Genomic DNA, 72,089 nt, shown 5'->3' with positions numbered 1-72,089 from the left:
CACACAAAAGGTTAATACACAAGGTAAGGTCATATGGGGTTGGGGTAATTTCTTAGCTTGGATAGAAAACCGGCTAAATGACAGAAAGCAGAGAGTTGGGATAAATGAGTTTTTTCCTGTTTGTCGAGATTTAACTCATGGAGTGCTGCAGCGTTCAGTCCTCAGGCTCCACGATTTACAATCCATATTAATGCTTTGGATACACGGATAGAAGGTACTAGAGCCACATTTGCAGATGACACTAAAATAAGTGGGATGGTAAGCTGCAATGAGGAAGTAAGGAATTTATAAATGGAGGTGGATAAGTTAGATGAGATGGCCAAAAACAGATGGAGTTTAATGTGGATAAGTGTGAGTTATCCATTTTGGGTGGAAAAAAAGTAACTTATTATCTATATGGGGAGAGACTCTGGACTGCTTCAGTGCAGAGGGATCTGGATGTCCTTGTGCATGAGTCACAGAAACCTGGTATTCAGGTACAGCACATAAAAAGGAAAGCAAATAGGATTTTAGGATTTTGGCATTTATACGTAAAGGAATAGAGTATAAAAGTAAGGAAGTGTTGCTGCAACTATACAAAGCATTGGTGAGAATACACCTGGAGTATTATGAACAGCTTTGGTCCCCTTTTTCGAGGAAGGATGTAGTGGCATTAGAGGCAGTTCAGAGGAGGTTCACTGTATTGATTCCAGAGATAAGGGTTTGTCTGATGAAGAGAGATTGAATAGTTTAGACCTATATTCCATACATATAGAAGAATGAGCAGTTTAAGTTTCTTTATTTATTTGTCACAAGCAGGTTTACATTAACACTGCAATGAAGTTACTATGAAAATCCCCTAGTCGCCGCACTCTGGCACCTGTTTGGGTACACTGAGGGAGAAGTTAGCATGGCCAATGCACCTAACCAGCACATCTTTCAGACTGTGGGAGGAAACCGAAGCACCTGGAGAAACCCATGCACGTACGGGGAGGATGTGCAAACTCTACACATACAATGACCCAAGCCAGGAATCGAACCTGGGTCCCTGATGTGAGATCTAATTGAAGTACATAAGATGAAAAATTGTATTGACAAAGTCAACCTGGAATGGATGCTTCCTCTTGTGGGGCAATTGAAAACAAGAGTTCATAGTTTTAGGACAGGGATAGATTTAAGAGATGAGGAGAAACAACTCCTCTCAATGGTGGCGAATCTGTGGAATTCACTACACCAGAGTGTGGTGGATGCTGGGACATTGAGTGAATTTGAGGAGAGAGACAAATTTTTAATTAGCAATGGGAAAAAAGATCCTGGAGAACGGGCAAGAAAGTGGAGATGAGGCCGAGATAAGATTAGCCATGATTGTATTGAATGGTGGAGCAGGGTCAAGGGGCTGAATGGCCTACCCCTGCTCCTGGTTCTGATGTTCACTGCTGACAACATCTTCTATTATTTTGTTGATGATTGAGAGTAACTTATGGAGCATAAATGGCCAGTTTGGATTTGTAGTGCTTCTTGCGGACTGGACATAGCTGGGCAATTTTCCATATTGCTGAATGGATGCTAGTGTTGATTGTGTACCTGCGCAGCTTGGTTAGGGACACAGCTAGTGTTGGACCATAAGGCTTCAGCACTATTGCTGGAATGCTGTCAGGTTCCAAACTTTTGCAGTATCCAGTACCTTCAGCTGTTTCTTGATACGTGGATGGATGAATTTGGCTGAAGGCAGGCATCTGTGACTCTGGCGACCTCAGGATGAGAGTAAAATGGATCATCTACTGGGAAGCTCTGGCTGAAGACTGTTGCAAAAACACAGCCTTGACTTTTGCACAAATGTGCTCAGCTCTCCCATCACTGAGGATTGGGATATTTGTGGATCTACTTCCTACAGTTCATCATTTAATTGTCCACTGCCATTCAAGACTGCAAATGGCAGGACTGCTAGCTTAGACCTGATCCATTTGTTGAGGGATTGTTTAATTCTGTCTATCGTACGCTGCTTTCGCTATTTGGCCTGCAAGTAGATAGAGGCGGGTACAGTTTTGCATGTAATACTCCAAATGTGGCCTCACCAAGGTTTTATATAGCTGCCACATCATTCCCCTACTCCTGTCTTCAATGCCCCAATTGATGAAGGCAAGCATGCCACATACCTTCTAAATAACCTTGGCCATCTGTATTGCCACTTTAGGGAACAGTGGACCTCATGCTCAATGCAGTACATTCAGTTAAATCTTCGAGGCTACTACCTATGCTAATTTGATTAATCCAGTCCATGTGCATATCACTTTGCAGTAGTTCAGTACTAACCTGCTACATGATGCTCAGTTTGGATTCCACCAGGGCCACTCAGCTCCTGATCTCATTACTACTGCCTTGGTCAAACATGGATGAAAGAACTGAACTCATGAGGTGATATGTGAGTGACTGTCTTTGACATTGAAGGCAGCATTTGACCAAGTGTGGCATTAAGGAGCCGCAGCAAAACTGGTGTCAGGTTAAGAGTTATATCTGGAATGAAGGAAGATGGTTGTGGTTGTAGGGGCTAAATCATCTCAATTCCATGAATCTCTGCAAGAGTTCCTCTGAATACAGTCAGAGGCGTCAGAGGCCCAGCTCTCTTTGGTTGCTTCCTTGGTCACAGACAACAGTAGCATCCATCCAGCAATGTGGAAAATTGCCCAGCTATGTCCAGATAATTACATGGGTACGATGGGTATAGAGGGATATGGACCAAATGTGGGCAATTGGGATTTGCTTAGGAGTTTTAAAAAAAAGGGTGGCATGGACAGGTTGGACTGAAGGACCTGTTTCCATGCAGTAAACCTCTTGACTATGACTCTGTGCCCCTCATTAGACTTCTATAAGGTCACCCCTCAGCCTCCTACGCTCCAGAGAAAAAAGTCCCAGTTTATCCAGCCTCTCCTTATAACTCAATCCATCAAGTCCCAGTAGCATCCTCGTAAATTTTTTCTGCACTCTTTCCAGTTTAATAGTATCTTTTCTACAATAGGGTGACCAGAATTTCACACAGTATTCCAAGTGTGGCCTTATCAATGTCGTGTACAACTTCAACAAGACGTTCCAACTCTTATTCAATGTTCTGACCGATGAAACCAAGCATGCCAAACGTCTTCTTCACCGTTTTGTCCACTTGTGACTCCACTTTCGAGCAGCTATGAACATGTACCCCTAGATCTCTTTGTTCTGTAACTCTCCCCAACACCCTACCATTAACTGAGTAAGTCCTGTCCTGGCTCAATCTACCAAAATGCACCACCTCGCATTTGTTTAATTTAAACTCCCTCTGCCATTCGCCAGCCTACTGGCTCAATTGATCAAGATCCTGCTGCAATTGTAGATAACCTTCTTCACTGTCCACTATGCACCAATCTTAGTGTCATCTGCAAACTTACTAACCATGCCTTCTATATTCTCATTGAAATCATTAATATAAATGACAAATAACAGTGAACCCAGCACTGATCCCTGAGGCACACCGTTTGTCACAGGCCCCAGTTTGAAAAACAACTCTCCACATCCACTCTCTGGCTTCTATCAAGAGCAGCAAGAAGTCTCACAACACCAGGTTAAAGTCCAACAGGTTTATTTGGTAGCCAACGCCACTAGCTTTGGGAGTGCTGCTCCTTCATTGGGTAAGTGCAGCATTGAAACCTAGTGGTGTTTGCTACCAAATAAACCTGTTGGATTTTAGCCTGGTGTTGTGAGACTTCTTACTGTGGTTACCCCAGTCCAACACCAGCATCTCCACATCATTTCTATCAAGAAGCCAATTTTGTATCCATTTAGATACCTCACCCTGGATCCTGTGAGATTTAACGTTATGCAACAATCTACCATGATATGCCTTGTCAAAGGCCTTGCTAAAGTCCATGTAGACAACATCAACTTCACTGCCCTCAACTACCTTCTTGGTTACCCCTTCAAAAAAACTCAATCAAATTTGTGAGACATGATTTTCCACTCACAAAGCCTTGCTGACTGTCCCTAATCAGTCCTTGCCTCTCTAAATGCCTTTAGATCCTGTCTCTCAAAATACCTTCCAACAATTTACCCACCACAGATGTGAGGCTCACTGGCCTGTAGTTCCCAGGCTTTTCCCTGCAGCCCTTTTTAAACAAAGGCACAACATTTGCCACTCTCCAATCTTCAGGCACCTCACTCATGACTATCAATGATTCAAATATCTCGGCTAGGGGACCACAATTTCCTCCCTAGCCTCCCAAAATGTCCTGGGATACACTTCATCAGGTCCCGGGGATTTATCTACCTTGATGTGCATTAAGACTTCCAGAACTTCCTTCTCTGTAATATGTACACTCCTCAAGACATCATTTTTTATTTCCCCAAATTCCCTAACATCCATGCTTTTCTCAACAGTAAATACTGATGAGAAATAATCACTTAGGATTTCACCCATCTCTTTTGGATCTGGACATGGATGATCTCGTTGCTCTTTAAGAGGCCCTCCTCTCTCCCTTGTTACTCTTTTGCTCTTTATGTATTTGTAGAAGATTGGCATGATGAAAAATTGGAAGCAGTTAATAGATTCCAGTGAGCATTTGCGAGATGCTAATGAATGCCAATGGCATTCACATCGATAAGCAACGAGATAACCTACCAGCCATCAGGACAATTGATTTTATGTCAGTGGGTTTTCAACATTTTGGCCTGCCATTGGATTCTCCACTCTTGTTTGCCACGAAGCCCGCCACAAATGGGATGGGGAAATTCTGCCCACTGTAGCTGCTAGAGGAGGTCAGAGGCTGGGAACTCTGTGATGAGTCAATCACTTCCTGAATCACCAGAATCAGTCCACCATCTACCTGCAGCAAGTCAGAAACGTGATGGAATACTCTCCACATGCCTGGATGAGTGCAGCTTCAACAATACTGAAGAAACACAACTCCATCTGAAACAAAACAGTCCACTTGATTGGCACCCATCTATCACCACAAAAATTCACTCTCTACACTGATGAATAGTGCCAGTAATATGTACCATCTACAAGCTGTACCACAGCAACTCAACAGGGCTCTTTCAACAGCACCTTTCAAATCTGCAACCTTTACCACGTTGGAGGACAAAGGCAGCAGACATGTGGCAACACCACCATCTGTAAGTTCCTCTCCAAGCTACAGATTTGCAATTATATAGTTGTTCCTTCACTGTTGCTGTATAAAAATTCTGGAATCCCTTTCGTAACAGCACTGCTGGTATACCTACACCACATGGACTGCAGTTGTATGAAAAGATGGCGCACCACTATCTTCTCAAAAGCAGTTAAGGATGGGCGATAAATGCTGGTCAATCCAATGTTGCCTAAATCCCAAGAACAAATGGATAAAAAAAAAGCCGGAGGCTAGAGAGGCAGGCATACCATGAAGAAACCTTAACCTCAGTGGAATTACTGCAAATTTGTTAAGTAAGGGAATGAAATTTTTAATTCTAAGGAGTAATCACATTTCATGAAATCTAATATTGCTTGCTTGCAATTTAACATTTAACTGAAATTTGCTGTTTTAAGTCTGTTTCAGACAGGGCTAATCAAGGTCTCTGCTGGAGAGCAGGTGAGATCAGCTTAATAAGTAAGTGGCTTGATGCTTCTGTAACTGCAGGAAAGTATATAACTATATAACGGCTAATGTTACACCGTTGCTTAAGAAGGGTGGCAGGCAAAAGGCGGGGAATTATAGGCCGGTTAGTTTAACGTCTGTTGTAGGAAAAATGTTAGAATCCGTGATCAAGGAGAAAATAGCAAGGCATCTTGAGGGGAATTGTTTGGTAGAGCAGACGCAGCACGGTTTCGTTAAGGGGAAGTTGTGTCTGACAAATTTATTGGAGTTCTATGAGGATGTGTCTAGGGCAGTGGATAGAGGAGAGCCGGTGGATGTGGTGTTTCTTGATTTTCAGAAGGCGTTTGACAAGGTGCCTCACAAGAGGTTCTTACAGAAGGTCAGGGGGCATGGAGTTGGGGGTAGGGTGTTAGCGTGGATAGAGGATTGGCTGTCAAATAGGAGGCAGAGAGTGGGGGTCAATGGGTGCTATTCGGATTGGCGGTTGGTGACTAGTGGAGTGCCCCAGGGGTCGGTGCTGGGGCCTCAGCTATTTACCATTTATATAGATGATCTGAAGGAGGGAACCGAGTGTATGGTGTCGAAATTTGCTGATGACACCAAGATTGGTTGAACGGCAAATTGTGCGGAGGGTGTGGAGAGTCTGCAGAAGGATCTAGATCGGCTGGGCGAATGGGCCAGGAACTGGCAAATGGAATTTAATGTTGGCAAATGTGAGGTTGTCCACTTTGGTAGGAATAATGGTAGGAAGGACTATTACTTATGTGGCGAAAAACTGCAGCATGCGACAGTGCAGAGGGACCTTGGGGTCCTTGTGCATGAGTCGCAAAAACCCAGCCTGCAGGTGCAGCAGGTGGTCAGGAAGGCGAATGGGATGCTGGCCTTCATAGCGAGGGGGATTGAATATAAAAGTAGGGAGGTCTTGCTGCAGCTGTATAGGGCACTGGTGAGGCCGCAGCTGGAGTACTGTGTGCAGTTTTGGTCGCCGCACTTACACAAGGATATTTTGGCCTTGGAGGGAGTGCAGAGGAGGTTTACTAGGCTGATGCCGGAGTTGAGGGGGTTGAACTATGAGGAGAGGCTGAATAAACTAGGCTTGTACTCGTTAGAGTTTAGAAGAATGAGGGGAGATCTCATTGAGACGTATAAGATGATGAATGGGATGGATAGGATAGAGCTGGAGGGGCTCTTCCCGCTCAGAAAGGACAGTAGGACTAGAGGGCACAGCCTCAAGATAAAGGGGGGGCGGTTTAGAACGGAGTTGAGGAGGAACTTCTTCACTCAAAGGCTGGTGAATCTCTGGAATTCTCTGCCCGTTGAAGTGGTGGAGGCTGCCTCGCTCAATATTTTTAAGACGCGGGTTGATGGGTTTTTGATAAGAGAGGGGATTAAGGGTTATGGGGAGAGGGCGGGAATGTGGAACTGAGCCACGACAGATCAGCCATGATCTTATTGAATGGCGGGGCAGGCTCGAGGGGCTAGATGGCCTACTCCTGCTCCTATTTCTTATGTTCTTATGTAGGCTCATCTGAATCTCAGTAGTATAAATAAGAGAGGTTAAGTGTACTGGTGTGGCATGCAGCTGGTTCTGAGTGGAATTATTGCAAGTTAGGTAAGAGAGTTCAACGTGGAGAGGGATGCTCTTTTCTTTCTCTATCTTTCACAGCCTCCAGGAGATCAGCAGTTGAATTGCTCGAGAGGGCTGACTTTGAAAATGTCAAAGAATGGCATCACAAGAAAAATGTAAGTTTATTGGTTGTTGTGATACAGCTGTTAGAGAGGATCTTTAAGTTGCTGAGCGTTAAGAAGTAGTTATTCAAATTTAAGAAAGAAGCACAAGTAATAGGGAAGCAAAATCAAGGCCAGGTAAAATAAAGTGGTATGAGGAAACCAATGTAAAATAAAATTAACATAAGGGAAGTAAATTGAAGCCATGGCAAGATAGCTCAGTTGTTTGGAATGCATGTCCTTTAATATGTGGGAAGTTATTGAAGCTACCTCCTTGACAACCACAGCCAGAATTTTCCCATCCAGCCTGCCAAAATTTTAGTGGGCGGGTTGCGGAGAATGTGAAAAGCCACTGACAGTCAGGTGGAAATTTCTGGCTTTCAGACAGTGCAGCTAGGGAATTCCAGCCCACATGTGTAGAAAGCATTAAAAGCTGCAGAAACTTGAACACTGGATTTCAGAGCTTGAGTGGCAGCTGGAGTCACTGCGGTACAGCCGTGAAGCTCAGAGCTTTGTGGATGGCACATTCAGAGAGGTGGTCACACCACAGGTTCAGGGCAGGAAGCAGTCCAAAAAAACTAGGCAGGTAGTGAAGGAGTCCACTGGGGTACCATTCAGCATTCGGTTTTTCATTTTTGATGCTGCGATAGGAATCGTGTCTTAAGAGGAGTGCAGTCAGCCAAATTTGTAATACAGGAGGGGAAGAGGAAAAAAGGAAGAACAGTCATGATGGGAGATTTGTTAGTTAAGGGAACAACAGGTACTTTAGTGGCTGTAGACATGACTCTGGGATGATATGTTGCCACCCCAGTGCCATTGCAATGACTAAAAGACTTGCAGAAGGTTTTGAGCTTGGAGATGTGCTGAATGATACTATTTGGGGCGGATTTATTTGTGGTTTCTGCAGTGAAGCAACACAAAAACGTTTGTTAACTGAGAGTAATCTTACTCTATAGAAGGCCATTGAAATTGCTATTTAATGGAATGGCTGCAAAGGATCCCCAACAATTGGGTTTGTGTATTCGCTTACAAAAAATGTCCACTGTATTGACACCCAAGGGTTCCGAAACATATACTTGTTACTGGTATGCTAAGCCATGACATTCTGCTGCTGAATGCCTGTGTAAAGGTATGGAATGTCAAAGCTGTGGAAAAAAACGATACATATAGTGCGCCTGCAGGAAGAAAAAGCAAGCTATAAATAAGAATAAGAAGCAAGAACAAACCAAGACAGAATCTAAACAAAATTAAAAGAGAAATGCCCATGCTGTACAACAGGGTTGAAAAGAATAAAGAGACTCATATAGGAGGAGGAGCTATCACTAGCCATCACTAGTACTACACACAGATATTGGGTCACTCCACTGGATGGAAGTTGACAGTGAGGCAGCAGTCTTACTGATGCCAGAGACTATTGACAATCAGAAACTCACATCCCTTTAAGATCATCAAGGATAGTGTTGAAGACATACACTGGAGAAGTGGTTCCCCAAAGGGTCACATTGAAGCATTGCCTCTAAACATAGTGAAGGGAAAGTATCCAGCATTGATGGCTGGAGAAGATTTGACTGAATGGAGCTGATGCGAGGTCAGGGATGGGTGTGTGAATGCTCTAGAGAATGTCAATATGTCAAAGGAGGAACTGTTGAGCATCCTAAATTGCATTAAGGTAGACAAGTCCCTGGAGCTGGATGGGATCTATCCCAGGTTACTGCGGGAGACAAGGGGAAAAGTAGCTGGATCCTTAACGGATAACTTCATATCTTCTTTGACCACAGGCAAGGTTCTAGGAGATTGGAGAATAGCCAGTGTTGTTCCCTTGTTTAAGAAAGAAAGCAGGTATAATCCAGGAAATTATAGGCCAGTGAGCCTGATGTCAGTGGTGGGAAAGCTTCTGGAGAAGATACTGAGGGATAGGACGTTTGCACATTTGGAAGAAAATGGACTAGTTAGTGACAGGCAGCATGGTTTTGTACAGGGAAAGTCATGTCTCACCAACTTTTCAAAGCGGGGACAAAGATAATTGATGAGAGGAGGGCTGTGGATGTAGTTAATATGGACTTTAGTAAGGCATTTGACAAGATCCCACATGGCAGACTGCCACAAAAACTAAAATTACATGGGGTGGTTGGCTAGATGGATATAGAATGGGCTTGCTTATAGAAGACAGAGTGTAGCTGTGGAAGGGAAATCTGTAGCTAGTGGTGTTCTGCAGGGGTCGGTGCTGGGACCCCTGTTGTCTGTAGTATACATAAATGATCTGGAGGAAAATGTGGGTGGTTTGATTGTTGAGTTTGCAGATGATAGGAAGATTGGTGGCTGATAGTGCTGAGGGTTATCAGAGGATACAATAGGACATAGATAAATTGGAGACTTGGACTCAGACATGGCAGATGGCATTTACTCCGGACAAATGCGAGGTGATGCATTTTGGAAGATCAAATTTAGGTATGAATTATACGGTAAATGGCATAACCCTTAGGAACATTAACATACAGAGGGATCTGGGCATGCAGGTTCACAGTTCCCCAAAAGTGGCAACATAGGTGGCCAAGGTGATTAAGAAGGCATAGGGCATGCTTCCTTCATCGTCCGGGGCATTGCATACAGGAGTTGGGAAATCATGTTGCAGCTTTATAAAACCTTGGCTAGGCTGCATTTGGAATATTGCATGCAGCTGAGGTCACCTCATGATCGGAAGGACATGGAAGCTTTGGAGAGAGCGCAAAGAAGGTTCACAGGATGTTGCCTGGACTTGAGAGTGTTGGCTATGAGGAGAGGTTGAATAAATTAGGATTGTTTTCACTGGAAAGACAGAGGTTGAGGGGAGACCTGATAGAGGTCTACAAAATTATGAGAGGCATAGATGGAGTGGATAGTCAGGGGCATTTTCTCAGGGTGGAAGTATCAATTACAAGGGATCACAGGTTCAAGGTGAGAGGAGGAAAGTTTAAGGGAGATGTGTGGGGTGGAGGTTTTTCATGCAAAGAGTGGTGGGTGCCTAGAACGCACTGCCAGAGAAGATGGTGAAAGCAGGTACATTAACAACATCTAAGAGGCATCCGGATGGGTACATGAATAGAGAGGGAATAGAGGGATATGGACTGAGTGAGGGCAGAACGTTTTTCTTTCAATTAAGGCATCATGATCGACACAGGCTTGGAGGCCCAAAGGGCCTGTTCCTGTGCTGTACTGCTCTTTATTCTTTGTTCTGTTTTGTTTTATATAATTGGCATGATCTCAAAATGATTCCCAGAAATGTCTGATAGATAATTGTCCATTGTTTGCTGGAGCAGACGAGGAAGGAGCATCAGAGAGAAAGCTAAGACTTTACCTGTTAAAAACCTGTTTAAAATAAGTTTAAAGCACTTTGTTCTTTGTAGAACTGTTTAAAGCATTTACTTATTGTATTTACTGCTTTAAGAATTGTGAGGGAGTGATTATCAGGCAGTTGTGGCCCATCAGCTTTAATTATCAAGTGTCCACACGGTGAAGCCTTACATTGTTTGCTGGAGCAGACGAGGAAGGAGCATCAGAGAGAAAGCTAAGACTTTACCTGTTAAAAACCTGTTTAAAATAAGTTTAAAGCACTTTGTTCTTTGTAGAACTGTTTAAAGCATTTACTTATTGTATTTACTGCTTTAAGAATTGTGAGGGAGTGATTATCAGGCAGTTGTGGCCCATCAGCTTTAAATCAGCGCCAAGTTTAAAAGGAGGCCTGGTGTAGATAGCGGGCAGCGTCGGAGCGGGCAGCGGAGTGAGAGGGAAGCAGAGTGAGCTATTAGGGCTTAATATCAAAAAGGGCTGGAAGGTAAAAAGGCCAGGTTGAAAGAAGAAGGAAAAAAAAAATTTTTCAAAACTACTACAGCAAGAAACAAGGAAAAAATTTTTTCCCACAACAAATTATATTGAATAATGGAGGGACATGTGATGTGCGGTTCCTGTATGATGTGGGAACTGGTGGACCCCAGGGTCCTTCCCAGTGACCATGTCTGCAGTAAGTGCAGGTTGCTGGAGGAGCTCCAGCTCAAGGTGGATGAGCTGGCCTCTGAGCTACAGACACTGAGGCTCATCAGGGGGAGAGAGGGTGCCATTGTCAATGGGGTGCAAGTGACATCCACCCCCTCTAGACTGTCTAAATCTAAGGGTCAGGAACAAAAGGGGGCTGCTGGGAGGAGGAAGGGGGGTGAGGAGCGGAGGCCTCAGCCTCTTAATCTGCATAACAGGTTTGAGGTTCTTGCTTCCACTCTGGAAGAGGACGAGGCAGGTGAGGTTGGTGAGCAAACTGCACACGGTACAGTGATGCAGCAGGACATAGGCAAAGAGAAGGGGAAAAGGAACGTAGTAGTGATTGGAGATAGTGGGGTGAAGGGTATTGACACTGTCCTTTGTCACAATGACAAAGTGCACAGAAGGGTGTGTTGTCTGCCTGGTGCTCGGGTACAGGATGTCGCAGCTGGGCTGCAGAGGAACCTGGAGTGGGAGGGTGAGAACCCAGTTGTGGTGGTACATGTGGGTGCCAGCGACGTAGGCAAAGTGCGGACTGAGGATCTGGGGAGGGAGTATGAGAAGCTGGGAATGGAATTAAAAAGTAGAACCGACAAGGTGGTCTTCTCTGGGCTACTGCCTGAACCGAGTGCAGACGGGCGTAGGGTTGACAGGATAAAGGAAGTGAATGGGTGGCTCAGAGATTGGTGTGGGAGGAATGGGATCGAATTTATGGGGCATTGGCACCAGTATTGGGGTAGGTGGGACTTGTTCGGGCGGGATGGGGTTGGTCTGAATCGTGCTGGGACCAGAGTGCTGGCGAATCGAGTAAAGAGGACTGTAGACAGGGCTTTAAACTAATTAGGGGGGGGGAGGGTGCGAGGGTAGGTGATGTTAGGAGGTCTACAGTTAAGGATAGGGTACAGGTAAGGGAAGAGGCTGAGGATGTCCCAAGTGGCGGCGTTATGGCAAATAGGGTCCAGAAGAAGGCTGGGATGAAAGCGCTTTATCTGAATGCACGAAGCATTCGGAATAAAGTGGATGAGCTGGTGGCGCAGATCGACACAAATGGATACGATCTGGTGGCCATTACAGAGACGTGGCTGCAAGGTGACAGGGACTGGGAGATGAATGTACAGGGCTATCAAGTGTTTAGGAAGGATAGGCAGGAGGAAAGAGGGGGTGGCGTAGCTCTGCTGATTAAGGACAGCATCAAGGTGGTAGCAAGGGATGATATCGGAGCCAAAGAGCAGAAAGTGGAATCGTTGTGGGTGGAGATTAGGAACAGCAAAGGGAGGAAGACGCTGGTGGGTGTCGTCTATAGGCCCCCGAATAATGATCTGGAGGTGGGGCGGGCTGTTAACGCGCAAATAAGTGCGGCGTGCAGGAATGGGACGGCAGTAGTTATGGGGGATTTCAATCTGCATATTGATTGGTCGACCCATGTTGGACGAGGTGGGCTCGAGGAGGAGTTCTTGGAATGCTGCCGGGATAGTTTCCTGGAACAGTGTGTGTTGGAGCCGACGAGGGAGCGAGCTATCTTGGATCTGGTGCTATGTAATGAGGCGGGTAGAATTAGGGACCTTGAGGTGAAGGATCCTCTTGGAGAGAGTGATCATTGTATGGTGGAGTTTCTGTTGCAGATGGAGGAGGAGAAAGTGGGTTCCCGGACACGTGTCCTTTGTTTGAATAGAGGGGAGTATGGTAGGATGAGAGAAGAATTGGCGAATGTGGACTGGGGGAGCGCGTTGGAAGGTAGGTCTGCTGAGGAGCAGTGGAGGATCTTTAAGGAGATCTTTCTTGGTGCTCAGCAGAAATTTATTCCGATGGTTAAAAAGGACAGTAGGAAGAGAGGTAATAAGCCGTGGATAACGAAGGAGGTGAAGGAAAGTGTTAAATTAAAAGCGGAGGAATTTAGAGTAGCTAAGAGCAGTGGGCGAGAAGAGGATTGGGAAAGGTTTAAATGTCAACAAAGATTGACAAAAAAGTTGATAAAGGAGGGTAGAAGAAGCTATGAAGCTGGGCTAGCGCTTAATATAAAAAAGGATAGCAAGAGTTTTTATAAATATATAAAAAGGAAGAGGCTGGCTAGGGTGAACGTTGGTCCCTTAGCGGATGAGAAAGGGGACCTAGTGGTAGGGGATGGGGATATGGCTAAGGTCTTGAATAACTTTTTTGTTTCTGTCTTCACGGAGGAGGACGTGAATAATTTGCCGGGTGTTAGCGATGGAAAGGTGGTAGGACTGGAGGGTCTTAATGACATTACTGTTACTAGAGAGGTGGTGCGCGACAGACTGGAGGGGCTGATTGTGGACAAGTCCCCAGGACCGGATGGAATGCATCCGAGGGTTCTGAAAGAAATGGCGGAGGTGATAGTGGATGCCTTGGTGGTTATTTTCCAGACGTCGCTGGATTCCGGGGAAGTGCCGGAGGATTGGAAAACGGCTAATGTTACGCCGTTGTTTAAGAAGGGTGCCAGGCAAAAGGCGGGGAATTACAGGCCGGTTAGTTTAACGTCTGTGGTAGGTAAAATGTTAGAATCCGTCATTAAGGAGGAAATTGCGAGGCATCTTGAAGGGAATTGCTTGATAGGGCAGACGCAACACGGTTTCATTAAAGGGAAGTCGTGTCTGACAAATTTACTGGAGTTCTATGAGGATGTGTCTAGGGCGGTGGATAGAGGAGAGCCGGTGGATGTGGTCTTTCTGGATTTTCAGAAGGCGTTTGATAAGGTACCTCACAAGAGGTTACTGCAGAAGGTCAGAGGACATGGAGTTGGGGGTAGGGTGTTAGCGTGGATAGAGGATTGGTTGTCAAATAGGAGGCAGAGAGTGGGGGTCAATGGGTGCTATTCGGATTGGCGGTTGGTGACTAGTGGGGTGCCCCAGGGGTCGGTGCTGGGGCCTCAGCTATTTACCATTTATATAGATGATCTGGAGGAGGGAACCGAGTGTAGGGTGTCGAAATTTGCTGATGACACCAAGATTGGGGGAAAGGCAAATTGTGCGGAGGGTGTGGAGAGTCTGCAGAAGGATCTAGATAGGCTGGGCGAATGGGCCAGGAAATGGCAAATGGAATTTAATGTTGGCAAGTGTGAGGTGGTCCACTTTGGTAGGAAGAATGGTAGGAAGGACTATTACTTACGTGGCGAAAAACTGCAGCAGGCGACGGTGCAGAGGGACCTCGGGGTCCTTGTGCATGAGTCGCAAAAACCCAGCCTGCAAGTGCAGCAGGTGGTCAGGAAGGCGAATGGGATGCTGGCCTTCATAGCGAGGGGGATTGAATATAAAAGTAGGGAGGTCTTGCTGCAGCTGTATAGGGCATTGGTGAGGCCGCAGCTGGAGTACTGTGTGCAGTTTTGGGCGCCGCACCTGCGCAAGGATATTTTGGCCCTGGAGGGAGTGCAGAGGAGGTTTACTAGGCTGATACCGGAGTTGAGGGGGTTGAGCTATGAGGAGAGGCTGAATAAACTAGGCTTGTACTCGTTAGAGTTTAGAAGAATGAGGGGAGATCTCTTTGAGACGTATAAGATGATGAATGGGATGGATAGGATAGAGGTGGAAAGACTCTTCCCGCTCAAAAAAGACAGTAGGACTAGGGGGCACAGCCTCAAGATAAAGGGGGGGCGGTTCAGAACGGAGTTGAGGAGGAACTTCTTCACTCAAAGGGTGGTGAATCTCTGGAATTCTCTGCCCGTTGAAGTGGTGGAGGCTGCCTCGCTAAATATTTTTAAGAAGCGGGTTGATGGGTTTTTGATAAGAGAGGGGATTAAGGGTTATGGGGAGAGGGCGGGAAAGTGGAACTGAGCCACGACAGATCAGCCATGATCTTATTGAATGGCGGGGCAGGCTCGAAGGGCCAGATGGCCTACTCCTGCTCCTATTTCTTATGTTCTTATGTTCTTACCTGCTTGTGATGCCAAATTAAAGGCTCTTCTCGCAGTCTGCCCACACACTTATGCAAATCTCTCGAAATTCCCAAAGCACAAGGTGAAATTTCAGCTACCATTTGGAACTTAGAAATAAAGAACACCCATTAATACATTTAAATATACGAGATCAAACACATGTCACCTGTCTGGATGTATTCCTGGTCTGAATGTTTGATCAAATCACCTTCTATTCATAGCTTTTCCCATAAATATTACAGAACTGATGTCAGTAGGGGTAAAATTAATTTAATGTTGTGAATGCTTATGTCTATCAAATATGAACACCTTAAATAATTTGAGCAATATGCAGATTATCCTCAAAATCAGCTGATCGCTGCTAACCTGCAGTTATTGGCTGGAATAACAAGCAAAAAAAAGGACTTAAATCCACAAGACCATCTGTTACTTCCATGGAACCAAAGAATCCCTGCAGTGCAGAAGGAGGTCATTCAGCCCATCAAGTCTGCACCAACACTCTGAAAGAGCACTGTACCTAGGCCGAATCCCCTGCCTGATCGCCGTAACCCCAGCCAACCCACCCAAGCTGCACATCTTTGGATTGTGGGAGGACATGTAAACGCCACACAGTCACCTAAGGCCAGAAACAAACCTGGGTCCCTGGTGCTGTGAAACAGCAGTGCTAACCACTGTGTCACCATGCCACCTGAAACAGATGGATCTTGTCAGCAAATTCTGTATTTCTCTGATGTGCTTTGATGCATTCTGGTTTTTCATTCCAGTAATAAAACAAATTATTTGTTAAAAAAATCACCCCTTCTTGATTCATTGCGTAATTGCAATGGAGATTGAGCCAGATCACGAACTACACACTTGCCTCATATCAGCGTCTGCTCCCCTACCTTCACCTATGACTTTGTCACCCTTCACTAAACAATGATCATGTATGTGTACTGTGTGTTGTGAGTAACAACACTGACATCACCATATCCAGCAAATAAGAGGTGCTGTTTAGAGAAACCTAATTTAAGATCTAACGTCCAAGACATCACCAATGTTCAAAAGAATGGGAGAAAAGACAATAGGAGAGGGGCTTGGGTTAGGACAGAGGTTAAACAAGGCATGTGGAGAAAAGGGGACTGTTTTCCTGGATGAATCTACAATGGGCAGTTTTAGTACAGAATGATGTTTGATAGAGCATCATACAATCCAACTCAATCACCAGATGGATAGATGGATAACCCTGTTAGGCAACAACACAAAAGAAAATGCTGTGGTTGCTGGAAATCTGAAATAAAAAATCAAAGGGAAATAAAAATTCAGAATACTTCAATATGTCAAGCAGCATCTGAGAAGAGAGAAACAGAAATAAAGTTTCAGGTCAATAACCCAAAAGCTGGCATTTTCCAGCCTCTCGGTTTTCCCACGGTCGCTCATCATTGGCTGCCAGCAGGATCTTCTGATCCCACCAAAGCCTCTGATGCTTTTCATTGTTTGGCCATCCCATCGGCAAGGAACCAACAACAGGGATCGACTTTGATAAGACCCAGAAGATCTAGCTGGTGGGAAGGGTCAGGGAAACCTCTGCAAGGGTCCACTAGTTAGTGGCCAGTCATATTTTAAATCCAAACCCCCCTTTCACCTTGGTTGCAGAATCTGTGACAATCCAATGTATTACTTATGTTTACTTTGTCAATATCTTGAAAACTTCAATAACATCAGCCCAATGCCTTCTGTCTCCTCATGTAACTATTTCCAGTTTCTGTAGCCCCTCCTCATAGCTCGGGCGCATAATCCCAGATATTCATTTAGTTTCAGTGTGCGGTGCTTTTTTCCAATGCATCAATACCTTTCTAATTATATAGTGATTAGAAATTGGGTGGGGGAAGAGCTGAAACTCTGCTGTGTACAAACTCAGAGTATTACTCCTCTGGTTATATTGGGAAATATACTTTGTTCCCTTTTCTACTGTTGCACAATAATTGAATCTAACCACCACACACTGTCTCCTGTGTTGTGATTTTGTGAATATGAATAGTTAAGGTCAATCAGCCATGAAAATACTAAAATACAGAGCTGGTCAAAGGGTGAAATGGCTCACTCCTATTTCTTATGTCCTTGTGTACCAATAAAGATGGCAGTTAGTGCTAATGTATCATTATATCCGCCCTCAAAGATATGTTAATGATTGTGCCAGTTTTCCAAATCAGTTAGTCATGTTGCAACCTATCTGGATTTAATTAGCAAAGAAAAGGGGAAACATGAAGGATAGTTTTCATATTATCAGGATTAGATACAAACTCTCGGGAGCAAGTATCACAGACAGGAGAGGCCGATGTCTTATCCACTGTACTATCCAGGTTCCTCACACACTGGAGCAGGGGAAAGTTACTGACTCACTTCATTTGTTTATGAAATGTTTTTGTGGCCTAAGAGGTCCAAAGAAAGAGGGGAAATGACAAACAGAATTAAGAACCATAGAAATATGATCACCTACCCATCTAGCCAGAACTGTGAACAACAATTTTGAATTTTATGGAAAGTATCAACTGTCCTTGAAACCAATGTATGAGGTTTGAACAATTCAACTTTATTAACTTTCAAAAATCACAATTGAGAGTATTGTAACCATGATCATCTTGGCTGATTTGAATAGGATTCAATTCATCAGGTTTTCAAAGCTTTCTCTTTGTATGACTCTGATAGAGGTGTCTTCTTTGTATTCTGAAAAAGATAGAGTTTCTGCTCTATAGCAAGAAGGATGCAGACTTTACAACATAACTTCTGTCTGTGAAATCTAACCCACACAAACATCCAATGAGGATCAATCCAATAGCAGGTGACAGGCCATGGATCCTCAGCCAAACATGAGTCAGTGCCTGTACGAGGAGAAGAGCGAAAATTGGGAGCAATAAATGAGTTTTCAGCACTGTTTATTTTGCCATATGGATTGTAGTATATTTACTCATTGTGGCTCCATGGTTCTACTGAATCTCGTACCTCCTGTGCCCTTTGTCCATTACTTCATTTCCGACTTGAACATGGACCGGTGAACTAAGTGATTTGATGATGTCACAGTGCTATGTTGACATATCAGCCGTATGAAAAGATACTTTAAATCCATAATCGTACTAGTGCCAGACGTGATGTAAAAGAGAAAGCACAGTCAAGGAAACTGCGCTCAGTTAATTATCCTTCCAAACTTGGAAATGAAAGACTAACAAGATAATCTAATGAGGGGAAAGAAGTATTTCCTTCAAGCATTAAAATACAATATTATAATTTGTCACTGGCATGGTGACGCAGTAGTTAGCACTGCTGCCTCACAGCGTCAGGGACCCAGGTTCAATTCCTGGCTTGGGTCACTGTCTGTGTGGAGTTTGTATGTTCTCCCCATGTCTGCACGGGTTTCCTCCAGGTGCTCCGGTTTCCTCCCATAGTCTGAAAGATGTGCTGGTTAGGTGTATTGGCTGTGCTAAATTCTCCCAAAGTGTACCTGAACAGGTGCCAGACTGTGGCGACGAGGGGATTTTCACAGTGGCTTCATTGCAGTGTTAATGTAAGCCTTACTTGTGACATTAATAAATGAACTGAACTGACTGTCAGCAAAGGATGAAGATAAACTGGCAGCCAGAATAACTGTAAAGATCATCAGGCTATTCAATTCAGCAACCTATCCAAACTGTAACGTGGGCAGCTCTTCTGGCATAGCTCATGCCAGTCAATTTTGCAAACGCTAAATAAAAACCAAATAGAGTCCTGGTTTGAATTCCTCTCCAAGGGAAGATAAGTGGCCTGAAGCAGGTTCCTATATTTTTCAGCTCTGAAGCAGAACTCTTTGGGGATTGTTTTATTCAATGATAAACAGCACTTGAGTGTCAGCTGAACATCTACTTTGTTGCTGAGTTAAAGGAAGGAATTTAAATTTAAATGTTACAGGTTTGGGCCCTCAGTGGGTGTTCAGTATCAGTTTTCTAGTATCAAAGCAACATGCTGTGCATTAATCTTCATTATTTGGGTCAATTAAAAGGGTTGTCTGGCCAACCATGTCTGGATTTGCTGCCAAGGACAACATCACTTCAAAGTGTTCCCAATTTGTAGTGTCAGCGCTTTTTGACACAGAATCATTGAGTGGTGGTTCCGTTCTTATCTATCTGGTCATAACCAGAAAATGATTGCAATGATTTCTCCTCCTGTTTCTGCATCCACATCTCCCAAGGATCTATCAATGGCGCTTGTTTATTTCTCACTCTTATGCTGCCCTGGATGACATTATCAAAAACAGTCCAGATTTCATTTATACTCTTAATAAATGGAAGAGTTCTACTTTGCCAGCAGAAAATCCAGAAAGACTAAGGGACACTTAATTCTAGGGAGTAGAGAATAAAAAGACATTTTAAGGAAGACTGAAATAAATAAGAACAAAGTGGAATTGCAATTGAAGTTAAAGTTAAAGCTGGGAAGAGCAGAGCTAACGAGGTTGGCAAGAGAAAAGCCACGTATCTGAAGCAATCGTAACATTTGTGTCCATATTTTCAATCTTTGAAGCTATAATATTCTGTTGGGAATGGAGTACCTGAGAGTTTTTGTGAAAGTTTGGATGCATGTGGCAATTCAAGACAAAAGAGTACTGTAAGGGGAATTGGAAATTCTGGAGGTGGATCCTTGCCAAAACAATTGTGAGAAAGCCTTAGACAAAAGCAAAATACTATGGATGCTGGAATCTGAAACAAAAACAGAAAATGCCGGAAAATCTTAGCAGGTCTGACAGCATCTATGGGGGGACAATGTTTTAGATGTTGTCATAGATGCTACGATTTTCCCACATTTTCTGTTGAGCTCTGATCCAGTGTCATCTAGGCTGAAACATTGGCTCTATTCTCTCCTCACAGATCTATTGAGATTTTCCAGCATTTTCTGTTGTGAGAGAAAGCCTTGTTTGAAGGAGAATTGGAAACCCTGGAAGTGGATCCTTGATGAAAACAGTTGAAGGAGAGCATTGTTTGAACAAAGATCTTAAAGCATGTCATTTTGAGTGGAGTTTGGAAACATTCATGTGGCAATCATCTGGGGGAATTTCAGGAGAAATCTATGAAGATTGACTAAGTGGCAATGGGTTTCAGAGTGGGGGTTATCTGACCAGTCTGTTGGTTACAGGGATTGTGTGTTTGTTGAGAATACTTTAGCGTAATACCTGTTATCCTCAAAATCCATATACATTTGGGAAGATAAGTGGGAATGAAGAAGTAATGTAATAGTCAAACTTTTCACACTTAATAAATGATTTTCCTTGTTGTTAAAAGGTAAATGGCAGTCATGTGACTCCATTCCTCCAAGTTTAAAAGTAAACGTTATGATCTTTTGAACCAGCGTTCAATTCTGGGACCTTCCAGTCCAATAGTATCACCAGTTGGGATGGTAACGCCCTCACCACAAATTCCATTCTTTGGCCATCTACTCCATCCCTCTCCCTGGTAAGTCTGACTGATACCAATTGTAACCTTAATTTTATATTTAACAGTGGTATAAGCTTCTGCTCCAGCAGCAAAGCTGCTTGCTTCCATCTCCTTAACATCATCCATCTCCGTCCCTGTCTCAGTTCGTCTGCTGTTGAAATCCTTGTCTATCCCTTAATTTAGACATGTCTATTCCAACGCTCTCTTGGCCAGTTTCCCATCTTCCACCCTTTATAAACTGTGGGCTCAAATGCCCAAATCCTAACTCTCATCAAATCTCATTCACTCATTACCATCTTGCTCACTGACCTATGTTAGTTCCTGGTCCAGTGATGATTTTGAAATTCTCATCCTGATTTTCAGATCCCTCCATAACCTCACTCACCCCTATCTTTGTAATTCAAGGCCTACAACCCACCGAGTGCTTCTACAATTCTTGCCACTTGTATCTCCTATTTTAGTTAATCCAACACCGGTGACTGTACTTTCTATTGCCTCGGCCCTTGTCTCTTGAATTTCCTCTCTAAAACTGAGAGGCTCCTTAAAACCTACCCTTCTGACCAAGTTTTGGTTACTTGTTTTAATATCTCCTTATGTGTCTGCGACATAAATGCAAAGTGTTGTTGCTGCCAAAATGGCTTGAATCCTTGAACTTACTTCTCTTCAGAAACAATTAGGAGGTTATGGGAATGGCACGGTAGCACAGTGGTTAGCACTGCTGCTTCACAGCACCAGGGACACGGGTTCAATTTCCGGCTTTGGTCACTGTCTACAAGGAGTTTGCAAGGGTTTCCTCCAGGTGCTCCAGTTTCCTCTCACATTCTGAAAGATGTGCTGGTTAGGTGCATAGACCCAAACACGCGCCGCACTGCAGCGACTAGGGGAATTTCAAAGTAACTTCATTGCAGTGTTAATATAAGCCTGACTTGTGACTAATACATAAACTTTAACTTTTTAACTTTATGAAAGGGCTGGTGAAATAGCAAGGAAGGTATCAGGAAGGAGGCCTTTTCCTTCTGTTGCCATTAACAAAACCTTCAGCAGCAAAGTTGATGCCTCATATATCTACTCACAGGCTATCTGAGCCTGATAGAAGTCTATGAGAGGCATGGACAGAATGGATAGTTAGAAGCTTTTTCCCAGGGTGGAAGAGTCAATTACTAGGGGGCATAGGTTTAAGGTGCGAAGGACAAGGCTTAAAGGAGATATAAGAAGAAGAGTTTATACACAGAGAGTGGTCGGTACCTGGAACTCATTGCCGGGGGAAGGTAGTGGAAGCGGATACAGTAGTGACTTTTAAGTAAGATGGGAATATGGTCCCTGGAAGGGTAAGGGGTTTGAGTTCGTGGCAGCATGGTTGGTGCAGGCTTGGAGGGCCTGTTCCTCTGCTCTAATTTTCTTTGTTCTGTTTTCCATAACTTGGTGATCTCCCAGCATGTTTGGGAGGGAAGAGATGAGGGGAGGGGTCAGGGGTTCCTTTATGGCACTTCATGGTCCATGGGGCCTCCCTGACAGAAATGGCTGTCCTTGCAGCAATGGCATCACTGGAGCTCTAAGAAGTCTCCTCCATTGGTGACTAGTGGAGTGCCTCAGGGGTCGGTGCTGGGGTCTCAGCTGTTTACCATTTATATAGATGATCTGAAGGAGGGAACCGAGTGTATGGTGTCGAAATTTGCTGATGACACCAAGATTGGTGGAACGGCAAATTGCGCGGAGGGTTTAGAGAGTCTGCAGAAGGATCTAGATAGGCTGGGCGAATGGGCCAGGAAATGGCAAATGGAATTTAATGTTGGCAAGTGTGAGGTGGTCCACTTTGGTAGGAATAATGGTAGGAAGGATTATTACTTACGTGGAGAAAAACTGCAGCAGGCGACAGTGCAGAGGGACCTCGGGGTCCTTGTGCATGAGTCGCAAAAACCCAGCTTGCAGGTGCAGCAGGTGGTCAGGAAGGCAAATGGGATGTTGGCCTTCATAGCGAGGGGGATTGAATATAAAAGTAGGGAGGTCTTGCTGCAGCTGTATAGGGCATTGGTGAGACCGCAGCTGGAGTACTGTGTGCAGTTTTGGGCGCCGTACTTACACAAGGATATTTTGGCCTTGGAGGGAGTGCAGAGGAGGTTTACTAGGCTGATGCCGGAGTTGAGGGGGTTGAGCTATGAGGAGAGGCTGGATAGACTAGGCTTGTACTCGCTAGAGTTTAGAAGAATGAGAGGAGATCTCAATGAGACGTATAAGATGATGAATGGGATGGATAGGGTAGAGGTGGAGAGGCTCTTCCCGCTCAGAAAGGACAGTAGGACTAGGGGGCACAGCCTCAAGATAAAGGGGGGGCGGTTTAGAACGGAGTTGAGGAGGAACTTCTTCACTCAAAAGGTGGTGAATCTATGGAATTCTCTGCCCGTTCAGGGTGGTGGAGGCTGCCTCGCTAAATATTTTTAGAACGCGGGTTGATGGGTTTTTGATAAGAGAGGGCATTAAGGGTTATGGGGAGAGGGTGGGAATGTGGAACTGAGCCACGACAGATCAGCCATGATCTTATTGAATGGCGGGGCAAACTCGAAGGGCCAGATGGCCTACTCCTGCTCCTATTTCTTATGTTCTTATCCCTGAGTACACAGATCTTGCTTTGGGTTCACTCAACTCAAGCATGCCTCGCCACTGAGGTGCCCTCTCCCTTATTTTGCAGCCACAGCAATGGCAACCACAAACAATGATGCTGAAGAGTTGCTGATGCTTTGGCTGGACTGTGAGTCAGGCACTGGCTTCTTAATTACCAGTGTCAATATGCCACCAATAGTGCCAGTGCCGGGCAAAGTGGTGTCAGCTCCCAGTTTTGGCTCTGGTGGTAGAACTTCACCTTTACCAGCAAAATTCAACCGCCACCTTTCTTGCACATCCAGTAAAATCAAACTTTGCAAAGTCTTTTCAAATTGTCTCCATTCTATCCCTTCTGGATATTGCTCCTATGAACTTTCTTCTCTTACACCTTACACTAAATAACTGGAATGCAACATGAACAATTGCAAGCACTCAATGTGATGTCAAAACTTGCAACAATGGCAGTCTGCTGGACTACATTAAACAATATGAAAGAATGTAGAAGAACACATTGAGATTTAACATCCAACAAATAAAAAGGAGGATACAAATCACATTCTACACAATTCCAAGGAATGTGCAATCAGTGTTAATGAAGTCAGAATGTGGGTTTCTCAGGAATTTGGGCTACAGGATGGGAACCACGCCTTTTTGGAATTCTTCAGCGTGTGAGCAAAAGACTTTTTCCAATTTACTTCAACAATGACTTCAAGCAACGAGTTGACAAATGACTGCAGATGCCGATTTGCATGTCACTGAGCTGCATTTCTGTGTTCTGTCACAAAGTTCATTGAAATTGATGGTCCAAACCATAAACATCATTACAAAATCAGCATTTCAGATGACAGCTTCCATTGCCAAGTATGCTCTGTAAAATCCAGCCATATTGACATCCAGATTTTTACTTTGATTAAACCTTGTATAAAATGCAACTTGGGGAACAGGGCTGAATTTTCACAGGCAGCTAGATTCATTTTTTGATTAGAAACTTGCTTCAGGTGGGAAACTGATTAAGGTTAAAAATTTCATTGGGAATGAATCCTTAACTACTATGGAGATGGGTTTAGGGTCAGTGAGGGAAGAATGGAGGTGAGTCAGATAAAGCATGGGACCAATTTCCACTTCCTGCAACAGTTGGAGTGGAAAGATTGGAGGCCATGAGCGAGAGCAGAGAGGTGGCCAGCAGTAGGTCACTACATCGTAGGGAGCACTATGGATTGTTGAGGTGTCTTTTTATTGTCTCTATCCACTATCTTCCTCAATTGGCACTTCAAACCAGATATCTAGAACTCCTTTCACTGCAGCTGTGCCTTTGTAGAGTAGTGCTGCAGGATAACCTGTACACTCCTCCCATCCAGTCACACTGTGAGCTCGGAAGTCTGGAGAATTGCAAACATATTACACCTTTATTCAAAAGACACTAAAAACATAAGCCCAGCAACTGCAGATCAGTCAATTTAACATTGTGAGAAAACTTCGAGAAACAATAATTCGGGACAAAATTAATAGTCACTTGGCAAAATCAAGGAAAGCCAGCACAGATTTTTTTCAAGGGCAAATCACATTTAGTTAACTTTACTGGGAGTTTTTTGATGAGCTAACAGAGAGGGTACTGCCATTGATGTGTTGTACATGGAATTCCAAAAGACATTTGATAAGGTGCCATACGATAGACTAGTGGGCAAAATTATAGCCCAGGGAATAAAAGTCGCAACATGGACCGGAATTCTCCAGCCATTCCTGTCCCGTGGCCTCTGCCAGCAAGGATGGAGAATTTGTGCTCAGCCAAATTGCCATTCACTGCAGCGGGATGGGAGCGTCCCGGCTCTGAGCGAAAATCGGAGAATCTTGCCCATGGATACAAAATTGGCTGTGTGACAGGAAGCAGCAAGTAGTAGCTAATGGTTGTTTGCACTGCTGTAGCAGTACTCATCCTGGAGTGAATTGGAGATCTTTTTCCAGGAGCTGACACTGGCCAACTCCACTGCTTCCCTGACATCCTTAATCTTCTAAGATCTTTTAAGACATGATTCTCACACTATTCTGCAACATGTGGCCTGTGCTAGTGAGAGTAAAAATAGCAGGATGTACCAGATGAATAGGTGGCTGGAGATATAGGAGGGAGCGATTCAGATCATTGGGACCAATTTTGGGAAAAATGGTACCAAACAAGAAGAACATGTTGCTTCTGGACAGGACTGGGACCAACGTCCTCTGAGTGGCAGAGGGTGTGACGGGTGGGTGGTGGGTGTGTTTAGTAGTGCTGTTGGGGAGGGTTTAAATTAGAATAGCGGGATGATGAGAACCTGAGCAGGGAGGCGGAGGAGGGAGAAACAAGAATAGAAACAAAAGACAGAAATGTAAGAAGCAGAAGTGGAAGGCAGAAAAAAAGCAAGGGTGAAAAACAAATGGGGCCAAAATGCAATATAAATCAAAGATGATTAACAAGGTTAAAAAGACAAGTCTTGAGGCTTTGTGTCTTAATGCACAGAGCACTTGCATTAAAGTAGGTGAATTAACAGCACAAATAGATATGAACCATTATGATACAACTGCATTTACAGAGACATGGCTGCAGGGTTACCAACGATGGGAAATAAGAACATAAGAACATAAGAAATAGGAGCAGGAGTAGGCCATCTGGCCCTTCGAGCCTGCCCCGCCATTCAATAAGATCATGGCTGATCTGTCGTGGCTCAGTTCCACTTTCCGGCCCTCTCCCCATAACCCTTAATCCCCTCTCTTATCAAAAACCCATCAACCCGCTTCTTGAAAATATTTAGCAAGGCAGCCTCCACCACTTCTACGGGTAGAGAATTCCAGAGATTCACCACCCTTTGAGTGAAGAAATTCCTCCTCAACTCCGTTCTAAAACGCCCCCCCTTTATCTTGAGGCTGTGCCCCCTAGTCCTACTGTCTTTTTTGAGCGGGAAGAGTCTCTCCACCTCTATCCTATCCATCCCATTCATCATCTTATACGTCTCAATGAGATCTCCCCTCATTCTTCTAAACTCTAACGAGTACAAGCCTAGTTTATTCAGCCTCTCCTCATAGCTCAACCCCCTCAACTCCGGTATCAGCCTAGTAAACCTCCTCTGCACTCCCTCCAAGGCCAAAATATCTTTGCGCAGGTGCGGCGCCCAAAACTGCACACAGTACTCCAGCTGCGGCCTCACCAGTGCCCTATACAGCTGCAGCAAGACCTCCCTACTTTTATATTCAATCCCCTTCGCTATGAAGGCCAGCATCCCATTCGCCTTCCTGACCACCTGCTGCACCTGCAAGCTGGGTTTTTGCGACTCATGCACAAGGACCCCGAGGTCCCTCTGCACCGTCGCCTGCTGCAGTTTTTCGCCACGTAAGTAATAGTCCTTCCTACCATTCTTCCGACCAAAGTGGACCACCTCACACTTGCCAACATTAAATTCCATTTGCCATTTCCTGGCCCATTCGCCCAGCCTATCTAGCTCCTTCTGCAGACTCTCCACACCCTCCGCACAATTTGCCGTTCCCCCAATCTTGGTGTCATCCGCAAATTTTGACACCCTACACTCGGTTCCCTCCTCCAGATCATCTATATAAGAACATAAGAACATAAGAAATAGGAGCAGGAGTAGGCCATCTAGCCCTTCGAGCCTGCCCCGCCATTCAATAAGATCATGGCTGATCTGTCGTGGCTCAGTTCCACTTTCCCGCCCTCTCCCCATAACCCTTAATCCCCTCTCTTATCAAGAACCCATCAACCTGCTTCTTAAAAATATTTAGCGAGGCAGCCTCCACCACTTCAACGGGCAGAGAATTCCAGAGATTCACCACCCTTTGAGTGAAGAAGTTCCTCCTCAACTCCGTTCTAAACCGCCTCCCCTTTATCTTGAGGCTGTGCCCCCTAGTCCTACTGTCTTTTTTGAGCGGGAAGAGTCTCTCCACCTCTATCCTATCCATCCCATTCATCATCTTATACGTCTCAATGAGATCTCCCCTCATTCTTCTAAACTCTAACGAGTACAAGCCTAGTTTATTCAGCCTCTCCTCATAGCTCAATCCCCTCAACTCCGGTATCAGCCTAGTAAACCTCCTCTGCACTCCCTCCAGGGCCAAAATATCCTTGCGCAGGTGCGGCGCCCAAAACTGCACACAGTACTCCAGCTGCGGCCTCACCAATGCCCTATACAGCTGCAGCAAGACCTCCCTACTTTTATATTCAATCCCCCTCGCTATGAAGGCCAGCATCCCATTCGCCTTCCTGACCACCTGCTGCACCTGCAAGCTGGGTTTTTGCGACTCATGCACAAGGACCCCGAGGTCCCTCTGCACCGTTGCCTGCTGCAGTTTTTCGCCACGTAAGTAATAGTCCTTCCTACCATTCTTCCTACCAAAGTGGACCACCTCACACTTGCCAACATTAAATATAAATGGTAAAAAGCTGAGGCCCCAGCACCAACCCCTGGGGCACTCCACTAGTCACCATCCGCCAATCCGAATAGCACCCGTTGACCCCCACTCTCTGCCTCCTATTTGACAACCAATCCTCTATCCACGCTAACACCCTACCCCCAACTCCAAGTCCCCTGACCTTCTGCAATAACCTCTATGAGGTACTTTGTCAAACACCTTCTGAAAATCCAGAAAGACCACATCCGCCGGCTCTCCTCTATCGACCGCCCTAGACACATCCTCATAGAACTCCAGTAAATTTGTCAGACACAATCCAGGGGTAGTAATTACTTAGGAATGACAGACAAAAAGGGAAGTCAGGTGGATAGCATTCTGAGTAAAGGAGGTTAATCCATGCAATAATGAGGAGGGATAATGGCTCAGAAAATCATGATGTGGAATCTGTGTGGGTGGAGATAAGAACGACCAAGAGGCAGAAAATGTTGTTGGCAGTTATCCACAGGCCCCCAAACAGTCGTGGAAATATAAGGGAAGATATTAAACAGTAACCAGAAATGCATGCTATAAGGGTGCAACTGTAATCAGGGTGACTTTAGTTAACTTAGAACATAGAACATAGAACACTACAGCACAAACAGGCCCTTCGGCCCACGAGTTGTGCCGATCACATCAACACCTACCAACCTACAGACCTATCTATAACCCTCAATCTCATTAAACCCCATATACTCATCCAGAAGTCTTTTAAAAGACCCCAGCGAGTTCGCCTCCACCACCACTGACGGCAGCCGATTCCATTCACTCACCACCCTCTGAGTGAAAAACTTACCCCTAACATCACTTCTGAACCTCCCTCCCCGCACCTTAAATCTGTGTCCTCTCGTAGCAACCATTTCAACCTGGGGAAATAGCCTCTGAGAGTCCACCCTATCTATTCCTCTCAACATTTTGTAAACTTCTATCAGGTCGCCTCTCAACCTTCGTCTCTCCAGGGAAAAGAGTCCCAGCTCCCTCAACCTAACTTCATAAGGCATGCCTCCCAGTCCAGGCAACATCCTTGTAAATCTCCTCTGTACCCTCTCAATAGCTTCTACATCTTTCCTATAGTGAGGCGACCAGAACTGCGCACAATACTCTAAATGAGGCCTGACAAGGGTCTTATAAAGTTGCAGCATTACCTCCCGACTCCTAAACTCAATCCCTCGATGAATGAAGGCCAGTACACCATACGCCTTCTTGACCACCTCCTCCACCTGCGAGGCCGATTTAAGAGTCCTGTGGACCCGGACCCCAAGATCCTTCTGCTCTTCAACACTACTCAGACTTCTGCCCTTGATAGTGTACTCGTTCATCCCGTTGGTTCTGCCAAAATGGACGACTACACATTTATCTGCGTTGAAGTCCATCTGCCACTTCTCCGCCCAGTCCTGCATCCTATCTATGTCCTGCTGCAACTTTTGCCATCCTTCCAGACCATCCACAACACGACCAACCTTCGTGTCATCAGCGAACTTACTTACCCATCCAGGTCATTTATGAAAATGACAAACAACAAGGGTCCCAGAACAGATCCTTGAGGCACTCCGCTGGTGACTGACCTCCATTCAGAAAAAGCCCCATTCACAACCACTCTCTGCCTTCTGCAGGCAAGCCAGTTCTGGATCCACAAGGCCAAAGGCCCTTGGATCCCATGGCCTCTCACCTTCTCAAGAAGTCTTGCATGGGGGACCTTATCAAACGCCTTGCTGAAGTCCATGTACACTACATCCACGGCACTTCCTTCGTCAATGTGTTCAGTCACATTATCGAAGAACTCAACTAGGCTCGTAAGGCACAACCTGCCCTTGACAAATCCATGCTGACTATTCCTGATCATGTCAAACCTCTCCAAACTTATCGGTTGGACAAATCAAACTAGCAATTGGATAGTGGAGGGGGGTGTCCTGGAATGTGAGAGATAGTCTTCTAGAGCAATACATTGAGGAGAACCAGAGAACAAGCTATTCTTGATTGGGTACCCTGATGGCAAAACCACCTTTGACCTTTGATGGGAACACCTGGAAACCAATGCTCTGGGTGTTATTTAAAACCAACTGTGTGCCCATGCTGAAGCATAGCCACTTTGTGAGAGTAGGGAAAACTTACCCTTCACGAAGATTATCTGGCAGCTATGGTCATTTTAAATTTCAATGGGTTTGCAAGTGCTGAGAAACATGTCCACTACAACTCTCAATTTTTACAGATGCTCCATAGAACGCATCCTTTCTAGATGTGTCACAGCTTGATATGGCCCCTTCTCTGACCAAGACTGCAAGAAACTGCAAAGGGTTGTGAATGAAGCCCAGTTCACCACATTTTTTCAGTCTACACTTCCCGCCGCCCCTGAAAAGCAGCCAGCATAATCCAGATCCCACGCACCCCGGACATACTCTCTTTCACCTTCTTCCTTTGGGAAAATGATACAAAAGTCTGAGATCATGTACCAACAGACTCAGAACAGCTTCTTTCCTGCTGCCAGCAGACTTTTGAATGGGCCTATCTTATATTATGCTGATCTTTCTCTAAACCCTAGCTATGACTGTAGCATGACATTCTACACTTTCACCTTTCCTTCTCCCCTTTGTACTCTATGAAAGATATGTTTCGATATGTTTTGTTATATAACGCACAAGAAACTGCATACCAATACATTGACAATAATAATCAAGTCAAAAAGGCAGCCTCTCCCTCCATCAACTGCATCAGCAGGCTGAAACTGCAAGGGAGCCTTATAATTGAACAGTGAGTAAAGTAAAATTAAAGTCACAAGTAGGCTTACATTCACATTGTAATGACATCACTTTTGAAGATCCCCTGGTGCACTCTCTGGCCAAGGATTAACGAATACATTCAAAATCTCAGTCTATGTGTCACACCAACATTGATCAGGGTCAGAAATATGCTCAACAGCAGCATCCTGATGTCAAAGCAGAAATCCTGCCCCAAAGTTCAAAAAAAAGTCCAACAATTTTAGAGTGCAAATCAAATTGAAGGCCAATTTCAAAGCTATTACAAAGCAAAAAGAATTAAATTTCTAAATGGCAAATAAGAAAATCCAGCAATTTAAAGATGTGCGTATTTAAAGGAGCTTCAGTTGACTGTGCACTGACAAAAATACCTTAAAAATGACCTGAGACCAGACACAGTTACAAGAACATGGAAATCCTAGGAATATAATAGAGGAGATGGAGGCATTTTGCTGCTGATTTCTGTCAAGTAATTTTGCCTTCTTCAAAATTCAGCTAATATCAAAATTTCCCTTTTGCACTTTGTAAGTATCACTCTGCAGTGTCAGTTCATTTGGTTACGATTGATAAAATTAAAAGTAATTCCTCCTTGCCATGGTAATTATTCAATGAAACAGTGGCATATCATCATCTGACTATAAACGACAGCTCCAGTTCCAAGAGGATTTCATAAGCATTGGATAATCTTGACAAAAAAAAATCACACAGGACACGCTTACAAAACAGCTGGTGGCTATTCTTGCAGTCTTTTGTTGAAATGCCTGTAATGTGACGTACTCAGTTACTTTACATGCAGTGCAAGTGATTCTCGGTCATTCAGTGTTGAATAACCAACATTTTATAATCACACACATTCCACTCCCCCCCTCCCCCAACATCAAAGTTTCAGAAAAGGAAGGCTGTTCTTCAATTGCTCAGCACAAAATAAACAGTCGACTGAGAACAGAATATCTGAAAGAAAACCCTAGGCAACGACAATGTGAGTTTTCTAAAATAGTGTTTTTTTTCAATTTACATGACAATAATCAATGTACTTTTAAAAAGAGTAACCCATTGTATGTGAAGTACTTTGAAATGTTTCTGGGCAAAAATGCAAGTCTTTTCCTTTTATTGGGAAGTGAATAATGCATTTTCACCAAATGTGGTTTAATTGCCATTAATTCTGCCCAAGTTTTTAGCATACACTGTTGATTTCCAGCGACATTTTGTGCACTAATCTGCAATATACTGAAGTAGAATGCAACAGAAACGTTACTACAATATACAAATACGTTAATTAGCAAATTAATATTTAAAACTGATTAAGTCAGTGGTGTTGCCATGCCATTCATTCAAACCTACTAGAGTAAATTGAACAATTGGTCATTTTAAGTCCCTTTTAAATATTACTTTAACCCCAAGTTTGTTGGAGTATGTTTAATAAAACTTCATTTACACACAAGTGTAGAATTTCCAGTCTAATGTGAACAATATGTTTCAGGAGTGATAACTTGTTAGTTGTCTGACACAAATGGGTCAGTGTAAATCAGTCCTCAGTGATTCAATCTTGTAATAGAAATGTCTCTCTCAGCATTTATAAACTTAATTATTTAACATTAGTAACTTTAAAAAATTTGTTTTGTCCATTTTTAATGGTCATTATCTTGCTGCTGGCATTCTGGATATGCATTGCTCAAAATGGAATCATCACCATCTCCTGTCTTTGAATTACCAATATGCTACTGAGGAGAAATGTTCCCATTGGTGGAAGGATTGAGAATAAGAGGGCACAGATATAAGGTAATTGGCAAAAGAAGCAATGGAGGAAAATGTAACTGGTTTGATTAGTAAGTTTGCAGATGCACAAAGGTTGATGGAATTGCAGATAGCAATGAGGATCATCAGAGGATACAGCAGGATGTTGATCAGTTGGAGACATGGGCGAAGAGATGGCAGATAGAATTTAACCTGGGCAAATGAGAGGTAATGCATTTTGGAAGGTCTAATACAGTTGGGAAATATATAGTAAATGGCAGAACCCTTAAGAGTATTGATAGGCAGGGGGATCTGGGTGTACAGGTACACAAGTCACAAAGTGGCAACGCAGTCAAGAAAGCATATGGCAAGCTTGCCTTCATCAGCCGGGGTATTGAGTTTAAAAATTGGCAAGTCGTGTTGCAGCTTTTCAGAACCTTATTTAGGCTGCACTGGGAATACAGTGTTCAATTCTGGTCGGCACACTACCAGAAGGATGTGGAGGCTTTGGAGAGGATACAGAAAAGATTTACCAGGATATTGTCTGGTACGGCCTGTTATAGAAAGGATATTATTAAACTTGAAAGAGTGCAGAAAAGGTTTACTAGGATGCTACCAGGACTTGATGGATTGAGTTATAAAGAGAGGTTGGATAGACTGGGACTTTTTTCTCAGGAGTGTAGGAGGCTGAGAGGTGATCTTATAGAAGTCTATAAAACAATAAGGGACATAGATCAGACAGATAGTCATTTTTTCCCAAAGGTAGGGGAGTCTAAAACTAGAGGGCATAGGTTTAAGCTGACAGGGGAAGAAACAAGACTGTCCAGAGGGGCAATTTTTTCACACAGAGGGTGGTGAGTGTCTGGAACAAGCTGCCAGGTGTAGTAGTAGAGGTGGGTACAATTTTGTCTTTTAAAAAGCATTTAGATAGTTACATGGGTACGATGGGTTTAGAGGGATATGGGCCAAATACAGGCAATTGGGATTAGCTTTGGGGTTATAAAAAAAGGGTGCATGAACAAGTTGGGCCAAAGGGCCTGTTTCCATGCTGTAACCCTCTATGACTCCATGACTCTATGGAAGGCATAAGCTATGAAGAGAGGTAGGAGAAACTTGGTTTGTTCTCACTGGAACAATGGAGGTTGAGAGGTGACCTGATAGAAATCTACAAGGGGCATGGACAGAGTGGATAGTCAGAAGCTTTTTCCCAGGGTGGAAGAGGCAATTACTAGCAGCATAGGTTTAAGGTGCAAGGGGCAAGGTCTGAAGGCAAGTTTTTTTACACAGAGAGTGGTGGGTGCCTGCAACTCGCTGTCAGGAGAGGTAGTGGAAACGGATATGATAGTGACTTTTAAGCGGTATCTAGACAAATACATGAATAAGGTGGGAAGGGAAGGATATGGTCTCCGGAAAGGTAGGGGGTTTTAGTTCAGACAAGTGCAAGCTTGGAGGGCCGAAGGGCCTGTTCCTGTGTTATAATTTTCTTTGTCCTTTGAGACATGAGGGAAAGCTTTTCATGCAGTAAATGGTTAGGATTTGAAATGCGTTGCCTGGGTGTGCGATAGAGACGAGTCCAATTGAGGCATTCAAGAGGGAACAAGGTTGTTGTCTTAAAAGAAATAACATACAAGGTAAGGAGAGAAGGCAAGGGTGTAGCTGTTAGTGAATAGAAATAGCGCAATGACATACGGAGGGAGAGTGTAGCTGGGAGTGTTGACAGTTAAGATGGTGATGAAGTGTGGCAGGCGTGGAGCTTTAGGTAGGAGGTAGACTGTGAGAAACATAACAGCTACTGGGGGAAGCATGGTGATTGTGGGAGGGAGGGGAGGGCCTGGTGCTTGCTGTTGGCAAAAACCAAAGTGGCTGAGTGAGGAAAAGGGTTGGGGTGTACGAAGGGGTCCAGTGGGTAACTGGGGGTGGTTCTCTTTCCCTGGCTGAGTGAAGATCATACGCCTTCTTCCCACACTGTTGCCCCGTTCTCCTCTGGAGCATATTTACAATGACCAGGGCTGCCACTGCATCTCACGCGGGGCTGGTGACCCTGCTGGAAGGCTGGCTCCTGGAATGATGGTAGAGTGTGTCCCACCCCTGCTGCGTTCCATCCAAAATCCTGGTAAGCGCATCCTCTGAAAAACATGGTGCTGCCTTCTTGGCTGCCACCATCTGCAGTCATTGTGGAACAAGTGCAGGGGTGCCATTTCTATAGAGTTCCCCAATGATTGCAGCAGGTAAGAAGTTACAGGACAGGGCATTCTTGTGAGCAGAAAAACTACTACTCTTGAGGCATAAGAACCGAGAACAAGCTGACGAGATCCATCGGTGAGGATCACGCCACTTTTTGTGCCAGAACCACCACGCTGCCGTTTCTTTGGTGAGATTTCACCCTGTGATTCTGTTTCCTATGGGAAAACTTGAGGCCAGGCTGAATGCACCACTGTGTTTTTCGCACTCTTGAGAATCAAGAAAAGCCAGATCCTGAGGTTTTGGAACTTTGTTGTAGAACTTACCTCAGTTCTGATAATACAATACCAATGGTGGGTGCAACAGATATGTGTTAATAGTACAAGTAACATTAAAACCTGATAGCGGAAAATACAGAATTACTCTAATTTTTAAAATACTTAAAGCATTTTAGTGTATCTATAGTTTTAGATACTTGGAAGGAGTTGTCTCAGCATTAGGAACAGTAAGAAGTCTCACAACACCAAGTTAAAGTCCAACAGGTTTATCTGGAATCATGAGCTTTTGGAGCACTGCTCCTTCATCAGGTGAATGGGGAAGTAGGTTCACAAACATGGCATATATAGGCAAAGACATAACTGCAATTGTTAGGACAGAAATAAAGTTACATTTCGAGATGATAGACTCTTTGTCAGAACTTCATCAGAAATAAAAGGTCCAGTGATTTTGGGAAATTGCAGCAGAATGAACAATAGATTACTTTTCTACACACATCCTTATGGGAAGGCCCTAACCCATAAGTTCCCTAATGCTGTACCACCTTCTGATATCTTTTCTCTTTCACAAATACTATTCAGCACTAAGCTCCGACTGAAATCAGTTTCCACTGCAAATAACACATCACTGCTACAATAATACTAGCCCTGGAGATGGTTTAAGTCAGTAAGAAGTCTGACAACACCAGGTTTAAGTCCAACTGATTTATTTGATAGTAAACTCGCAAGCTTTTAGGGTTTGCCCCTTTGTCAGATTCACCTGACGAAGGGGCAAACCCCAAAAGCTTGCAAGTTTACTATCAAATAAATCGGTTGGACTTAAATCTGGTGTTGTCAGACTTCTTACTGTGTTTACCCCAGTCCAACACCGGCATCTCCACATGATGGTTTAAGAACCATAAGCATCTGCAACATAGCTTCACAGGTATTCCAATAGATATAACTCTTTGAATAAAACCCTGTGCACTGCAACATCCTGTGATGAAGACACAACTATCACTGCTCCTGCTACTCCATATCCTTCATCTCCTGAACAGAAGCATTTTTTAATGGGATAACAATCATCCAGATAAATAGGTTTAGTTCGGAGTGCAAAGTTCAAATAAAAACCAAACTGTTTCTCCACTCCAAATGAAACAGAAGGCCAATTTCGTAGACTTTTCACAAGATTAAAAGATTACTTCAAGTTGCAAAGGAACAATTCAGCAACCTAAAGACTAAGGGAAAGGTGTACATCTAAAGATACTTCTTGTGGCTGTACACTGAGAGTCTCAGGTAAAAGTGATCTTCCACAGATCCATGGAAATTCTCGGGATAGCACAAAAGGTGATAATTGGACACTCTGCTGTTTCTCGTCCCCAACGACATAACACAGTACACAAGAACTGTAGTTTCAGCCACTTCATGCAAAATTACAGGTAATCTTACACTGAAATTCAGGGTCATGATTTCTATATTTATACATCATAGAATCTTTCATTCATAATTCAACCCAGAGACTGCACAGACAACAATGTCACCCAGGCCCTATCCCCGTAACCTTGTATATTTACCCTGTTAATTTCCCTACACTACGGGGCAATTGAGCATGGCTAACCCACCAAACCTGCACATATTTGGACCGTGGGAGGAAACCGGAAGAAACCCACGCAGACACGGGGGAAGATTTTGTAATTATCACTCTGTGACTGAGCTCATTTGGTTGTGGTTGACAAAATGAAAAGCAATCCCTCCCTGCTATGGTAATTAGGCAAAGAACCACCAACGCATCAGAATCTGAATATAAACAACAGTCCAGCCCAGTTCCAAATGTAGTCTAAAAGGTTAATGTGAATATAGTCTACAACAGCAGTGATATAGGATCACATGGCAGCAGGTTATGCTGAGAGGTCTGTGCGTGAAATCACTGGAGAGGGCCCAAAATCTGGCAAAAAATTGAAAATCCCAAATCTTGCTGATGAGGTTGCAATTTCAAAATATCCCCACCCTTCATTGGCCTGTGATGTAATCAGATTCATGACTGAGACACTGATTTTAATGCACTTGAATACATCTACATCTATTTACCCACCTCCCCTCACCAAATTATCCCCTCTCACTAAATAGTCATATCTTGCCAACATGATATTCTGTATCGGGGGCAGTGTCAGGGTTCGTGGCGGGGGGAGGGGGAAAATTTATTTCCAGTTTGAAGGTGGGGGGGGGGAGCATGCACTGGGGAAGGATGTGAATGCCAGTGGTGATGGGGAGGTGCCAGTGATGATGGGGGAAGGGGACGTGAATATTGGCCATGATTACACAACCATGGCAGAGGAGGAAGGGAAGGGGATGGCTGGCACTGGTGAAGATTGTGGCGGGGAGTGAGATCTGTGATCCAAATGGGGCGCCATTTAAAAACGGTGCCCTTATTTCAGTGGAGCCTGTCCCCAGGTCTAAGAGTCCCTGCCTCACCAGTGTGGACTACAGCCACTCTTTTTTTTCAGACTAAGAGTCTCAAAATCTGGAGAGAAAGCTGGTCAGTGGAGCTGGGGAGCTTTTCGCCAGAACTGACACTTTGCCAATTTCTGGTAAGATTGCCCTCAAAGATTTATGTGAAGCTTTGTGCTAAGTTTTATCCTGTATGTAGTTAGAAGAATGTTTATCAAAAGGTTAAAAAAACAGCCTTGTCTCCAGCCACCTCTAATAATCCTAACCATGGGCAACCTCATTCAAGACCCACAATGATGGCAACAGCCCAAAAAGGTTTCATAACATTGGACAATCTTGGCAAAGAATCACACATGACAAGCTTACAAAAGAGTTGGCGGTTGTTCTTGCAGCTGTATTGTTGAAATGCCTGTTATGTGATTTACACAGTTAGTTCGCACGCAGTGAAAATGATCTGCTGCAAAAATCATTACACAGCCTTCTTTGACACTGAGTGTTGAATAACCAAAATTTTATAATCACGCCCCACCCTTAATATAAAGGGTGCTTAAAAGGAGAGCTGTTTTTCATTTGCTCAGCAGTAATTGACTGATAGCAGAGGGGTTGAGAAGAAAACTTCAGCAGCAGCAATGTGAGTTTGGCTTCTCTCAATTTTTACATAGTAACAGTCAGGATAATTTTAAAACTGAATACACATTGTAGTGCTTTGAAATGTTTCCAAGCAGTGAGATAGGGACCTAATAAGTGCAAATCTTACTTTTCTTTTACTTAGAAATGAATAACCTGCTTTAAAGTAAATGTGGTTCAATTACCACAAATTCTACACAAGCTGTTAAATGCATTGTTGACATTGATTCGAAATAGCCCCATCTCCCTCCCTAACATCATTTATACTTACTTTCATGTCATCCCATCCATTCTTATGACTACAACCTCGCAGTCATCATTTTGGCACTTCTTAATCTCTGGATTGTACTAAACCTTCCTCCCTGTTCATTATTGCTTTTAAAAAGTCAAAATCTCTTTCCGAGTGAATAGTGTATGCAGCAGCTTACCTGGCAAGTCCCTCTGAGGCATACCGTCCTTATCACCTGTCATCTGCACCATCATTTGTGTGCGCTGCATGGGACAGCAGCACCACCTAAGATTAGGAAAACTGAAAGCTAAATATTGTATTAACTTTACAGTCTGTTTCACTTTATAAGTTAAAAGCAACATATACATGGCTAGATTTAATAGTCTTGTAAAGGAAATATTAAGTGTGACACAAAACGATAACAAAGGCAAAACTAATAGCTTCTGTATTTACCTGAGTGTTTAACTTTGTCCTAAACATAAGGAGTGCCCTCTCTCTTCAGGAACTTCCTCCTGTCTTTCCAAGACTCGGGCCTCCTTCTAGCTCAGACGTGGTCAATATTTTAACGATAGAGGGTAGCATTCTGGATTTCTGAAGAACACAGTACATTTATTATAAAAGTGTGAAAGCCCCTTTACACCTACAAGAGGATGGTGAGGGGAAGGAGGTAGACACCAGGGGTTGAAATGGAGATAATGCTTTGGGTAAAGCCTTTTCCCACATCCCCCACACCAGACAGGCAATGGACTTTCCACCTACATGGGATGGGAAGCGTCATTAATGTACCTAGGCATTTGTCAGCCCCTCTCATTGATCCTACAAACTTTAGGGCTGGGATCAGCACAGGAGCATGATCATTTTGTTAACACTGAACAGGCGTTAAATCGCGCTGTACATTCTCTCATCAAAACACTGTTTCAGTGGTTATGATAAGGTCATATGAATGATTGTTCAAAAAAACATAGAACAAAAAGTTTCTCAAAGATCTGTACTTTCAAAAAATAACTTATTTAGCAGTTACTGTGCATAAATGTAGATGAGAAGTATGCTATACCAACAAATATGACAAAATGTGGTATAAATCAAAGTGAAATTACAACTCCATAAGGGAAAGCAGTGATTGCAGAGAGGTTAGTACATAAAATATTTTGGGGTTCTTCAACTTTTATTTATTCTGCTGAGGCCACAGAAAAGCTAAATAAAACAGAAAAGGCTGCCAAAAATCAGGCTATCCTCATGAGGATTAGATAAATGCCTGGAACAAATTACTGATCCATTACAACTGTGTTTCAGGTTACTGTATCAATTTGTTGACCACACACTGATGCTTCTGGCAAAAGATAGATTTAGATATCCCCAAAAAAATTATAATAATTGAATAATCTAGTAATTTTTTAGAAGAGAAATAATGAATAAGGGTGTAACATGAAAACAGAATCACAACAAAATAAAACCACGCATAATAATAAATGCACTATCTCTGTTGAATTCCACAATGTCAAGTGGGTCAACAGGAGAGCTATAATTTGCCTCTGTGTGATTAGGCAGGGAGGAGAGAGTCAGTGAGGGTTCCTGCTTCTGATTGGAAACCAGGCGACTCCATCAAGAGGATCAAATTCAGCCATGATGATCCTCATGCTGAATATTTAACACCACCAATTCTCTTGGCTCACACAGAGAAGATGGCCACTTGTGTGTGACTATTGGGCCGTTGGTGCCGATGGAAACAAACACCAGCAGCAGGTCATGGCCCTTGAGGACAACGGTGGTGTGAAAATTGACATTACTCCAATAGTCCAGATGTTGCATTATAATGATGACAAATTGTCACTGTTTGCCATTCAATATCCTGTGAAATTGAATAATAACTTCTGGCACCCACATACGTGCAACTAGATGCAAAACTTAGTGATTCATTCCTCCTGCGTAGAGAATGCTGCTGAAGTCCCCACAGCCAGCAATTTGTAGATCTGACTGAACTAATGGGAACGTCCCCTTTAGTTTTTAATATTGCTTTTAAAACCCCTGAAAAGGTTACACCTTGTTGATTAGGCATAATTAAGTTTTTAAAAGCTTTTTTTATTCATTTGTGGGACATGGACATCGCTGGCTGGTGAGCATTTATTGCCCATCCCTAGATTCCCTTGAGAAGGTGGTGGTGAGCTGCCTTCTTGAATTACTGCAGTGCACATGCTGTGGGTCGACCCACAATGCCATTAGGGAGAGAATTCCAGGATTTTGACCCAGCAATTGTGAAGGAATGGCAATATATTTCCAAGTCAGGACAGTGAGTGGCTTGGAGAGGAACTTGCAAGTGGTGGTGTTCCCATGTATCTGCTTGCCTTGTCCTTCTAGATGGAAGTGGTCGCGGGTTTGGAAGGCGCCGTCTAACGATCTTTGGTGAATTGCTGCAGTGCATCTTGTAGATAGATGCTGCTACTGAGTGACAGTGGTGGAGGGATTAAATGTTTGTAGATGTGCTACTGCAGAAGAACCTTTCTGGCCTTGGGAAATAAAACTCATTTGGAGAATGTCAATTTTTCCCACGATAATAAAAAAATTCTTACATTATTAGCATTGCAATTTTTAGAATTGTTTATTGTCAACATTTCATGTGCACTCAGTATTTATTTTGCTCTCTGTAAAAAAGTAAAGGATAATCAGTACATTTTACATGCTGATTCACTGAAAATTCTTCTACGTACTTGGCTGTTTACCCTGTTTGATGACATCTCTGTTGTTGGACATCTGAAGATTCCATTGACTTTGTCCCAAATTCACATTTAAAAAGGTGAAATTCGCGCTCTAGAGATTGATAGATTTGCTGGGAAGCTTTCTTCACGGTCAACAGCAAGCACCATTGCTTCACCACTGACTGGAAAATCTAATACAATGATAATAAAATTAAACTAACTTTGTGATCCTGCCTGGATTGACTGACTTCCTCCACTGCCACCTTGTGACAACCAATTATATTTCCACTTTTACTAAAAATTATTTAAATCTCGAGTTTTAAACCTATCCATAATACAGATATGTCACTCAGGGAGTTGCTTTTAGTATGAATGAGTAGGAACTTAAAAATAATACAATATATTATTTTTAATCGATATTTTGTTTTATCTTGTTTGAATAATAAAATTAAAACATTTTCCTTGGTGGAAGCAGCTCAGCATTGGCTACCAGTCAGATCTTCCAGACCCGCTGATGTCTACAGCATTTTGCGTGGCTTGCCCATTAAGCTGCTGGGAAACCTGTCTTGGGAGGTTGCCTGAAGCGGAACTGGAAGATTCAGCTCATATTCTATACGTGACTGACTCAAAGAAGACAAGAATCCATGAGAGATTCTGATGGGGTAGAGCTGATGGGTAGAATGGGTATTTAGTCTCCTCTATCTATTACATTCTTTCTCCCAAACATCATCATTTTATATTTCTATTCAATTTCAACTTTACTTATTTTTGAACAAAAAGAAACAACTGCTGAAATAATTCCAAGGTTTTTTTGGAATTGCGAAGCTGAAAATGTGAAAATCTATCTACATTATTTTAATTGGTTCCAATTCTTTCTCCTTCCCCCTCAGGTACTGGGCTGAATTAATTATCTTGCTATTTCTTGGTCTGACAGAAGCTGGCATCAGGTAAGTAAACTGAAAGCGTCCTAAAACGAGTATAATAGGGGCATGAAATTTAGAAACAATTGGCTAAATCTTAGCAAAAAATGGTGAGAGTACTGTTTCCAGCAAAAGAAATACGCTGGTTTTCTCTTGAGATCTTACCACACTCTGCCAAAAAAACCAAGGGGGGCATGTTTCATGTCATCATTTGGGTAGCTGGGAGCCACAAAACTCAGCTGCACAGAGATTGGGACACCATCTTGAAAGGGCATCTTTGATGCCCTGATCATAACCTGAGTAAACCTCCCCTAACCCACCACTCTCAGGGGCTCCCCTCCCCACTCCCAATCGGAGATAACACGTCTCTATCCAAATCCCAATCATCGGCCCCTTTCCTTCAGCCCCCAACCCTGAACTCAATGGCCCTTTCCCGTCCCTCATCCCCCAATCTTCAGCCCCTTCAGATGTTTACACCTGTATTTCTCTTTGTGCTAAATTACTGATAAATAGTGAATCTCTTTATCATCTGACCACTGCTGAAAAATGCATCATGAGGTTGCATGAGGTCAGCATGGGGTTGAGGTGTGATGCCCCTAGTTTCAAATGCCTTGCCGATAATCACTACCGAGACTCACGCTTGAAAAATGGTGATTTGGCAAGGAACAGTAAAAAGTCTGACAACACCAGGTTTGAGTCCAATCGATTTATTTGATAGTAAACTCACTAGCTTTCGGGGTTAGTCCCTTCGTCATGATTTGGCAAGGAACCAGGGAATGCTCATTACCCTGCGAGTTGCACCTCAAGATCTGTCAGCGGGTGGGATTTTACAGCTCGGAAACTACAGGAATTGAACTAGCCAGATGGAAAATTTGACAGACCAGCAACAGATCTGTTGACTTTGGGCTGGAATTTCCAGTCTAGTGACAGGCGAGAATGTAAAATCCCACTTAGTACCTTTGGGGAAGGAGAATAGGGTAGAAAATTAAAAAGCAAAAGCGCAATGCAGTCCTGATATAATATGGATTGCTCCACAAAGTGGGGGACTCTGCCTTACGGCTGGTGGAGACATGATGCTAAGGGACCAGGCTACCTCTGTTCATGAATAATTGCAGGACAGCATTGGTGTAGCAATGAAATAACCTTCACCCTTTGAAACACAAAGCAGCCATTAATTAGCAAACACAGAAGAAGAATGAGTTTGTATTTTCTACGGTACAGAAGTGTTCACAAATCTCTAACACAAAAAGAAAAATAATGGGTTTATACAAAAATAACAGCAATTTATAAACTTCAAACATTACTTAAGTTCTGCTTGATGGTTGGAAAGAGCAGAACAAGGAATCACTGTTTAAAAATAAGGATCTTCCATTTAAAACAAGGATGAGGAGAATTTCTTTCCTCTCTGGGGGGTTTGAACGTGTAGAATTCTTTCCTTGGAGCGGGTAGAAACAGAATCATTTAATGTTTTTAAATCAAAGGCAGATAGAATCACAACCAATAGGGAGTTAAAACATTTGGGACAGGCAGGAAAATGACCATGATCTTGGCAACACGGGTTTGATGGGCCAAATGATCTCCTCCTGTTCCTAATGTGTATGCCTGCATTGTTAGGAAGTTGGAATGAAATGAAGAGAAAAGCCTTTGATAAAAAAAATCTGATAAGGTTTTAGCTTTACTGAGGACCTGTGAGCTGCAAATCAGCTTAGTAGCAGGGTGAAACAGATACTTTGTTAAGCAAAGTGGAGACTGGCAGTCTAAGGACTGATGCCCAGTTGCAAAGCAATCAGTAGTGTTTTTCTATCTTTAATTTTGAATGTGACCAAATGACAAAAGGTACTTAAAGGCATCGAGTGCACTTGAAGCTATCAAATACACACACTGCTATCAATGGTGGCAGATATTGTGACGTTCGAGGGATATGGGCCAAACGCGGGCAATTGGGATTAGCATTATGGTCAACATGGACCAGTTGGGCCGAAGGGCCTGTTACCCTGCTGTATTGCTCTATGGCTCAATAACATCAAAGAAGCAAAGAAAAATACAGCACAGGCCCTTCAGCCCTCCAAGTATGCACCGATCATGTGTTCCTAACTAGACCATCCGTTTTTTTCCCTCTATTCCCAGTTTGTTCATGTGGCTATCTAGATAAGTCTTAAATGATCCTAGCATGTCTGCCTCAACCACCTTGCTTGGTAGTGCATTCCAGGCCCCCACTACCCTGTGTGTAAAATACACTCCCCGCATATCTGTATTGAACCTTGCCCCCCCCTTACCTTGAACTTATGACCCCTTATGTTTGTCATTTCTGACCTGAGAAAAAGCTTCCTACTGTTCACCCTATCTATGCCCTTCATAATTTTATAAACTTCTATTAGGTCGCCCCTCAACCACCATCTTTCCAGGGAGAACAACTCCAGTTTACTCAATCCCACCTCATAGCTAATACCCTCCATACCAGGCAACATCCTGGTAAACCTTTTCTGTACTCTCTTCAAAGCCTCCACATCCTCCTGCTAGTGTGGTGACCAGAACTGGATGCAGTATTCCAAATGTGGCCTAACCAACGTTCTATATAACTGCAACATCATATCCAACTTTTATACTCCATGCCCCATCCAATAAAGGCAAGCATGCCATTTGCCTTCTTCACCACCTTTTCCACCTGTGCTGCCACCTTTAAGGATCTGTGGACTTGCACACCCAGATCTCGCTGTGCGTCTATACTCCTGATGGTTCTGCCATTTACTGAGTAGCTCCCCTCCCCCCTGCATTAGATCTATCAAAATTCATCACTTTGCATTTATCTGGATTAAATTCCATCTGCCATTTCTCCTCCCAATTTTCCAGCCTATCTATATCCTGCTGTATTCTCTCACAATGTTCATTACTATCCGCAACTCCAGCAATCTTTGTGTCGTCTGCAAATTTACTAACCAGACCAACTACATCTTCTTCCAAATCATTTATATATATCACAAACAGCAGAGGTCCCAGTACAGAGCCCTGCCAAACATCACTAGTCACAGACCTCCAAACAGAAAAAGACCCCTCCACTTCTACCCTCTGTCTTCTATGGCCAAGCCAGTTCTGTACCCATCTTGACGCCCTTGGGAAGGAAATTATTGGAGAACATTCTTAGGATCTAGCCAGTTCACCTTTGATCCCGTGAGATTTAACCTTTTGCACCAGCTTGCCATGAGGGACTTTGTCAAATACTTTACTAAAATCCATATGGACGACATCCACGGCCCTTCCCTCTTCAATCATTTTTGTCACCTCCTCAAAAAACTCAACCAGATTTGTGATGCATGACCTCCCTCGTACAAAACCATACTGTCTATTGCTAATGAGACTATTCAGTTCTAAATGTGTATAGATCCTAAGAATGTTCTCCAATAATTTCCTTCCCAAGGGCGTCAAGCTCACGGGCCTATAATTACCCCGGTTATTCTTGCTACCCTTCTTAAATAACGGGACCACATTTGCCATCCTCCAGTCCTCTGGGACCTCACCTGTGTCCAATGAAGAAACAAAGAGAGGCCCAGCAATTTCATCTCTTGTCTCTCTCAGTAATCTAGGATAGATGCCATCTGGCCCTGGGGATTTGTCTACCTTAATGCTTAAAACACCTAACATTTCCCCCCTTGCAATTGCGATTTGTTCCAACGGATCTACACATCCCTCTGAGACATTACCAATCAACATGTCCGTCTCCTTTGTGAATACTGATGCAAAGTAATTATTTAGGATCTCACCTACTTCCTTGGGTTCTAAGCATAATTCCCCTCCTTTGTTCTTGAGAGATCCGACTTTCTCTCTGACAACCCTCTTGTTCCTAACGTATGTATAAAATGCCTTGGCATTCTCCTTAATCCTGTCTGAAAGGGACATTTCGTGACCCCTTTTTGCCATTCTAACTCTCTTTTTGAGTTCTTTTCTACTTTCTCTGTATTCCTCCAGTGCTTCATCTTGTTTTCAGCTGCCTGGACTTTATGTATGCCGTTTTCTTCTCTTTGATTAGACCCACAATTTCTCTGGTTATCCATTGCTCTCGAATCCTACCTTTCCTGTCCTTCCTCTTTACAGGCACATGCCTGTTCTGCACTCCTATCAACTGTTCGTTAAAAGACTCCCACATGCCAGATGTGGATTTACCCTTGAACAGCCTCTCGCGATCAATAGCCACCAAATCCTGCCTAATCCGGCTGTTATCAGCCTTCCCTCAATTCAGCACCTTACCCATAAGACAACCCTCGTTCTTTTCCATAACTATCCGAAAGTTTACAGAATTGTGGTCATTGTTCGCCACATGTTCCCCCACTGAAACTTTGATGACCTGACCGGGCTCATTCCCTAGTACTAGATCCAGTATAGCCTCCTCTCTACTTGGACTATCAACATATTGTTCCAAAGAACCTTCCTGGACACATTTTACAAATTCTTCCCCTAAGGGATTTTCAGTCTATATGAGGGAAATTAAAGTCTCCCACTACAACAACCCTATTTTTTCTACACCTTCTAGAATTTCTTTACATATCTGTTCTTCAACTTCCCGTGGGCTGTTGGGAGACCTGTCGTATACCCCCAGCATAGTGACTGCGCCCTTCCTGTTTCTGAGCTCTACCCACAGTGTCTCGTTACATGATCCTTCCAAATTATCCACCCTCTGCACCGCTGTAATATGCTCCCTAACCAGTATTGCTACTCCTCCACCTCTTCTAGCCCCTCCTCTGTCTCGCCTAAAACACTTATACCACAGAATATTCAGCTGTTCTTCTTTTAACCAAATCTCTGTCACAGCAACTAAATCCAAGTTCCACGCATGCATTAAGGCTCTAAGTTCATTTGTTTTGCCTGTTACACTCCTTGCATTTACGCAGATGCACTCCAGACCTCCAGGCCCACTGAGTTTATCCTCCCCCAGATTGCTCTTCTTCTTAGGTAGCCTTGTCTTGGCCCCATGTTTGTCCCCAGTCTCTACACTCGCTGACCTATTGTTTTGATTCCCACCTCCCCGCCACATTAGTTTAAACCCATCCGAACCACACTAGCAAACCTCCCAGCCAGGATATTTGTGTCCCTCCAGTTTAGGTGTAACCTGTCCTTCTTGTACAGGTCCCATCCTCCCTGGAAAACTTCCCAGTGATCCTTGAATCTGAAACCCTCCCTACTCCACCAGTTCTTTAGCCACATGTTCAGCTGCACAATCTCCCTGTTCTTAGTCTCACTAGCACGTGGCACGGGAAGTAATCCAGAGATCACTACCCTAGAGGTCCTGTTTTTTAGCCTTCTACCTAACTCCCTAAATTGCTCTTGCAGGACCTCCCTGCTCTTTCTGCCTACATCATTTGTACCAATGTGGACAATGACATCTGTCTGATTACTCTCCCCTTTTAGGATGCTTTCTACCTGCTCAGAGACATCCAGGACCCTGGTACCAGGGAGGCAGACTACCATCCTGGAGTCTCGTTCGTGCCCACAGAACCACCTGTCTGTGCCTCTAACTGTTGACCCCCCACCACTATTCCTCTACTATTCTCCCCCTTTCCCTTCTGAGCCACAGAGCCCGACTCCCTGCCAGAGACCTGGTCACTGTGGCTTACCCCTGGAAGGTCATGTATATCCCCCCTCCCCCACAAGGTAAACTCAGCTTGCCTTCCAGCTCTCCTCTCCAAAATCACTCCCTTCTCTGCCTGCTCCGCTGGAAGAATGTCCCTCACTAAAATTACCTGTTGAAACAAGAAAGACAAATATGCTCATTAATTTTCTTCCTTTCCATTAGATGATGCAACTTAGTGTACCAACCTAATTGTTAGTCAATTACTAACTCCAGCCCAGGCAACATCCTGGTAAATTTCCTGTGCACCTTATCCAGTGCTATCACCTCGCTCCTGCAGTGTAGATTCCAGAACTACACAATACTCTTGCTGTGGCCTAGCCAACATTCATAAAGTTTCAGCATAATCTCCCCTGTTCTTAAACTCTATGCCATGACTAATAAAAGCAAGTATACAATATGCCTTCTTAACCATTTTATCCACCTACTATCTTAAAAGACCCATGTACATGCAGACCAAGGTCCATCTGATCCTCAGTGCTTCCCAGGGTCCTGCTATTCATCACCTGCTGATCGTTCAGGGGACAAAAAGAATCACCCGAGTGATTCTGCCAGTCAGAAGATTTCAAATGGGAATGCTCACACCAGGGGCTTCTGAGAGGGAGCAAAGGCAATTCCTCTGTAGAGTGAGGTGCAGTTGTGTTTTGGAGGCTTCCAGGAAGTATTGATATTAAAGTGACCAGGCCACTTCAAAGGTTTCACAGTACACAGACAAGAATGAAGAGTTTGAACAGGAAACTGCCTGAGATCACCATGCCAAGATTGATCCACTTTTCCCAAGACAAGAAGGGGCAGTTGAGCCATGAAACCCTCACCCAGGGAGAGCCCTGAAGTCTACCTCTCCCCCCCCATAGCCTGAGCGGCAGAGGGGCACATGGGCACAGCACTTAACTCTTTGCCCCCCTCCTCCTCAGAGACCAGGGATCTGCATCAAATCGCAACCACTGGACTTCCCACTGGATGGGGAGAGGGAGCACTGAATTCGGCTTCCAGCCAGATAATGACACCAAAATGAGCAATTCTGATTATTCACGAGGTTCTTTTCTGCTTTGGTCGGGAACCTGATCGGGGCTGACGCAGCAGACATGAAACTTGCAACAGGTTTGACACTCAGTGAGAATCCTGGATGTCCTAACAGCATTCAATGGGCCATCGCAATTCCTGCTAGCGCCTGGGAGAATCGCCCTGTCCATATCTCTGTGAGAAGTCTGACAACACCAGGTTTAAGCCCAACCGATTTATTTGATAGTAAACTCGCAAGCTTTCGGGGTTTGCCCCTTTGTCAGGTGACTAGGGCAAACCCGACGAAGGGGCAAACCTCGAAAGCTTGCGAGTTTACTATCAAAATAAATCGGTTGGACTTAAACCTGGTGTTGTCAGACTTCTTACTGTGTTTACCCCAGTCCAACGCCGGCATCTCCACATCATATCTCTGTGGTCAGACATTATGGGGGGAATTCTCCGGCCATTCACACCAGCTGGATTCTCTGGTCCCACTGGTAGCACACCCACTTCCACAGGATTAGCTGTGGCATGATGTTACCCCACGCTGCTGAGAATTCCCTCCCCCTCCCAACTTTTATATATCATTAAGCATCTTCAATAGCATATCTGTTAAAAATTAAACTGTGACTTAACACAACGTACAATGTATATACAAAAACTGTGGGAAAGAATGTTTTGGGTAATATTTGCTTCTAATTTTGTTTTTGAACAGTTATTCTAAACCAGCTCAGTGCAAAGAAGTAAATGAATGTTTCAGTTACAATCTTGTTTGTGAAACTCCAGATTATGAGGTGAGAAGCAAAATTCAGAACTCACTCTCAATTCTAAAATGAACAAATAAGTGCTGAAGAGTTTATCTACCCAATATGGGGTGGGCATTTTTGTGCTTGTTGCCTGTTCTAGATAAATAGAATTTGAAAGACAGTTGCTGGATTTGTTTAATAGTTCTTTCCTTGGGTTTTCAAAACAATAGGCACAATATGGCTAATAAACAATTGCTGAAGAATTTATTTAATCTTCCTTAATAACTGATGACACCTAAATGGGTGGTGTTAAAATAGCAATTGGTTGCTTGAATGACGACACTGTCCTTTCACAATTGTATGGGATCTGAATTTAATCCAGATCAGACCAACAAACAAAGGTTTACTTTCTTTGCCAGATGTAAGCAACCTACATAGAATGATATTGAGCAATCTCAGCCTAGTTTCTGGTGGGTGTGGATCCAGATGACAAAAATAGTTGAAACTGACACCCACACTAAAATAACTAGAAAAATAATTGATGTAGAAAACAAAATCACAAATGACATAGTGGGAGAACTTTGAATTAAAATATATTTTATTCAGGCTCTGCTGCTGGACATTTGGCTAGTTGAATGGGCTGCTTCGTGCTAACCACGGCTTTTCTCTGCTGCTTCACATGCAGGTTCGCCATTATAATGCTTCAAAATGGGTTGCAACAAACGTTACTTCCCTCGTAATGGAATTTGCTGGCTATCAAGGATTCACAAGGATCTTTCAGTACATTCGGGGCAAGAATGTAGAAGGTACAAATAGGAGAACAAAAAATTAAGTATAACAGTGACAAATCAACTAAAATAATTACTTCCCTATAGGCTTTATTTTCAAGTTTTTTTTAATAAGTTGTCTCACCAAATAAATTGCTTAACCTTTGAAAAAAAACATTTCACTGTTTGGCTATGTAGTCAAGTGTGTTGTTTTTGGTAAGAGGCTGGTGGAGAGCAGGCACTTCCCCAGAGGGAGAAAGAATTCAAGGGTACTCACCCACTGTCATTCTTATACATTTTCCTAGTTACTTGCTCCATAGCAGACCAGGTTGTCCACCTAATCATCTTCTTAACCAGGAACCATCTGTGACACAACAGTTTACAACAATGTTGAAAGGGGAACACCATCCTAAAAAATAATTAAACCAATTTCAAATAGTTTTTATGGTAAATAAAAAGCACAATTAGTAATAAGATTATGACAGCGTTCTGACAATAGCAAGAAGGTAAGTTTTAAGGAGGATCTTAATGCAGCTAGGATAAAGTAAAGAGACAGAGGGCTTTAGAGGAAGTAATTTCACAGAATGGGACCAAAGAGGCTTCTCTGACCGCTCCCAGCCACCATGTATCGAAATGAATGATATTGACAACAAGGAAGATTCAAAATTACGATCTCACCGGTGATAACTGTGATTTCTGGATCTTGAGCCACCGCCAACATTCACACGGATGACAAGCATGGGTTCAAGATTGACCCCAGGATATCAGAAGTCAAGAAAGGTCAGTAATGACGGGAAGCAGTTATTAGTGCAGGATATAATACACACAGCCGGGTTTTGAACAATTCACTTTTTGAAATGAGGATAGCTAATGGGGACAAACTTACTGGCATGACAAGTTGGTCAACCTTCGCAGTGAGCCATTAAGATAGGATGAGGGGCAAAAAATTGGGTTTGCGCCTGGTTTCTTCACCTCTCGCGATGATACCAGCCCTATTCTGCTGGCAAAAATAAACTTTGTGCCCAGAAAGAGTGCAAAGCTGATTTCAATATTCAAAACCTAACTGAACGTAATTAGTGAGTCCTGGGCACTATCGTCCAGGCTCACGTGCCATCACCTGCTCATCAGTCAAGGTCATCAGTGTCGAGGATCACATATCTCAGATCCTGCATGGATCAGCTGGGGGAGGTATTCAAATACATCTACAATCTCTCTTTCTAACAATCTGAAGTCCCTATCTGCTTCAAGACAATGACCCAGTACTAAGAAAAACCAAGCAGCGTACCTTAATGGCTATCGGCCGATGGCTCTGACATCCATCTTTACGAAGTGCTCCGAAAGGTTAGTCACGGCTTGAATCAATTCCAGCCTTCCTGACTACCTGGATGCACTACAGTTTGACTACTGCCGCAACAGATCCATAGCAGACGCCATTTCCCTGGCCCTGCACTCAGCCCTGGAACACCTAAATAACAAAGACACTTATGTCAGACTCCTATTTATTGACTACGGCTCAGCCTTCAACACTAGTATTCCCAGAAATCTCATCTCCAAACTCCATGGCCTGGGCCTCGTCACCTCCCTCTGTGAATGGATTCTGAACGTCCTAACTCATAGACCACAATCAGTAAGGATAGACAACAATACCTTCTCCACAATCATCAACACTGGTGCCCCACAAGGCTGTGTTTTCAGCCCCTGACTATATTCCTTATATACCTATGTCTGTGTGGCCAAATTCCTCTACAATTCAACTTTCAAGTTTGCTGAAGACACCACCGTAGTGGGTCAGATCTCAATGACAAGAGTACAGGAATGAGATAGAGAATCTGGTGAACTGGTGCAGCAACAATAATCACTCATTCAACGTCAACAAAAGAAAGGAAATTGTCATCGACTTCAGGAAGTATAATGGAGAGCATGCCCCTGTCTACATCAATGGGGACGAAGTAGAAAGGGTCGACGGCTTCAAGTTTTTAGATCACTGTGATGGGGAAACTGGGACGGAGGAGGTTCGCTCCCAGGTAGGGGAGGACCGCAGGCAGTATGGGAGGGAGGTTAGACAGGCGATGGAGATGGAAAATGCCCAGACTGAGGGGCTGAAGTGTATATATTTTAATGCAAGGAGTGTAGTGAATAAGGTAGATGAGCTTAGGGCGTGGATTACTGTTTGGGATTGTGATGTGGTGGCCATTACGGAGACTTGGATGTCTCAGAGACAGGACTGGGTACTTCAGGTGCCAGGCTTCAGGTGCTTCAGGAAGGACAGGGAGGGTGGCAGAAGGGGTGGTGGAGTGGCACTGTTGATCAGGGACAGTGTCATGGCTGCAGAGAAAGAGGATGTCGTGGAGGGACTGTCTACAGAATCTCTGTGGGTGGAAGTTACAAACAGCAAAGGGTCGAAAACTTTGCTGGGTGTATTCTATAGGCCGCCCAATAGTGACAGGGAAGTTGAAGTGCAAATAGGAAAACAGATTCTGGAGAGATGTTTTAACAACAGAGTTGTCGTGATGGGAGACTTCAATTTCCCAAACATCGACTGGAATATCCCTAGGGTAAGGGGTTTGGATGGGGAGGAGTTTGTTAGGTGTGTTCAGGAAGGTTTCCTGACACAGTATGTGGATAAGCCTACGAGGGGAGAGGCTGTACTTGACCTGGTACTGGCGAATGAACCAGGGCAGGTGATGGATCTTTCGGTAGGAGAGCATCTTGGAAATGGTGACCATAATTCTATCTCCTTCACAATTGCGTTGGAACGAGAGAGGATCAGGCAGGCTAGGAAGGTGTTTGTCTGGGGTAAGGGGAGATACGAAGAAGTCAGGAAGTTACTTGGACAAATAAACTGGAAGGAGGCGTTCTTAGGGAAAAGTACTGAAGGAAGGTGGCAGATATTCAAGGAATGTGTGTCTGGAGCTCTGAATGACAACGTTCCGATGAGACAAGGGGGTTTTGGTAGGTCGAGGGAACCGTGGTGCACAAAGGCTGTGTTGAACCTCGTCAGGAGGAAAAGGAAGGTGTACAAGAGGTTCAGGGAATTAGGAGAGGTTAAAGATCTTGAGGAGTATAAGGACTGTAGGAAGGAACTTAAAAGGGAAATTAGGAGAGCCAGAAGGGGTCATGAGAAGACCTTGGCGGGTAAGATTAAGGAGAATCCCAAGGCCTTCTATAAATATGTGAAAGGTAAAAGGATAAGAAGAGAAGGGATAGGACCTATAAAAGGTGAGGGGGGAAAGGTTTGTGTGGAACCAGAAGAAATGGCAGAGGTGCTTAACGAGTACTTCGCCTCAGTATTCACAGTGGAAGCCGATCTGGGAGATTTTGTTATGGATTTCCAGCAGATGGAAAGGATTGAGTACGTGAATATTAAGGAGGAGGATGTGTTGGAACTTTTGAATTCCATCAAGGTAGATAAGTCGCCGGGACCAGATGGGATGTACCCCAAGATACTGTGGGAGGCGAGGGAAGAGATTGCAGAGCCCCTGGCGATGATCTTTGCGTCGTCAATGGAGACAGGAGAGGTTCCGGAGGATTGGAGGATTGCGGATGTAGTTCCTATTTTCAAGAAAGGGAACAGAGATAGCCCGGGAAATTACCGACCGGTGAGTCTAACCTCAGTGGTTGGTAAGCTGATGGAGAGGCTTCTGAGGGATAAGATTTACAAACATTTGGAGAGGTTTAACATGATCAGGAATAGTCAGCATGGATTTGTCAAGGGCAGGTCGTGCCTTACGAGCCTAGTTGAGTTCTTCGATAATGTGACTGAACACATTGACGAAGGAAGTGCCGTGGATGTAGTGTACATGGACTTCAGCAAGGCGTTTGATAAGGTCCCCCATGCAAGACTTCTTGAGAAGGTGAGAGGCCATGGGATCCAAGGGCCTTTGGCCTTGTGGATCCAGAACTGGCTTGCCTGCAGAAGGCAGAGAGTGGTTGTGGATGGGGCTTTTTCTGAATGGAGGTCAGTCACCAGCAGAGTGCCTCAAGGATCTGGTCTGGGACCCTTGTTGTTTGTCATTTTCATAAATGACCTGGATGAGGAAGTGGAGGGATGGGTAAGTAAGTTCGCTGATGACACGAAGGTTGGTTGTGTTGTGGATGGTCTGGAAGGATGGCAAAAGTTGCAGCAGGACATAGATAGGATGCAGGACTGGGCGGAGAAGTGGCAGATGGACTTCAACGCAGATAAATGTGTAGTCGTCCATTTTGGCAGAACCAACGGGATGAACGAGTACACTATCAAGGGCAGAAGTCTGAGTAGTGTTGAAGAGCAGAAGGATCTTGGGGTCCGGGTCCACAGGACTCTTAAATCGGCCTCGCAGGTGGAGGAGGTGGTCAAGAAGGCGTATGGTGTACTGGCCTTCATTCATCGAGGGATTGAGTTTAGGAGTCGGGAGGTAATGCTGCAACTTTATAAGACCCTTGTCAGGCCTCATTTAGAGTATTGTGCGCAGTTCTGGTCGCCTCACTATAGGAAAGATGTAGAAGCTATTGAGAGGGTGCAGAGGAGATTTACAAGGATGTTGCCTGGACTGGGAGGCATGCCTTATGAAGTTAGGTTGAGGGAGCTGGGACTCTTTTCCCTGGAGAGACGAAGGTTGAGAGGCGACCTGATAGAAGTTTACAAAATGTTGAGAGGAATAGATAGGGTGGACTCTCAGAGGCTATTTCCCCAGGTTGAAATGGTTGCTACGAGAGGACACAGATTTAAGGTGCGGGGAGGGAGGTTCAGAAGTGATGTTAGGGGTAAGTTTTTCACTCAGAGGGTGGTGAGTGAATGGAATCGGCTGCCGTCAGTGGTGGTGGAGGCGAACTCGCTGGGGTCTTTTAAAAGACTTCTGGATGAGTATATGGGGTTTAATGAGATTGAGGGTTATAGATAGGTCTGTAGGTTGGTAGGTGTTGATGTGATCGGCACAACTCGTGGGCCGAAGGGCCTGTTTGTGCTGTAGTGTTCTATGTTCTATCACCAATAACAGGTACTGTCCTCCCCATGCCAACACTATAGTTAGGAAAGCACACCAACGCCTCTACTTTCTCAGAAGACTAAGGAAATTTGGCATGTCAGCTACAACACTCACCAACTTTTACAGATGCACCATAGAAAGCATTCCTTCTGGATGTATCACAGCTTGATATGACTCCTGCTCTGCCCAAGACCGTAAGGATCTACAAAAGGTCATGAATTTATCCCAATCCCAAACCAGCCCCCATCCACTGACTATCAACACTTCCTGCTGCCTCGGCAAAGTAGTCAGCAATAATTAAGGACCCCACGCACCCCGGACATTCTCTCTTCCACCTTCTTCCTTCGGGAAAAGGATACAAAAGTCTGGGGTCACGTTCCAACTGGCTCGAGAACAGCTTCTTCCCTGCTGCTGTCAGGCTTTTGAATGGACTTACCTTGCATTAAGCTAATCTTTCTCTGCACCCTAACTATGACTGTAACACTACATTCTGGACTCTCTATGAATGGTATGTTTTGTCTGTATAATGTGCAAGGAACAGTGTTTTTCATTGTATGTTATGTACATGTGACAATAATAAATCAAATCAAACCAAATCATACGGTCCCCACCAATGGTAACCTGACATGATGGCCTCGCTGGTGGGACTGGAGACCATTACAGCCCCACCCCCTGCCCCGGATAGTTGAGGGCAGGGCTGGGTAGTCGCAGCCTGGCACCCTGGCAGTATCGGGTGGGGGTGATGGGACCTGATGGTTTTGCCCATGTCAATATATTAACAGGGTATAAAGACTTCCAGATATATCAATCTTTCACTGTAACTTCAGCAGTTATCCTTTTTTCAAAATTCCTACCAATCTTCCACCAAAATTATAGTGGCAAATCAGGAAAGTACCCATTATGAACAAGTGGTAACAGTGTTATTTATTTGCAGGCAAACATATCAACATGACAGCTCCTGTTCTGCTTCAGATACCTCAAACTGAAGGAATAATGGAATACAAGAACTACGTCATCCACTTTTTGCTCCCAACTGATTATCAGCAGAACCCCCCAGCACCCATTGACACTAATGTGAGTAATTAGAAAGTTCAACATTTCTACTGGTCCAGTTTTGTTTGTTTTTTTTTAAATTTGCTGCTCCTTTCATTTCCCTCTATTATATATCATTTACTGCTAAGGCAGTCAATCTACTCACAGGGAGTTTAGTAAATATTCAGCAATGGTAGAGTCCTTAGAAATATTAGCACATAGAGGGATCTAGGTGTGCAGATCCACAGTTCCCTGAAGGTGGCAACTCAGGTGGACCAGATGGTCAAGAAAGCATATGGCATGCTGGTCTTCATCAGTCGGAGTGTTGAGTGTAAGAATTGGAAAATCATGTTGCAGCTGTATAAGATGTTGGTTAGGCCACATTTGGAATATTGTGTACAATTTTGGTCACCACACTACCAGAAGGATGATGGTGATGCATTGGAAAGGGTGTTGAAGAGATTTACCAGAACGTTGCTTGGTTTAGAGGATATGGGCTATGAAGAAAGGTTGCAGAAACATGAATTGTTTTCATTGGAGCATTGGGGGATGACGGGGGACCTAATAAGGGTTTACAAGATTATGACAGACTTGTATAGAGTGGATAGTCAGAGTCTTTTTCCCAAGGTCATGGGTCAATTACTGAGACATTGGTTGAAAGTGAAGGGGGGGATGTTTAAAAGAGATGTAAGAGGCAAGTTTTTCCACACAGAGGGTGGTGAATGCCTGGATAGCACTGCCAGGGGTGGTGGTGGAAAAAGATTCCATAATAACATTCAAGAGGCATCTGGATAGATACATCAATAGGCAGGGAATAGAGGGATTTGGACCACATAGAGGCAAGAAAATATTAGAGAGGATTCTGTGTCAGCACAGACTTGGTAAGTCGAAGGGCCTGTTCATGTGCTGTACTGTTCTTTGAATGCTGATCTTCATATAGCCATGAAATGATACACAAGTCAACAGGGTGACTCACTCCTATTTCTCCTGCTCCAGTGAGGAAAACATTTGGCCTATCTGAATAATCCCTGATGGCATGTTGCCAATCAAGAGCTCTGCATGCAGGAGATCAAATGAAGGAAAGTTTTATTTCCAACACATTCAATAATGCCTCCTTAAAATGGTGTTAATGATAAATATGCTTTGAAGAAACTGTGTCAGTAGATTTGGTTCCTTTATCAGAATGATAATACTTATTTGTTTGCTTCCTGTTTAATCTATGATTCAGCACAATTGTTCGTAGAGGAAGCGAACTGAAGGTTGGTATTAACTATTTGTGGGGAATGTGGGGGGAAGAGGTTGCAGTTCTGCATCTGATTTAGCGGGGGATGAAGTACAGGCTCAGAATGTCTTTATTTGTGTTTTAATCAGGGCATCCTTTAAACACGGAACCCCGACCTTAGTGTACCAGAGCTTTGCTAGTGTGTTGAGGCCATGCTCCACCACCACATTCCCCCAACCCCCCTCCCGTCCCCGCCAAGCAACCCGCTGCCATGCCCCACAGTGTGAAATGTGTCCAGCTGTTCTTTTGTGGCAGACTCTGATCAGATCTGGAAAGAAAACTAGCCTGTGAAACACATTATTTTTCTCATCAGAACCAAGACTGCTAATTTGTGGTAAGATCTCACCCAATGACTTTAAAATACTTTATATTTAGCTGTCACTGGTGAATCACAACCATCCAACCAGAAATGCTGTTACCTCAAATGAGCGCATTAAAATGAGAGCAAATGTACCTATAAAATGTAATTTTTATCTCTTAACTAAAAGTTAATGATTTAATTTGCTCCCAAATTGAGCAACATGATGTGGCAATGTAAAGAAGTGACACCTGGCAGCACTTTAATTCTCTAATTTTTCTGCCAACTCTGAGAGTGTAGCATCATGCTGTCATTCAAATTAGACCAGGAGTTTACTACATGCTAAGTTCAAGCCAAAGCTATAACCCACCATTTTATGGCACAAGATTGTTATTAAACAAGGAAGTTTTTTAATGTTGAGATTCCTCTTGACACATTAAATAATCAATTCCATGAGACACTTAATGTTTCCATTTTTATCAACTGACATTATTTTTCTTTTATACGAAACAGATTTATTTCATTGACTTCCCAGATATGTATACTTACGTGAAATCCTTTGGTGGTTGGTTAATGACGTGGAATTTAAAAAATTATGCCTCAAAATTGAAGCAGCAACTGAATAATGCTGGTGAACACTATAACTCCAATTATTACTATGGTGCTGCCTACAACAGGTAAGGAGTTAATGCAAGTTTAGGAGACTGTTGATTTAGTATAACGGTTATCTAGCCAGGCAGGCAAACACATCTGGAAATCTTTGCACGGTGTTTATCATTTAACTATGATGAAATGGGGAGAATGAAGTACACTTTCAATTCCAAGTAGTCAGTACTGTTGCAGCACAGTTGAAGATTTGAGAGCTTATACTCTCGAGTACAAATAATGAGTGAGACGGAAGGAGAGCAATGCAGTGGGGTTACGAGTTGCTGCTTGTATATAGGGAAGAGGGTCTGTGATTTTTCATGAGATTGGGTCACTGGCTACTCCAGTGACACAAAAAAGCCAAACAAAGATATTATATTTTCTATCTGGGAGAAAGGAAAACTAACATATGCACATGGTTAACAGTGAGCTATTATTAAAGATATAGATTGTATCTTTTTCCCTTTATATTTTTGTTTCCGTCACATTATCTCAGAAGAGGTGAAAGCTAAAGAAAAAGACCAGGGGCCTGTCCCATTCTGCAATACATATTATGTACATTAATTTGCAATGTTCACTTCAATAAAAATTGCTCCTATTAAAGTCAAATTTTTTTAAATTTATTTTTCATGTAGTCCGATGACATTAGTTGGTCGGCATAATGAAGTGTGGTATATCGCGCAAGGAACTCCAGTATGTCCAACTCAAGTCCCATGAGCAAGAGGGTCTTGTTTCCTGCTCCATGGTACCAATCATAACATCTGTTGTCACAACTTTTAGGTTTTAGCTTCGTAGAAAGAGATATGGGATGATTATTTGTCTGGGTCAAGGGATCATGTCTAGTGGTATATTCTGCTTCAAAAACATAATGATCATTAATTCTAGTTTTAGGACTGGCTAGGGACAATGATATAGAGCTTCCTCTCAATAAACCAAGCTTGAGCATTAAGAAAAACGAAGTGCTGAAAATTCTCAGTTGGCAGTATCCATGGAGAGACAAACAAAGTTACTGTTCCAATTCGATGACCTGTCATCTTCAGCATAAATATTTTATTCATTCAGCCAACTACTACCAATGTCAGATAATTATTCATATTCAGTTGATAGCAGTGGTAGCATATTGGTGATATTGTGTATTCAGAACCCACATGGTAGCTGGGGAATTTTAATTCAGTTAATTAAAAAAGATCTGGAATAAAAAAATTGGTTTCAGTAATTGCCACCATGTAATCCTATCAAATGTGTTTTAATGAGTTACATGAATAATCCACAAGCCTTGGTTAAAACTGATCTATAATCAGCTACTAGATGTCCAAAACATCCTCTCTAAAGTTTACTTACTAGTCACAAGTATGCTAACGTTAAAACTGCAATGAAGTTACTGTGAAAATCCCCTAGTCGCCACATTCTGGCGCTTGTTCGGGTACAGTGAGGGAGAATTTAGCATGGCCAATGCATCTAAACTTGTAATATTTGTTTTGTGTGAGGAACCTTTAGCTAACACTTCATGACACAAGAAATTACAACTCCAAAACACAACTTGAACTCCAGTTTGATTAACTTTTTTCATTTGAAGATACTCTGTTCCTGAGCCACAGACTGAGCTTCAAGGACCACCCAACAGAGGAGCTAAATAAATTACACTTTGACAGATAATTTCTTCTGCCTTTAGATGTCAGATCATGGCCAGGTTCTACAAATGTCTTGAATGCAAATTATTCAAGATTCTATTCTGATTTTTTTAATGTGTATATTAGAAATGTTGGAAGCAAATTGCAGAATTGTTAGATTGCCTGAATTATCTCTTTTTTAACCTTGGCCTGGGTAGCATATATAAACTCCTCACTAGCAGATTAATTTCATTTTTTCCCATAACCCCATTACAAAGTTTAACGGTAATTTTTTTAACAGACTCTCAAAAGAAGCGAATTTGCTTTTAATTTCATTTAATATCATTATTGAATCTGCTTTTCTTCTGATCCCAATATTGAATAGAATATAGAAATGTGAGAAATTGTAAAATGTTTCACTATATTTCAATAAATTTCCACAAATGTACATTATCTATGTGTTCTGTGAGTTTTATTGTGTCACTTTTGTTAATATGAACTAGTATAGAGCAGAAACACATCCGCACATCATAGAAACATTGAATGGTAACAGGACAGAAGGATGCCATTCAGCCGGCTATATCTGTTCATCTTTTCCCTGCAGCCCTGCACATTGTTTTTCTTTTCAGATAACGATTCAATTCCCTTCTGAATGCCTCCTGTATTGAACCCTTCTCCACCACGTTCGTAGGCAATCCATTCTAAATCTGAACCACTCGCTGCATTAAAAGGTTTTTCCTCATGTCATCACTTGGGGAGATTCACCGGCCCCATTCGCTGATGTTGGGAATTCAGATATCCCGCTGAATCAGATGTCAAGACTAAAACGGGGGGGGGGGGGGGGGGGAGGAGGAGGAGGAGGAGGAGGAGGAGGAGGAGGAGGAGGGAGGGAGGGAGAGAAGGAGGAGGAGGAGGAGGAGAGAAGAAGGAGGAGGAGGAAGAGAGAGAGAGAGGATGGGGCTGTCTTGGCTGACCAGCTTCATGGCGTGTTTGAACAGTAGCAACTTACTCCTAGGTAGGCACCTGACCGGTAAAAGTGTTCATTCCTCTTCCTGTCCTGCAACAGCTAAGGTCTCGTGGTCAATGCCAACTTAATGCACCATGGCCAGTTGGATCCCTGCATTCCTGAATCAGCAATCCATTCACAATCTGGCCTACTTCTGGGTTAATTTAACAACCCCTGCTATTAGCAGTCCTATCTGAAGTCCTCTAACTCACAGGATATGTTAGTGTAACAAGGACTTTTAAGCCTGAATGAGTGCAACTCAATGGCACACCTGGTGTGATATTTACTGACAGCCTCACAGCAGATGAGGGAGGGGCATTGCTGCGTTTAGTGCACACATGAATCAGATGCCCCAGTTGCAGCTGAAAGGTCCGCCGGCACACAGCTCCACTATTCGAATGTTATGTGCCAGGTCATGCTGTGGCTGCCCAGCTCTTTGTATTCGAGTTGCTTGCCTGGAAGAAGATAGCGTAATGTTACATCAGGAGTTCCACCAGGCATCCATCTTTGCCTATTAGATCTTGTGGCATTTCTACTGGCCTTCACCTATCAACAGTCCCTCATCATTGATAAATCCTCTAACCCCTCCCAGGTACTAAACCTCATCAAGGTTCAGGGTGAGAGGAGGTCACAGGCAGGGCCATGAGGTTTGTGACCATGGGACCACTGAGGGACATCCACTATCACCAGACCATGAAGCTTACCATAACTGAAGTGAAGGGAAGGATGATGTAGTCTAGCATCCATGTAGCAAGATGAGGGGTTGTGAGGCAGTGTCTAGGTAGGCAGCAGCTGCTCCAAAGAGGGTGAGGATCCACAGCACAGGCATACCGCTGCCCATCTTCCCATACTTCCTCCTGCTGTGGCCCAGTTTATCCTTGGTGCTGATGTGGGCATTTAGAGCTGTGAATCACACCCATTATTTCTTTAGCCGATTACATTAAATCTGATCCCTCTGGTTCTTGATCCTTCCACCAATGGGAACAGTTTTGTCCTATCTACTTTGTCCAGACTCCTTATGATTTTGAATACCTCAGTCAAATCTCCTTTCAGTCTTACAATTTCTAAGGAGAACAGTTCCAGCTTATTCAATCCATCTACATAACTGAAGTTTCCCATCCCAGGAACTATTCTTGAATGTCATCACCTCCTTTCCAAAGAGTGGTGCACAGAAATCTCATCCACAAACTGTGCCAGAAATAATTCTTCAATAAAAATGTTTCTTCTGATACAGCAAAAAAAAGATGGATAATTATATGGTAAAGTTTTTAAGATTTTCTGATAGCTCAAATCTTAATAAGCTGCTAGAATATATTGCAAAATCACATACTCATTTCCATTTTAGCAAATAGAAAATCAGAGAAAAGCAGATAGGGAATGATTTTCAACTGAAGCCCCCAGGTGGTTGGAAACATGGTTGGGCAGTCTCCACTAATACACACACACATACACACCCCCCAGGTTGGCACTACTAAGGTCCCATGGGGAGTGCCAAGGAGGTGCAAGGAGGTGGACCTGAAGAGATGGGGCCTGAGAAGCCATGTAGAGGCAGGGTGGGGGGGAGGGGGGGAGCATGAAGGGGGAACCAGTGTCTAATGCCAGCATCTCTATTCGGGGAGTGTGTTGGGGGGGGTGCTGAAAAGTCAGGCCTATGGGAGAAATTCCCTCGATGAGGGGTCCTCAATTTCACTTTGAGATTGGGGCATCTGATCTCTGCGAAGGCAAGCTTGCCAGCATGATTAGGCGCCAACCGTCTCCAAACCAGAAAAACCTGACCTCCCCTCCCAAAAAATGACTAAATGTGGAAGATCACGACCAGTACGTGAATCACATCAGTTTTATGACCTGGAATGACAGTTAGGCCGGAATTCTCCAGCCATTAATGCCCCACTGCCAGTGAGAACAGTAAATTTCGCACTCAGCTAAATCTACGCACTGCAGCGGGATGGAAGAGTCCCAGATGCAAGCGAGGTTGGAGATTCCCCAAAAATCATTTTTTGGGAAAATTCCACCCATTAATGTCTCAACAGCCATCCCCACAAGATAGTAGCACATTTATCCCAATCTCACTTCCTGTTGAAAATAATATGCAAGTTTCTCTATAATTGACCATGGGGATAATCTGCTCCTACATACTGATACTGTGCACGAAACAATAACAGGAAAGATTACAAGAAAAATGTTTTCCTCTACTTTTCAGCTTTTTTGCTGCTGCCTGACTTCAGTTTTCAGTGACATTCAGGCTATATGAATGCAGTTTCAGTGGAGATTATTGTTATATAATGCTGAACACTGAGATGACATTTATGACATTTAGCAGCAGCTGATACAAACTGTAAATTCATTCATACACATGTAACAGACAATTCAACGCAGATTTTTTTGAAAGTAAAACAGCAAATGATACTTGCAAGTGGTATGAATAACTGCCACTGACATGTGGCTGAATTTGCAGCAAGTAACACAGGTATTTGAAAATGACAATCATCCAAACTTTATGTTTTTCATTTCCAATTTTGGTGCTTTCCTATGGTATCAAAAGGTTTGCCTTTAAACTGACGATAAATCACTGTACATTATTTATTTGGCTGTGAGCTATTTCCAACCTTGTGGGTTTATAGAGTGTTGAGGCTTCTCACCCTCTGGGAAGAGATTGGAAACTTAAAAATGTTTTTAAAAAGGTTTTTAAATACAGCTTGCATTTGTTCCTGATGGATCAGTGCCTGGTCGTTAATTAGGTCCTTACTGATCAATTATATAAAAACAGAATAATACCCTAGCCCTTAACAGTATCCTCATCTATGAAAATAGTTTTTCCATATCTATTCTGTCCGTATTCCTCATGATTTTGAGCACCTCTATCAAGTCTCCCACTCAACCTTCTCTTCTCCACGGAGAACAACACCAGTTTCTCCAATCGATCTGAGTAACTGAAGTCCTTCAATCCTGGAACTTTTCTCACAAATCCTTCGAGAACTTTCTCCAAAGCCTTCAACATCCTTCCCAAACTGCGCTGGCCAGAAATTAAACACAACACTGCAGTTCAGGCCTAACCAGTGTTTTTAAAAAGGTTCATCCTAACTTTATATATGGATTCCGGCATTATTATTGTCATTTATTCCTGATCAGTCAATATTTTGAACATGTTTGCAGCAGCAATGACTTGCTTCGCTGCTTACCGCCTGAGCGGCACAGGGCTCGTTCTCTCTGAGGGAGCACCAGCCTAAGCCATGAGCATGCGCACACGCACTCCAAGCGCCGTTCCCGCTCGCGCCGCCGGGCTGACGGTTGCGGTGCGGTGACGTCACAATTGGGGGGGGCTTGTGTTGGGCGGGAAGCGCGCGGCAGCGCCTCACACCTGGCGGCGTTCAAGATGGCGGCGTGTGCTCACCTGTTGCTGCTTACCTGTGTTCTGGGTCACTTACCTCTGGGTGAGTACTTGGTCAGCTTTTCCTCTGAACTGAATGAATAATTCCCAAATTTCACAGCAATAGGTACGCTTACCAGCTGTCGTTATTTACCAATTAGTGGGTAAAGTTGAAGACCTCTGTCACCCTGATCGTTAACATATGGATTTTGATCAAGAAAGGTTCAATAAATTTTGCATTTTTTTAATTTGTTCATGGAACATGGGTGTCGTTGGCTGGCCAGCATTTATTGCCCATCCCTTGGAGGGCAGTTGAGTCAACCGCATTGCTGTGGCTCTGGAGTCACATGTAGGCCAGACCAGGTAAGGATGGTAAATCCCCTTCCCTGAAGAACATTAGTGAACCAGATGAGTTTTTCCCGAAAAAGCTTTCATGGTTATCAACGGATACTTTTATTGAGTCCAAATTCCATCATCTGCTGGATTGGAACTCAGGTCCCCAGAACATTTACTAAATTTCTAGATGAATAGTCTAATGATAATAGTACTATGCCGTTGCTTCCTGTATTATTATGTGAAGTTGAAAATTTTTGTCACCCTGATCATTGACATACAGACTTTGATCAAGAAAAGTTCACAGAATCAGGGCCTGAAGTAATCCATCACAGCTGACGGATTACTGTTTTTAAGTATAATCATTGGTGATATATAGGGAAACATGGCAATCAATATACATTCAACAAGGTCCCACAACAGTAATACGATAAACATAGAAAATAGAAGCAGGAATAGGCCATTCGGCCCTTTGAGCCTGCTGCGCAATTCATTATGATCATGATTGGTCATCAAATTCTATATCCTGATCTTGCCTCCTCCCCCCCGCCTTTTCCCTCAATAGAGTCATAGAGATTTACAGCATGAAAACAAGCTCTTTGGCCCAACTTGTCCATGCTGCCCAGTTTTTAACCACTGAGCTTGTCCCAATTGCCACATTTGGCCCATATCCTTCTCTATCAATCTTACCCATGTAACTGTCTAAATGCTTTTTAAAAGACAAAATTGTGCCCACTTCTACTACTATCTCCCGCAGCTCGTTCCAGAGATCCACCTCCCTCTGTGAGAACAAATTGCCCCATGGACCCTTTAGTTTCCCTCCCCTCTCACCTTTAACCTATGTCATCTAATTTCAAACTCCCCTACCTTCGGGAAAATATGTTGAGTATCTACATTATTTATGCCCCTCATTATTTTATAGATCTCGATAAGATCATCCCAAAGCTTCTTATACTCCAGGGAGTAAGATCCCAGTCTGTCCAACCTCTCCTTATGACTCAAATCATCAAGTCTCAGTAAACCTTTCATGCATTCTTTCTAGTTTAATAATATCATTTCTGTAATAGAGCAACCAAGGCTGTACAATATTCTAAGTGTGGCCTTACCAATGTCTTGTACAACTTCAACGAGACATCCCAACTCCTGTATTTACTGTTCTGACCAATGAAACCAAGCATGCCAAATGCTTTCTTCACCATCTTGTCCACCTGTTACTCCACTTTCAAGGAGCTAAGAACCTGTACCACTAGACTCCTTTGTTTTATAACTCTTCCCCCAATGTCCTACCATTAACTGAGTAAGTTCAGCCCTGCTTTGATCCACCAAAATGCATCGCCTCACATTTATTTAAATTAAACTTCATCTGCCATTCATCAGCCCACTGGCCCAATTGATCAAGGTCTCGTTGCAATCCCAGATAACCTTCTTCATTGACCACCAAGCCATCAATCTTGGTGTCATCTGCAAACTTACTAAACATGCCTCCTAAATTCTCATCCAAATCGTTAATATAAGTAACAGTGGACCCAAGACCAACCCCTGAGACACACCACTGGTCACAGGCCTCCAATTTGAAAAACAACCCTCTACAACCACTCTCTGTTTTCTGTCATCAAGCCAATTTTGTATCCAATTGGCTACTTCACCCTGGATCCTGTGAGATTTACCCTTATGCAACAATCGACAGGGTGTGTGGTACCCTGACAAAGGCCTTGCTGAAGTCCAAACAAACAACATTGACTGCACTGCCATCATCTACCTTCTTGGTTACCCCTTCAAATAAACTCAAGCAAATTCATGAGGCATAATTTTCCTCTCATGAGGCCATGCTGACTATGACTAATCAGTCCTTGCCTCTGTAAATGCCTGTATATCCTGTCTCTTAGAATACCTTCCAACAACTTACCTACTACAGATGTTAAGCTCACTGGTTTGTAGTTCCCAGGCTTTTTCTTGCAGCCGTAATTAAACAGACACAACATTTGCCACCTACCAATCTTCAGGCACCTCACCTGTAGCTGTTGATGATTCAAACATCTTTGCTAGGGGACCCACAATTTCCTCCCTAGCCTCCCACAATATCTTGGGATACACTTCATCAGGTCCCGGGGATTTATCTATTTTGATGCATTGTAAGCATTCCTCAAGATATCATTATTTATTTTCCCAAGTTCCCTCACATCCATACCTTTCTCAGCAGTAAATACTGATGAGAAATATTCATTTACGATCTCACCCATCTCTTGTGGCTCCGTACATAGATGACCTTGTTGATCCCTAAGGTGCTCTATTCTCTCTCTAGTTGCCCTTTTGCCTTTTATGTATTTGTAGAAATTCTTTGGATTCTCCTTTGACTGATCTGCCAAAGCAATCTTATGTCCCCATTTCGCCTTACTGATTTCTCTCTTAACTCGACTTTGATACCCAAGAACTATAACTAATAACAACATCTGCGTTGGTTCGGGGGAAATCTTGACTAGAAGAACTGCCCAACTCTTCTTCAGATACTGCCAACTTGTAAGTTGCTTTCCTGCTTGTTGTGCACTAGCTGTCTCTTTCAGTGCCCTCCTGATCCCACCTGGTTAGTCAGCTTAAGCCAGAAAGTGCTATCTTTTCAGCTGGTCTTTGAAGCATATGCAAGGTGCACCTTGGTCTCATTTACCTCGACGTAGTTTGGCTTACAGCATTGCTTTTGGCATTCTGAAATCCTCCATATGTGGCATATATGACACATAATGTGATTTGCTCTGCAGGATGATATGTTGCCTTCCTGGTGCCAGGGTCAAGGATGTCTCAGAGCAGCTGCAGGACATTCTTCTGGGGGAGGGTGAACAGCCAGATGTCATAGTCCACATTGGTACTAATGACCTAGGTAGGAAAGGGGATGAGGTCCTGCAATCAGAATTTAAGGAGTTAACTAGAAAATCCAACGCTGCCCCCACCCCCCAAATGTTGTCCTGTTTTCCTTGTCTTCAATTCTGATGGCGTCATCCTGACTCAAAAGTATTTGGCTTTATTCTCTCTCTACAGATTCTGTCACATCTGAGATTTTCCTTTTTGTTGGAACATGCAAGACACTAATTAGACCTAAGCTGGAATAATGAATGTTCTGTCTGTCCTTTCAGAATTATGTTTCTACTTGGTCTCTTGTTGAGACTCCGCCTTCCCCACCAGATTTGGGAACAGTAGGCTTCACCTTGTCTGAAGTCTCCATCCCATTAATAATTCCACTGGGGTGAGTCCTGGTATTATGTGAGGGGTGGTCTTGATAAAATCATGTCAGTTTGGTCTCTATGGATGCTGCTGGTTGCTCCTTCGTGCCAAGTTTAAAAGTCTGCAATGCTCGTTCGGCTAACCCATTTGATGAAGGGTGAAAGGGTGCTGTCCTAATGTGTTTGGTTCCATTGGAAAGCATGAAGATTTGAAACTCGGTGCTTGGAAAGGCAGTGCCATTATCAGAGTCCATGGCTTCAGGTATCCCATGCCCTTTTTTGTAATTTCTCAATGGTAGCACGGGAAGTGGTAGAGTTCATACGATGTATCTCCAACCATTTGGAATGCATGGTCAACCATAATTAGGAACATGAGCCCAAAAGGGGGCCTGCGGAGACTATATACACTCACACCTGGGCCACTCCCATAGTTGTAGGCAGGCTTAGAGATGGGGTTTGGGGGGAGAGATTTTGATTATCCTGGCATGACTTACACTGTCTGAATTAGTTGGTAATGTCTGTGTTACGGCCAAGCCAACATATGTAGCTCCTGGCTAGCATTTTTATCTTTGAAATCCCAGGGTGGCTATGGGGTACCTCCATAAGTATAGGACGTCGCCCTGGGGGAGGGACAACTATCTGAAAACCCAGATGATGATGCCATCCTGAATACTGAGCTTGTCTTTCTTCATTCAGTAATGTTTCATTCCATCCTGGCTGCTAATGTAATAATCCTACCATGGCCAGTCTTCCATCGCCAGTCACTCTTTTATTTACAGTGGTCTCTGAGTGCTGTTCAATGGTTACAGAGTGCAGATCAGTACCAAGTCTATCACCTGCTGACCTGATTGGAGCCAGCTGGTTTTAAGCCCGCACCCCTGCCCCTCGCTCCTTCCCTACTGTGCGAGCTTCCACTCACCTAATAATGGAGCTCATATTCAGTGAGGCCTATGGGAGATCTAGTGATGATCTCCCATGGCCATCATAACACATATATTCTCCACCATCTTCTGGACACCGAGGAGGTTCTCAAAGTGTTCGGAGCAACAGTGCAGGATGGAATCTATCTATGAGTGTGATTGTGTTATACGAAGATTTTAGAGGTATCCACACCACTATGGGACGTCCAGATAAGTCTCAAGGCTTAAAGGGTCCTCATATATCCTCTCGGTGAGCACTCCCCACTAGTTGGTTGGTTTGCAGATAGTTGTAGGCCTCTCTACATGCAGTGTTTGTAACCTGGGCATCAAGGAATCCAAGAAATCTGTTGACGCAGGGTTTGAGATCAGTTCTTCAAGAAACAAGGAACCATGATTAATTTCATGAAAATGATATGGAAGTCCAAGAGTTTCTTCAAAAGATAGAAGGATAATACTGAAGAAATTTCAGAATTTTTGCCAGGTTGTTGTCTGCATTGCAGCAAGTGTTAACTCTTGCCAGAAGGACCAATAAAATTACAAACCAATTGCTGTTCTCATTTTTTAGTGGTTGTTATATCTTGTTTTTTGAAGATAATTGTTTAGCTTGATTTGTTAAGAAAATGCAACATAATGAGCTGCAAGGTGAGAGAACAAAAGTTTGCTATCCCACTCTTCCATGTTTATAATAAATCCCCCTAGTGCACTTCATTTCAGAGCTTGCTCATCTACCTGAAGAAAGAGTTCCACATGAGGAGAACGTTCACAGGCAGCCTAGTCAAATTTCCATGGTGGGCCGCAGAAGTGAACCCCCTCCCAGACTGCACAGAGGTGAGGAAAACCACTATAGTCAAACAGTAGTGAGTGAAACTTTTAACTGTGTCACAGATTGGGTACATTGAGCACAGTCTTAACCTTGCATGTTAGCTTCTAAACAGTGTGTGGAGATGCCGGTGTTGGACTGGAGTAAACATAGTAAGAAGTCTCACAACACCAAGCTAAAGTCCAACAGGTTTATTTGGTAGCAAAAACAACTAGCTTTCGGAGCGCTGGCTGCCCCTTCATTGGGGCATCTCCAGGCATAGATTTTTTTCTATGTGTCCACAAACTTCCATGCTTAAGTATGATAAAATATGTTTGACCAGTGATTGCATGAGTTGCAGGTGTAAAGTGTTCAGTTGGATTCTTGTGTGCACATTGTGTGCACCTTATAATTAAAGCAGCCATTGACTGTTCTTGACTGTTATCTGTAGCTAAGGCACATGATTTTTCATCAGGAATTTCTCCGTAGAATTTTAGCAGCTAATAGTTTGTGATTTTTAAACTTGTATGATTTTTAACTTTTTCAGTGCTCATTCTTATTTGGGGTCTGATCATTTTAGCCTGTTAATATATCAAAATTGCAATTTTTCATTAATGAGTCTTGACTTTTGTGTCATTCTTCATAGTTATATCTTCTCATACCAGACATAATCTGTGCTGTATCCTCTCCATTACTTGAACATCTTTCCATTACTGGCAGTCAAAAAATTCAGATAGAGTTTACTGATGTTTTATATATGGATTCACCACTAGACCATGGTCTTTATATTACCATTAAAACAATCATCCATTGGCAATTTTACACGTCTATTGACATGAGGTGCTGCTTTCAATGTCTTGTGAACCTGAGCCCCCAATGTCTTTTCTCTTTCACTCACCTTTCCTCCATTCAATGTTTTTATTATTTTTACTGAAAGTATATCACCTAGCATTTATTCAGATTGATTTTTATGTACCACTTTTTTGTTTATTATTAATATCCTCTTGCAGATTTCTTTGGTCCTCAGAATTAGTTTCTTCCATTTTTATTTTCAAGCATAAAATTAGACACAGAACTTGACTGAATAGAATAATCAATTTCTTTTTAGAGAGATTATTGTAGTAAACCTATAAATTTATAAATTACTGATATTGTTTAGTTTATGATGTTCTCAAAGTGTTCTGAGCAACGGTGCAGGATGGAATCTATCTATGAGTGTGATTGTGTCATACGAAGATTTTAGTGGTATCCACACCACTATGGGACGTCCAGATAAGTCTCAAGGCTTAAAGGGTCCTCATATATCCTCTCGGTGAGCACTCCCCACTAGTTGGTTGGTTTGCAGATAGTTGTAGGCCTCTCTACATGCAATGTTTGTAACCTGGGCATCAAGGAATCCAAGAAATCTGTTGTGGCAGGGTTTGAGATCAGTTCTTCAAGAAACAAGGAACCATGATTAATTTCATGAAAATGACATGGAAGTCCATGATGTTTGACAAAATGCAATATCCTAGTCCTTTTATCCTAATGATTTATGTATACAGTGAATAGAAGCAGTATCAGAAAAATACCTTTTTGGACTCCGTTAGGCAATTCCTACTACTCAGAAACGTAACCTGATGGTTGCCAATCATTACCACAGGTAACAACATCAATAGCTATTTATTAACTAGCTCAAACTATGTACAGATTGCCTCAATATGCATCTTCTCCATGCAGCTCTGGGATCGATTCTGATGGTAAAAAACTACGCCCACCCTGGGGATTCACTTGTCCCTGCCACCTTGGTTGATCATATCGCAGGACACTCCAGACACTCACCCCGTAAAGGGGCTCTCTACTACATCCCTCTTTCTTTAGTTCCTTATTACACAATATCTTGAAAAGTTAAGCTACTTACACAACATTAATTATAACTATTTTTAACAACTCATTAGTAACTCAGTCTGTGAGGAGGCTTTTGCTTTCTCTGGGAGAGATGTAGCTCAAGTGGCTGTGATTCAGCAGTAGGGTTGGATTCAATTGGACTTTCCTGAGACTGACTCTCTTCTTGTACAAACAGGTCACTTTCCACTCTTTCCTGGAGTTTCACTGGGATCAGCACTTGGCTCTGCAATGGGCTGACTTGCCTCTTCCCTGCTTTGAGCAATGACAACACTACTAGCGGGCACAATTGGAATAGGCTGCAATGTTTGCCCTTGAGACAACACTCGTATTCTTCGATGATCAAAGTGCTTCTTTATAGTTTTGTCTTGAACTTCTACTTTGCAGGACCCTAGGTCGTTCTGGCCACTAAAACACCTGGGAGCCAACTTGGTCCATTTCCAAAATTTTTTACAAGCACTGGATCGTCTCCAAACGTTCTCACGACTCTTGAAGAAACGTGGTCCCTTTCTACACACTCTGTCTTGACTCCACCCTCCCCGCCAAATTTGGAACTACCAGGGTCAACCTGATCCTAAGTGAGGAGGTGATGGCCCAGTGGTATTATCGCTAGACTATTAATCCAGAAACTCAGCTAATGTTCTGGGGATCTGGGTTTGAATCCTGCCATGGCAGATGGTGGAATTTGAATTCAATAAAAACTACCTGGAATTAAGAATCTACTGATGACCCTGAAACCGTTGTCGATTGTCAGAAAAACCCATCTGGGTCACTAATGCCCTTTAGGGATGGAAATCTGCCGTCCTTGCCTGGTCTGGCCTACATGTGACTCCAGGGCCACAGTAATGTGATTGACTCTCAACTGCCTTCCAAGGGCAATTAGGGATGGGTAATAAATGCTGGGCTAGCGACACCTATGTCCCATAAATGAATAAAAAAAACTCTGACCCATCAGCAGCTCAGCAGAAGCTATTCCAGTGATCGTATGCAGGGTAGTCCTGTAAGCAAACAGGAATCTTGCTAATTTTATTTCAAACAATCGCAATGATAATTTCTTCATGCCAACTTTGAAGGTTTGAACTGTGCATTCCAGGAGCC

General features: G+C 43.4%; 1 protein-coding gene across 1 annotated transcript; it reads left to right on the top strand.

The window, feature by feature from the left end:
- Positions 1 to 37,566: 37,566 nt before the first annotated feature.
- On the top strand, positions 37,567 to 59,923 carry LOC145361029 (heme-binding protein 2-like). The gene is made up of 7 exons (XM_080216574.1): positions 37,567 to 37,666; positions 41,475 to 41,531; positions 48,842 to 48,920; positions 49,558 to 49,678; positions 55,538 to 55,677; positions 57,729 to 57,892; positions 58,496 to 59,923. Coding segments are annotated over exons 1-7 (645 nt in total). The 5' UTR covers positions 37,567 to 37,664; the 3' UTR covers positions 58,578 to 59,923.
- Positions 59,924 to 72,089: the final 12,166 nt, after the last annotated feature.

The sequence above is a fragment of the Carcharhinus amblyrhynchos genome, chromosome 33, assembly GCF_965287045.1.
Source record: "Carcharhinus amblyrhynchos chromosome 33, sCarAmb.v2.hapA, whole genome shotgun sequence".
Classification (NCBI taxonomy): domain Eukaryota; kingdom Metazoa; phylum Chordata; class Chondrichthyes; order Carcharhiniformes; family Carcharhinidae; genus Carcharhinus; species Carcharhinus amblyrhynchos.
This window is presented reverse-complemented; position numbering and strand designations above follow the sequence as displayed.

Bases quoted from the DNA above. Each gene is read 5' to 3' on its own strand.
- LOC145361029 (XM_080216574.1), top strand. The intron at 48,921-49,557 runs GTGAGAAGCAAA...CTTCACATGCAG, and splicing joins GTGAAACTCCAGATTATGAG to GTTCGCCATTATAATGCTTC. The intron at 49,679-55,537 runs GTACAAATAGGA...ATTTATTTGCAG, and splicing joins TCGGGGCAAGAATGTAGAAG to GCAAACATATCAACATGACA.